Genomic DNA, 68,974 nt, shown 5'->3' with positions numbered 1-68,974 from the left:
ATGTGAATTCCGATCTAACAACGTAGATGTTTTCATTGCTAAAAAGTAATTCCCGTAATTTTATTCATTACTTTCCTTGGATGTTAAATTGGTTGAAAATATGAACTGTACTGACTTGCAGGAATGAACTAATGCAAAGGTAAGTTCTCTGTCTTGTGTGTGCATAGACGGCTTTTAGGCATATTTCCTTCCTAGTCGGAGTTTATGAGGTAAACTTGCTGAGACATTGTCTCACCTCGTCATGGGTAACATTTTCAGGTCTTTGGATAGCAAATCCTCCTGAGTGTTTTGGCCAACCCAAGAAAGTCACCGAACAGATCTCTTTGATTCCTCTTTTTGGGGGCCAAGCAGCCTGGTTCTATGAACTTGTGGGATCCATTATCTGGGTTGATGCGGGTCTACCTCGGAGGGTACCCTATCAATTCATATCGTGGTATCATCGCGGGCGAGATGGACCCAGAGAAGGTCCCCTACCAAAGTCTGAGGTCCCTATGTCAGTGTTAGAAATCGCTTTTAGTGAGGGTACGACTGACCCTCCTGGTGGTGCAGTGGTGGACCCGAGTCCCCAAGAGACCTCAGAGTCTTCGGCTAAGGGTTCAAACGCTTAGAGGACTTGTAGCCCTTTTGCTTTTGTAGACTTGTGAATATATACTAGTTTTGTAAATGATCTAGTCTGCTATGTATAAAAGTGTGTTGTGTGGTTTCAAAATAGGCCTTGCTTTTCTATCCCATCTTTGTGCTGTATGGGGATTTATTTATTCTCTTCCGCATACGCATTAAAAAGAATGAGTCGGTGACATGTCTTGGGACGTCGCAATTTAATCGACCACCGAGAGATGGGCACACGCTCAAGGATTGAGGCCGTGACATGCAACGTCATCCATATTTGGTGAAGAAAAATATAGAGTCGAAACCTACCACTATTTCCTAGTGCCAGCAATATAACTATTGTAACATTTGCATTACTTTGGATTTCATTAGATGGGTGATTACTAGTTTGTCTAGGACAAACCTGGAGAAAGGTGAAAATGAAAATAATAAGGAGAAATTGCTAAAACCATTGTCCACACAAATCTACTTGCATCTCCACGTGTCATAATATGCAAATTGAATTCCAACTTTTCACCATTTTTTCGAGTTGCTTTTGTAGCCTTAACTTATTAATTCAATTGTCATCTTCTTCTTAATATGAATTTCATCATTCTCCCCAGGTCACCTCACTAATGACCTTGAGCTGCCGCCCGTCCTTAGATGCATGGTGCTTGTACCAGTGCAAAGTTATGGCACCCCCTGCACCGTGTGTTCCCCCCTAAATTTCACCATTCTCCTTGGTTTACCTATCATTGTTGACCATCAGCTGCCGCCCATCCTTAGCTGCCCGGTGCTTGTACCAATGCGAAGTTCCAGCACCCCTAGAACCGTTCCCTAACCCCCCTAACCTCCCTCCTAATCAAGGTTTTTTTTTTTTGGGTCAGAAAAGCCATATTATATTAATAGGAGAAACCCGTACAACCAGTGGCAATTGCATCCGCACAAACTAGATCCATAAGATGAAAAGGAGGAAAAATAGCCCAACTACGGATCGAGGAAGTCCTATGATGGGCCTTACAGGCCCAGTCGGCTACAGAATTAGCCTCCCATCAACAGAACCCTAGAGAGAGATGAGAAAATAGGGTAAACAAGAAGGCCGCTTCAGAGAAGAGAGCTCGATCTATCCATGGCGGCGGCGTCCGACGGTTCAGCGTCTCGACGAGGATGAGATTGTCTAATTCCACCATTATCTTCGCGTGCTGGAGGCCCTAATCAAGAAGATGCCGAAGAGCCAAGGAGAAAGCTTGGATCTCAACCTGCAGAGCCAAGGACGCAGCTACGCCTTTGGAGAAACCATCAGTGAGTTTTCCTTGGTGATCCCTACAAATGCAAGCTATTTTGCCTTTGTTGCTACTTGGTTGATAAGAGCCATCAATGTTGACCTTCAGAACCCCTAGATCTAGGGGACGCCAGAGATGTCCTCTGTTTTTAATCGAGTTATTCTTGTGTGTGCAGGAAGAAGCAAACAACCGATCCACCTGTGTATGAGCCAATGCAGCCTCTGCAACCTAGGTCGGATTAAGAGAAGACCCTCTGAAGAGGAAGCCATTCCGAGCTCGCCAGATCTGTCACAGCACATTAGAGATCAACGCCAATCGAGGTAATCTGTTATGGTTCCCAATAATGGACAAGATCCATGAGTCCAGACGCTAGATGTTACTAGGTGTGATGAGAACACCAATCTAGGGATGAGACCACACTTTGTGAGTCCAAGAACAGAGTAGGAAGAGATGTTCTAAAGTTTCTGGAATATTTTTTTTACACAGTGAGCAACAAGGACTATCAATAATGTGTCGACGATGCAAGTTGTCTTTGGTCACTAAGGAGTTGCTGCAAATGGGCCACGGGAAGGTACGGATCTTTGGAGCAATGGGCATCTTCCACAGTTTGCGCCAAAACCAAGTAGGAGTTTGATATGATGTAAAAGCACCAATAGTTGAAATATCTGCTGCTGTTTGTTTGATTAAATGATATGCGAATTTAACTGTGTAAGCACCTTGATTAGTGGCTGTCCATATGAGCTCATCTTTAGTGAAGGTAGGTCTAATATGAATGTCTCAGATTTGTTGTATGATCTGCAAGTCGAAAAATTTGTGCAAAGTAAGTCCGTCTTCCGTGTGCCGATAGACGATCAATAAGATTAGCTACTAGTAGGGGTTCTTCTTGGACCTTAGGTCCACTTAGAATGCCCATGGGAAGCCATCTCGTCTTCTCAAATATTAATTGATTTTCCATCCAACCGACCAACGTACGTTGGTTATAATGGCTTCCCTCCCGCTCAAGAGACTCGCGCCCCCAAGATGGGCGAGAGCCCTTGACAGCTTTAAAAAAGATGAGGAATGGAAATATAAACCTTTAAAACCTCCCCATAAAGATAAAGGCTGAAGGAGGCGCCATGCTTGCTTACCAAGCATGGCTTTGTTAAAGCTAATCAAATCTCTAAATCCTAAACCTCCAACTTCCTTCTGTTTTGCAAAGACCTTCCAACTTAGCCAATGAATCCCGACTTACTTGTATCATTGTTCCACCAGAATTCAGCCATATGATGTTCTATAGTTTTGCATAATGAAATAGGAATTTTGAAAACAGACATGGCATATTGAGAAATAGCTTGAATCACAGTCTTAAGCAAAATTTCCTTCCCACCCTTAGATATCAGTTTCTCCTTCCATCCCTCCAATTTTGATCGAATTCTGCTCATAAGCCAAGAAAACATATCCTTTTCAGAGCGTCCTCAATCAGTAGGTATTCCTAAATACTTACCACATCTCTGTAAAACCAACACCCTTAATTCACGAGCCAAGTTTTCCTGTAGAGAGATAGGACAAGATGGGCTGAAAAAAACACCAGATTTATTATGGTTAATAGTTTGTCCAGTGGCCAGACAATACTGGTTTAACATATTAGAAAGATTCTCGCATTCCATCAAGGTACCATCAAGAAAAAACACAACATCGTCGGCAAAAAATAGATGTGATAGAGTAGAACACCATTGATTCAACTTAATTCCCTTGAGAAAACCCATGTCGATAGCATTTTGGATTAAAAAGGATAATAGATTGGCTATGAGAATAAACAAATAAGGGGATAAAGGATCTCCCTGTCGAAGCCCTCTAGTGAGATGAAAATTCTGCAAACAATCACCATTCATTTTAACGCATAATGTTGTTGTTGAGATGCACTGCATAACTAATCGGACCTAGTGGGAATGGAATCCTAATCTGAGTAAATAATCCTTGAGAAAAATCCCATTCAACACGGTCATACGCTTTCCACATATCCAATTTAAGAACAGCTTGAAAATGACGCTTCCTTCTTCTTAACTTAAGTTGATGAATAACTTCCTCGACTAATAAAACATTGTCTTGAATCACGCCGCCCACAAATGCACATTGTTCCTCGAAATTAAGGTTGGCAAAAGATAGATTTTAACTTGTTAGCAAGCACTTTAGATATAATCTTATAAGCATAGTTGCACAAGCTAATAGGGCGATATTAATCTAAGTTTTTTGGGTTTAGGATTTTGGGAATCAAAGTAATAGCAGTTCGATTTAACTCAGAAGGTAATAAGCCAGAATGAAAGAACTGCTGGACTGCCTGAAATATATCCACTTTAAGAACATCCCAATGAAATTGATAAAATAATCCGTTCAAACCATCCAGACCTTGGGCTTTTGAGACATCTAATTGAAATGTAGCTTCTTTAACTTCTTCAAGTGTCACCTGTGCTATAAGAGTTTTGTTCATATCTCAAGTGACCACCGCATTACACGCTCTAAAATCTGTTCATAACAACGAGGGCCTGAAGTGGTATAGAGCTGTGAAAAGTAATTGGTAATCATCTCCTTTAGCTTGCCAGGATCTCGAACCCATACCTGACTTTCATCACGCAACAAGTTAATACGGTTTCGTTGTCGTCTTTGGATTATGGTAGCATGAAAGAATCTAGTATTGCGATCTCCCCATTTTAACCAATTTATCCGAGAACGCATCGCCCAAAATTGTTCTTCCTCTCGCCAAACTTTTTGAAGCTCCTCTTTAAAGTTCTCGACCCGTGATTGATCCAAGGAAGTATTGTGTTGATTTGTCGATTTCCAACCGATGCTCTAATTCTCATGTCTGCCTATTGTGCGAGAATTTCTTATGACTCCAACGGGACAAAGCAAGAAAGAACTACTCGAAGCTTAACCAAGAGAGTGGAATCCGCACCGAAACAAGAGTGCCAGGAGTTGTCAATAACCGATCTACACTCGATCCCGATTCCATAAAGCTTCAAAGGTAAAACGCCTTGTCTTCGAACAACACAGCTATAGAATCTAACACTATTGACCGTGATCGAGCCTACAGAGAAGAGCAAACACTTGTGCATTAGGGAATGTCACATGCCATTCAATATTGCATAATGCCCTGTCAAGACGCTCCTTCACTAAAGCATCCCCGTCTCGGTTGTTCGTCCATGTGAAAGCACAGCCATGAGTAGGAAGATCCAACAAGCAGCAATCATTGAGAATAGCTCGAAATGAAGACATACGGTAAGAGTCAGCAGGCCTAAACCCCATTTTCTCCCAACGATTAAGAATTTCATTAAAATCACCTATGCATACCCAAGGTAAGACATTATGATTGCTAAATTGCTGCAAAGTCTGCCAAATATGCTGACGCGCTTGAAAAAAAGAAGGGCATGAAGACAGTGATCCTCATGGTTCGTCCTCCGAGATATCCTGACAGATAAAGTCGAAAAGATGAGGAGTGGAGGTGATATCTGTCAACCGCGGGCCATCATTCCAAAAAGCGCCAAACCACTTGCTAAACCAACAAGACTGAACACCTAAAGGTACAAAAAATGCAAGGTACAAAAAATGCAAGGTACGTTTCAGGCGAATCAAAACCTCATCGCAATTCTTCGTTTCCATAAAAAATAACAGGACGGGCTTTTCCTTAGACACAAGGGTTTTTAAAGCTTGGACTGTCAAAGGATTGCCCAAACCCTGACAGTTCCAACTAATGAGTTTCATCTATGAACAGGTGGCAGTTTAGGGCCAGCCACTGACGCACGATCCATCCTCACCCGCCTCTAAGATTGGCGTGTCTAGTAATAGAGAATCATCATAATCTGTCGAATTAACACCAGGTATGTCATATGGAGTATAGCGTCTTGGTTTCTTAGCAGGGCTAATTTTAATACTCTAACGAACGCCTTTTCCTTTCTTGGCCTGAGGAACTAAGGACTGCACTTGCACTCCTTTTAGCTTCTCTTCAGCAGGGATTAGAGCAGTAGTCATATTATGGCAAGTCAAAGAAACAAGGCCTGGTATAGCATTGCAATCCCTCGGTATAATAGAAATAGCTTGCTGAGGAGGAACAATTGCTTTGGGGGCAGGTGGTGGCGGAATGGGGGAGAGGTTGAGCATTGGTGGGAGGCGTTTCAGGTATTGTTTCCTCCCAATCCTCATCCACATCTGATCGATCATAATAGAATTGCCAATAGGGGCTATATTGCTGAACTTCTACTTTTAGCCAGGGTCCATAAGGAGTTTTTTTCAGAGTCAGAAAACATATTCTCCTTAAAAGGTACTGATGGGCAGGAGTCTGTATAATGTCCCAATCTGCCACACGAGTAATAGTAGTGTGGTAACCGTTCATACCTAAAATCCAGCCAAAGAGTTCTTTTTTTGAATTTGATTAATCTACCTGTCTTCAAAGGTTCCCGATAAGGCCAATTCGACTCTTGCACAGCCCGCACGTAGGGTGGAACCAAATTATAAAATCGACTTCACTTGCGAACATTACCCACAAGTACTAACGGCCTTGTGAATCATATCGTCTGTACAACATTCCAAGAGCAGACCTACCACCTGGACCCAGAATGCGCAGGTGGAGAAATCATAACAATGCAAAGGGGTGTTCGCAACCCAAGGTTTGAAATTAATGAGATGACCCGAGAATTGCCAAGGTCCGATTTCTAGAATTCTCTGTTTTTCTTATTGAGACCTGAATTTCGCTAAATAAGTTCCCGCTTCCCTCTACAGAATATCAACTTGCTTCGTCCTCCAAGCCCTCTTCAAGACCGTTTGAAAAGCTTGAAAATTGAAAGAAGGATTGGAAGGGATTTTACCAATTAAAGTTAACTTGCACTCCTCGACAGCTTCAGGTGAGGGCTCGACATGCCATTCTTCAATTTGTTGTTCAAAACATAATCTACCCAATCATTGACAGAGTGCAGCAACTCAAGATGCAGCAAGATCTCCTTTGCGAGCCATGACCAAAGTTAGGATGTCGCCTCAAAAGACTGAGGTCAGAGACGAAGAAAATGGTGACCTGCAGACCAAAAAACTCGAAGGCCCCGTAAGGCAGAAGGAAAAGAAATTCGACAAACGAAAAGTTGAGGAAAGAAGACATGCAAAAGGAAGGAGAAAGCTGGGTTAAGGGGCCGAATGAGGGTACTCTAAGATGAGTAGTAAATTGGAGAGACGAAGTAGATGAGGAAGAGAGGAGGCTTTCATGGCTGAAACAGAGGTGTCGAGACTAAGAAAGAAAGGGTTTAAAGGAAGAAGAAAACTACCCAGCTGGTAGAGAGAAACTTGACAAGACTCCTCCTGATCAAGGTTGCACGGCCATGATTTGGACCTCCTGCAAGCTCCATGGAGCTCGAGGGCCTAAGATGACAGATCCTCTCATTCTTTACAGGTTCTCGGGATGCTCTCACTTCTATTGAATATTTAGACATGATCTTTCTTCAGAGAATCTTGGTTTCCTTGTGTAATTGGTGTTTCTTGAGGAGCACTCAAAATTGTGTAATTTAAAGTCCGCACTACGAGATGTGTAAAATAAAGCAAAGGATGTAAAGTTGAATGAGAACAGCAATTGGAGGTAGTTTTAAATATGTTCCATGGATATTTATAAGAAATTATTTGACGGGCAGCGTCTATCCCTAAATGGAAAAGGAAGAAAAAGGAAGGGATCTTAAAAGCGTATTACCCTTGGTCCCTTTTCATGTTCCATCCCTTGACTTCATCTATTTGTTGAAGAGCTCTTTTCCACACCTCGACTTCGTGAGGAAACTCCTCCTCATCTTCTTAAAGGCTTTCCTATAACGTCAAGTCTTAAGTTTAATGTCCTCAGGTTCTACATTGAGAAAAATGGAAGCATGCTTTTTTTGCCCTCTGATTTGGATTCATTGTCTACTATGTGTGCAAGCTCACGGAGGTACAATTTACTGGAAGCATAAGTCCGAGAGAAGATGGGTATGTAAAGTGTAGAGTTGTTGATAGCACATAAAAGGTTCTCACCAATCACTTCATCAACACGGAGCTTCTCTTCATCCATAAAAACATGGACTTCAGCATCTACCAAGCAGTCGTAGAGGAAGTCGGTGAATGCGTAACGAGTATCCGATCCTCTAAAACTCAAGAACACATGGTACTCCCCTCTTAATGTCCGTGCATCGCCACCTCTTGTTCCGATCTCCAAGTTTTCCATAGCTAAGAAGATTATTACTTTTAGATATCTCTACAAGAGAAAACCGGTTAGTGTGGCATGACCTAGCTAAGAAATGAGCTGAGGTTTTCGATATGAGCAGCGCAAGTGATTCCAATACCTAAGATACCTGGCCGGCCCATTTTCAAAACAAAATTGGATTGTCCTTTTCTGACTAACGTTCGGCATTACCAAGTAGACACCAGCGAAGGTGATCAAGACTTTTTAACAAGTTTGGAAATTTCTAAAGACTCCTTGGGAGACCATAAATGCCAATCAGAAGCCCTTCTTTGCTTTGTTTTCTCCTCCGAGATAAAGGCATTGGGTCCCTAAACTATTGGGAAATTTTCGATTGGGATGCTCTATTTTTTTCTATAAAATTGAATTTCTAAATTGTATACTTTTTCGTTCGACGAGATGGTCCTCAGATGAAAATTATAAACGAAGATGCGGATGTGTGCCCGTCAGATGCTAACATTGCACCTTATGAGGTAATTATAATAGAAATAATTGTTTTCAACATTTGAAGAGTAAATCAAAATCTGGAAAAATACATGACCGGAAACAAAAGAAAATCAAGAGGACAATTGTTGATGTTGATGTTGATGTTCGACTCGGAAGGAGTCGACTTTCGCAGAGGCTCTACAAAGCAGCAGCTGAAGGAGATGCGACTTCTTTGCTCGGTTTGCTCAAAGACGATAAACTGATTATGTACGGACGTAAGGTGCCGTCTTTCCACAAGACTCCGTTACATAAAGCAGCAATGCTTGGATAAATGTGAAATTCGTTGACAAGATTCTAGATCGAAAACCGAGCTTGCTAATGCTAGAAATTGTTGGGCATTAATGCGGATATGTGCTACGCTCGTGACAAATATGTGAGCTGTAGTGAATATTTTGGACTTCTTTTCTTCTCCAAGTCACCAATACTGCTATTTTTTCGAGGATTTTCAATTTCGTGTTTCCTTTTCAAATTTGCCGTTTAGTAAAAACAGAGAAAAATATGCTAAGTTCTACTGGTTTTGCTACCCCAGTTAAGAAGAAACGGTTTCTCTATATCATTTTGTTCTGTGTCAATGTAAGTCCTTTTTCACTCGACTTGTTGAGTAAACAAATTTTGTCATTGCACTAACGTTTTCGGAGTAACAATTGTTGAATACCTATTCTAGACAAGTAAGTACTCTATGCAGACTAATTGCGAGCTTGCTTCCTATGCAATTTGTCAAAGTATAGTGATGTTGTTTGTAAGATTGATATTTATACATTAAGTTCTGCGTCATAAATCCTTTGTACTGTGGAACGTAATATGATGCCCTGGTAATTGTCAGGGTTTCATCATTACTGTCTTGGAATGGACTTAAAAAGTACGGGTCGTAATTGAAGATATTCGTCCCGGATCAAAGAAATGACAATAAAGTATTTATACTTTTCCACTCATTTGAGCAATGGACGTGCAACTCATGTGCGAAGTACGAATATGGTCACAGTTTCCCGATCTGTTGAGCCCGAGCCCAACACTAATCAAAACTTTATGGATCAAATTACATGGGCCGGCAGGTTTGGGTTTAGCGGATGTAAGTCGCGGCATGGATGCAGGACCACTTATGTGGGCTGCACAATCTAAAATCGCATTAAGCCTTCTTTTTAGCTATTCATGCATCTGTTCATTTATTTCATTTTTGCTCGTTTTCGTATTACATGAAATTTCAATTGGAGTGAACCTTACATTAGGGGACATCATGAGTTGAGTAGCAATTTTCCAATGGAGTTGGAGTTAGAGACTTCCCAGGTAAGGATGACCCTCTAACTCAATTGCTGAGGTAACAAAGGAGACGACTTTCCTATCAGGATCATCAACCTTCTTGATTATTTATTTTGTCATGAGCTCCCACATGCAAAACACTTGCCTCGCAATGGCATGTACGTAATTTTTCCCGAAATCAGGGGCATTATTATCTCCTGAAGAGCACTAATCACTTTTTGGGTTTGGATCTACATTGCTTGGGCAAGAACATATACTATTGCACTAGAGACAAAAGGAAAAGAGAACATCTAACGGAATAGTATGAAAGAAAAATATGTATATTTAAAAGTAAGGAAACTTATTCAGATATAACAAAAGTACAAGTGATTTACGCATTGGTGTGCCCTCCACAGCTGCCTTTGCTTCTTGAGATGTTGTAGGAAAGCGGAAGCAAAAAGGACCTATAATTTACAGAGTTCAAAAAGAGTAAAGCACGAGGACCATAGAGAACAGAAGAGAATCGAGAGTACCGTTAAGTAGCAGCAGCAAAAACACCATCTTGGAGATTTGGAATCACTAATCAGTAACAAGAGGAGGAAGTGAATATAAGGAATGCAGAGGATGAGCCCCACCCTCAAAATCAAATAGTCAAGGCCAGATGTTTCGCATGTCCTCTGTTCTGCTCTCTCCTTGCACGAATTTTTTCTCAACTGATATTTCACTGAGAACAGAGTTTTCTAAACAGACTGCTCTCCTCCACTTTCTTCCATTTTGGAATTTCACTAGATTCACGCGCAATGATCTTATTCATTTTCATCTTCTTCTCTCCCCCGATCCCAAACAGAGCATTGGATTGTTTTAGTTTCATTTCCACAATTAAAAATCAAAACCATTTCATTCATGAAGCGCAAGAACTTAGGGTGTTTTTAGTTCGACTTTGGGGGAATGTTTTTGAGAAAATGCAAAAGCATTTGAGTTAAAGCGTTTTCAAAATACAAGTAGTGTCTGTTAAAGTGAATTTTAAAATCACGGTGGAAAGCAATTTTGACATAAATGCCGTTTGGTAAAAACTATATTTTGTAAATGATTTTTACTAAAATATTTTTATAAAAAATCTTTTAATTGACCGCGGAACTCCCTAATGGTCACTCAGTAGTGGAACACCAACTGCACACCAGCTGCAAGCAGTACGGTTATCGTGAACATTTCCAAAATTATGAAAGTTGAGTAAGAGCAAAATTGGAAGAAAAAAATTTCTATATGCGGCATTCCAAAATCAACCGAAGCATTTACATCCAAAAGTAAACCCCCACTACTCGCAAAATGTAGAACTTTAAGCTAATTTTGAATAAGATCTTGGTTAGAGGTCCCTTTCGAGAGCCCATAGCTAAGTTTTCAAAAGCGAAGATTGATTGGACTCATTGCCAGCAAATGCAACACAGACAAAAAGACCATCATTTAATTGAAATCCTAAAGAACTTCCACCGGCAAAAGTGTACCATTATCACCTCGGTGGCCTCGGAAACTCAGGCTGAAGTTGAGCCTGGGTCGTGAGAAGTCCATTTTCTTCAACCATCTACGGATAATTTCTTCTCCAGCTGCGGCGCCAGTCACGGTAAAGAAAGTTTTTCTGTCAAATAGATATGATTTCAAATCAAGGAGCTCTTCCGTCTATCTTATCCTTGAGCAAGCACAAGTGTCGACCTGTTCATTCGGCCAGGAAGATCCTGCCAGGTGCTCTTAGTTAATTTCGGTATGAAATTCATTAACGAAATGCAAGAACTTATGGTGTGTTTGGTTTGACTTTGAGAAAATGCAAAAGTCATTGAGTTAAAGGGGTTTTCAAAATACAAGTAGCTTGTTAAAGTGTACTTTAAAAACACATTGTAAAGAAACTTTCACGTGGATGCTGTTTGGTAAAAACTATACTTTGTAAAGGGTGTTTTGTTAGATTTTTTAATAAAAATCACAAACCATTTGATGGCAGAACTCACTGACAACAGCTCTCTAGTGGCACACCGACCGAACGCCGGTGGTATGCCAGCCGCTCACCTATGGCTAAGGGGAAGTTAGAGTTTTCATTGATATTTTAAAAATTATGAAAGTTAAGTGAAGGCAAAGTTGAAAGAAAAAAATTCTATTTCAATTCTAAAAATGCACCATTTCAAAATATCTCCAAACCTACCTTGGGCTAAAGATGTAGAACTCCTAAGAATATCAACAATAAGCAGTCCACAATATTAACCGAAGCATTTATATCCAGAGTAAGTCCCCACTATTCCCAAGATGTAGAACTTTAAGCTAATTTTGGATAAAATCTTGAATAGAGATCCTCCCGGGAGCCCACAGCTAAGTTTCCAAAAGCAAAGATTGATTGGACGAACTGCCGGCAGGTACAGTACAAACCAAGAGACCATCATTTAATTGAAATCCTAAAAAACTTCCAACGACAAAAACTTACAATTATCATTGCACCAGGAATTGTCAGGGTTTCGTCATTACTGTCTTGGGAGGAGCTGTTAATCACTCTGCAATAACAACAAATTTTAGCTTTGTTCGGACAATATTGTCACTTAGACCTGGAACTGATGGGAAGCTGTCTCCATTAAGAGAGAACTCATTCACTTCAAAAGATCAGAGAGCACTTCCCATGGTGAGATTTTAAAAGGTTTCAAGTACGTACGACCAGAATTGCTGGTTTTCAGGTTAATCACTTGGACAAAGAGATTCATTCATGATTAACGATATGCTAATGCAAAACTTCACATCAAATGCATAGTTGTCCTCTAGTCTCAAGGAAACTCACCACCGGAGATTGCCCCGTTGATTGACATGATTAAAAATAGAGGACAAGATCTTACTTGTTTTGTGCGATATTGTCACGCAGACTACTTATGAGACGCTAAGATCATGGGACACAAATAATTCATATTTCTGGAGAAAGAAGTTGAAAAACCAGATGCGGGGTAACCTTAACTTGGTTGTTAAATTGTCTTGGATGTCTGAAATTAAACTTGAAATTTCATGGAGTAGAACCTACAAAATGAGATGCTCTAGATGCTGCTGATCGATGAGACCTGTTCTGTTTGACTTTGTGCGTGCATGATGTCTTCGTACCTATAAGCAAAAGGCGATCCTCAATTTAAGATTCATCTGATTGAACCTATATACCGACAAAAAATTTCGAAAGATAAGAATTTCGATCACATATATAGCGCTGAATTGACTTTTCATCTAATAAGTTCTACAAATTAACAATTTGCATTTGCACAGAAAGTGCTAGCAATGCGATAGCAGCGGCTACTGTATGATTCTTGAGTTTTTCAGCAGACAAAAAGTCTCTTCTGCCACGGAGAACAATTATTGGACTTGGCCTAAAGAAAGTACAATGACATACAAAATCGATGCAGGCAAGTTTTCTCTGGTCCTATATTGGATATTTCAGTTGCTAGCGCCTAAACTTATAATTGTGAATCCTGATATAGAGTTGGATTTTGCGAATCAAATGATCATGTTCTCGAAAAAAGAGTATGAAGTGCTACTTGTAGCAGGCAGGTTAATATGTTGTTGAAGACGAACCTTAGTTTTCAAAAAGAAGTTAAAAACAATGAACTAAGACAAACTTAGTGAGTTTGCTTCAGTAAGGTGAAATATTGTTCTTCATTTACATTCACAATCCAGGCTGTTTCATTTGCAGATATCTTAAATATCATAACTCCCTCGGAATATCCATTTTTTTCCCTTTTTTCTTGCCTTTGGTGATCCTTGTGTAAGAGAGAGAGAGATACTCTCATAGACAGCAGTGATCTGATGAATGTGATCAGCATGAGTACCAAATGAGAAGGTTGCTTCAAGCAATGTTTTCCTTATTATCCTTGGATGAAAGCAAGTGTTCCACTTTTCCTTTCTTTTTCCTTTTTTTTTCCTTTTTTTTTCTTCTCTTTGGTGCGTCAATGTGGCGATCTACAATTAGAATTTGTGGTTCATTGGTCTGCAATTAGAAAAAAAGTGACTGGTTTTGCACAATGTGACAACACCAACTGAAAAATTCACAAGCAGGTTAGAGCTACATTTTGCTTGTTTGACAATATGATTTCTTTAATAGATTTTGACCAGAGTTGGTCATTCTGTACCCTGGTCCAAGATGGGCGGCCGGACTTGGCTTGCCATCAATAAAAGAATAATGAACAAAAAAGAAAAAAAGCAATCTTGATTGCTGCCAGCCAATCAGGAAGTCCCGCTTTCAACGAGATTTCATTTGACAACTTCACCTCCCTATAGAACCTTCCAAACCAGTAATTCTTGTTTTCCTCGAATTCTTAGACCAGATGATGATGATCCACCATTCTCCCTCTGCAATGATATTCTTGAGGCGGGCCCTCCACCAAAGGTGAGGAACGCGCAGTCGACGCCATTTTTCCAGACCTGGGTCCTCTCTGAATTTTCCTCAGCAGCTTCCTTTTACTTTCTTCTTCTTCGTCTTCTTCTTGAGGGTGAAACGCCATCCATCCCCTCTCCCTCTTCCCCCTCCGCCGATATGATGCAGCTCGTGAGCCTCTCCCGCGTCGAGAAGCACGCGTCAAGCGCCATGAACAAGCTCCACGAAGCCGCCATGAAAGGCGACCTTGCGGCCCTCCAAGACCTGCTGTTGCAAGACCCCCAGATCCTCCACATGCCCACTTCTTCGTCCCCCGACGGCACGCCCCTGCACGTCTCCTGCCTCTCGGGCCACGCGTCCTTCACCAAACACCTGCTCACCCACAAGCCGGAGCTCGCCAAGGAGCCCGACTCGCGGGGCTCCCTGCCCCTCCACGTGGCGTGCGCGAAGGGCGACGTGGAGATCGTCAGGGCCCTCCTGGCCGTCGACCCGGACGGGTGCCTCCGGTATGATCGCGAGGGGAGGACGCCTCTCCACTTGGCCGCCATCAAAGGGAGGGCCGAGGTCATTGCCGAGTTGATCCGGGCCAAGCCCGAGTCGGCCCGGTTGGTGACGAGTCAGGGGGAGAGCGCGTTTCACCTCTGCGTGAAGAGCAACAGGGTGGAGGCGTTGAAGGTGGTGGTGGACTGTGGGAGGAACGATGAGTTCGTGGGTTGTAGGGATAAGGATGGGAACACGATCTTGCATCTTGCTGTAGCCAGGAAGCAGTTGGAGGTGAGAAAGCTGTTTTTTTTTTCTTGTTGGTTTTGTGTGTGTAATTCTTGGCGTTCTTGATTTAACTTGATGTGCTTGAAATTGAATTGGAAGTGGAGCTGATGATGCTAGGAAGTGGGAATTGCATAGGAAGTTCAGAATTTGCTTGCAGGTTCATGTGTGCCCCTTTCGGTCAAACATAGCTGAGTTGAGTTGACTGAAAACGCAATGAGAGAGAGTAAATCTGGAGATGATCTGCTAACAGGACACCGTTTGAAATGCGATGTTCTGAGGAGGAAGCAGCGCGATCAGGATCTAATTTTATGTGAATTGATACATTCTTAATATGATTTTCATTGATCTGCTCGATAATATCATGAGAAGTTGATTAGCAATTCAAATGGGAACATGAATAGAAGGCATGAAATGAATAAAACTCCTAAATTGGCATTATTGTCAGATAGATCACTTAGGGCAGGGTAATCTGTTCTTTTTTGAGAAAGAAAGTTGGGGATTTGGTTGCTTTTTTAGGTGGTCCTTTAGTTTACATGGTACTGAGCACTGGAGAAATAAGATTAGAGGAGACTTTGCTATGTCTTGATACACTTGATCAGATATGATTCTATCAATTTAATCTACTGCCTGAAATGGCAACATTGAACTGATAAGTCTCATGGACAACTGCTAATGCTGAACTCAACTTCGCAAGTAACAGCGAATACTTAAGTGCAGGTAACACGTGCACATAACTTCCCCATGTTATCAAGTGAAGCTTTTTAAGGCGTATACAAAAAATGAAGCTCTTTATGGATAAATAGGTTGTGCAATGTAATTATCCAAGTTTTGTTGTTTCCGCAGTAATATGAACTGGAACATGAAAACTATGGGTTGGTCCAAATTTGGGATTAGCATTATGGGGACATTATCCTTCGCATAAACTTGAAGATTCTGCTTACAGTATCTTTTGTCCAAAGCATTCAATTGATTGAATTGGCACTAGGACAGAGAGACTTGTGACTTTGATTAACATATGTTGGTGTATGCCTTTTTTCTAAAAAAGAATGGCTGAAAATTTTGCAGATCATTAAGTATTTGCTTTCCAGCACCAACATTGCAGTAGACGTCCAAAATGTGAAGGGATTTACAGCACTGGATGTCTTATCACAAGGTCCAAGAGACTTGAGAGACATGGAGATCAAGCAGCTCCTACAGAGAGCCGGAGCTTCGATAATGTATCAAACATCTTTGGGTCGCGACACAATCCAGGCCATTCCAATAGCACAGCCTTATATCAAACAGAACAGTGATATTAAACCACCGGTTAAGGCTCGCAAACAGACAGATTGGCTGGGCAGAAAAAGAAGTGCCCTGATCGTGGTGGCTTCACTCATTGCGACGGTGGCATTCCAAGCCACGCTATCCCCACCTGGAGGCTTCTGGCAGGAAGACTTTACAGCAGACCCTGCGAAGAATGGCACGGAGAAATCACACCATGTGGGAATGGCCGTGATGGCCACCGCTCTCCCGAAGGCATATGGGCAGTTCATGATCTTCAACACGCTTGCATTTCTTTCTTCACTGAGCATAATTCTGCTTGTGGTCAGTGGACTCCCTATTAAAAGAAGGAGGTGGATGTGGACCCAGATGGTGACGATGTGGATCGCTATCACTGCACTTACTATTACCTACTTCATCGCGTGGATACATATGACACCGGAAGATAACAGAGGGGTTCTGAACACAGTGACTAGAGTTTCTGTGCTTCTGTGGCTATGCCTGATGGGGATCATCTTCTTAGGAAACGTCGTTCGAATGGTTCGTTGGTTTTCAAGGAAGTATGGGCGCTCGAAAGGAAAGGAGCGAGAAGCTTCACCTGCTGTAGAAGAGAATGAGCACCACGAACTCTAATTTCTTGATGAAGGTGGGCTACTTAGAATTGATGTATAAAAGTCCTGTCTCTGTCATCATCACATACGACCCTCTTGCCAACACTGTATCAAGTGAGTTTTTGCACGAGTCTATTCTGAGACTTCGTAGCTCGTCTTCCATTACTCTTTTTGAAATTTTGAGTTGTATGGCTAAACTGAATCGGTTTGCTAGCCGTGGAAAGTACAGAAGAAACGTCGTGACGTGGAAAAATTCGATGTGAGGGACAAATCCTCATTCTACATTGAAATAACTATAAGAGAATGATTTTTGAGACATTCAGATACTCGTCTTTTTACATTATTAAGGTTTGTGTTCGTCTGCTTAGAAGAAGTAAAGTTGACTACAGGGGACTGCCAAAATCAGAGCGTGTAGGTGCATTAGAACTTTCAAATTGGAGAGGACCTATTTAGAAATAACAGAGAACACAGTCTGTACCAAAGTGAGCAGGAGAAGAACGATGGCTGCGACGACTGATATGATGGACCACGGACTGTTGAAGTAGTCTCGCTTCAGCGTTGCCTTCCACCTGTGCCAAGGGATTCTGTAGTACTCGTTCAGCTCGGCACAGAGACCAGAGAAGTAGAAATCCTCTGGAAGGAACCTCGCTCCTTTCACGAGGCTCTTGATGAGCCCAAAAACTTCTTTGCTGTCCCATGTACTGATGCCGATAATTCCTTCCTCCACCAGCATCTCCACGTCCGCCGGAGAGTGAACAAGGAGACCGATGAAGATGATGTAGTCGTTAATGTAGTTCTCATGGTGGTTGCATTTCTCAAAGCCGATGAGATTTCTGAATAGTACATCTGCTCCGAAGTATATGTTCAGTTTCGGGATTTCAAGCGTTCCGTTGAAGAATCGTACGTCGAATAAACTCTTCCCCAAACCAACGTGGAACTTGACCCCAGCTTGGCTTAGCTCCATCACGCTAGGGGTGGCTAGACTCTTGAGATCTTTCTTAGGCCACGACGGCCTCACCGATGGCGAGTTATAGTTTCTGAGCAAGTCCACAAAGTGCCTTGATTTCATGGAGGAGACCTTGGCAAAGTCATCTGCTATCTCTGTTATGCCTCCTAACTGCAACTTGAAGAATTCATGTGTGAGAACACCAAGAGAGAGCCATTCATCATCAGACTCTCTGGTTGATTGATGCAGTGCCAAGAGGTCCTCAAGGATGGCGAAAGGGATCTGATTTTCTATCTTCAACATGTCGAATTTGATGTCGTGAATCAGCCACGGCTTTTTGAATATCCGGTCGTTCTCACCTACTAAGCTGCGATCTCTGTTCTTCAATAAGATCTCAATGACGAAAACGGCGTCCTGTAGAATACACATTGCAAGATCGTCGCTGTTTAGCACGATTGTCTCTGCATAGCACTTGCGAATGGCTTCTTCCCTTCCCTTGACAAACTCGGACAGGTATTGCACGCTCAGCTTGCTCTCTCTCACGAAGTCATCGTAGTAACTTTGCTTGTGCCCCGATGCTTGCAGATCCTTGATGTGATGGTGAAATGGCCCGAGCGAAACGAATCGAGGGCCGAATGCCTTTTCGTACCCATCGCGTATCGACTTCGGGACTCTGTAGATGCTACAATCCGACACCGGATCGATATGAACCGACTCATCCCTCGTGGGATTCTCCGGCAGAACCAGCGGATTCTTGAAGTCGAACAGACCCTCCTTCCTTAATCCTTCCATAGGCTTTCTGCTTCACCAACACAATCAGCGCATGTTTCAGATCAAAAGAGTGGAAATGCCTAGCTTTTGCTTCTTTTAACCGAAGGAAATAAGCAAAGCCCAATGAGAACTCATCAAAACCCCAGTTTCACATGCCAAGCTTATTCATGGGCAAAGGTAACATGTGCTTTGCGTCCAGTCTCCTGTGGAAAAACCTGCGGCAGAACCAGAGTTCAGACATCCTAGGCTTACATGGTTCGGTCGATATGACCCGCATCTACGGCAACATCACTGAGAAATCAACTAGATGTCGCGCGAAATTCTCTCTCAACCAATGCAAATTTTCTCCGAGAAGACTCTGCAGATAGACAGAGCAAAGAACAAAAGTTGGGAGAGAAGAAACGTACCCGTCTTCAGTTCAGGGGTCGAATTTGAAGTGTGCTGTGCATTCTATGATTCTTATCTCATGACTGGAGATTTAGGAAATGATACGTTGCTTGCCGGAGAGAGAATACTGTGATGGATTGAGGGTGAAGAGAAGTATGCTGCAGGCTGCTCTCAAGAATCTGGACAGAGAAAAAGTCAACAGAAGAACAATCGTGTCCATTTCCTTGGATATTTTTCTGCTGTGATTGATTTGGTTGATCTCACTATGCAGCCGCTAGAATGTGTACAATATCTTACATATACCCATGTTTTAATTTTTTAGAGGCTATACATTAGAAATTCTAAAATTGAGGATAAAAATTAACCAAATCTTTAAAAAAAAAAAATGTCCAAAAATGCAATCAATGAGTGACTGAAAAATCCAGAATAAATTTTTTAGCACATTTTGCAATGATATATTCTTCTTTTAAAAAAAATTATCTCTCCTATTTCAACTCTCAATTGGACTTTTATCCAATCTTTTTTAAAGCACGAATATCGAACTTCACACTTGAAATTAAACGTCCCTATTCCCAGCCTCTTGGCCCTCTTTTAAGAAAATAAAGAATCAAAGTCCCGACCTTATCTTACCATGTGGAGATGGTAGTCAATGGAGCAATCTCCGGTGATTACAAACTTCGAACTTAAGAAGGACACTTTCAATAGAACTTTGTGCCACGTTGGCAATGATATTGCTTTATTTAATTTTTCAAATTTTGATATCTAAATCAATTAAGAGAACGTCTAAAGAATTGCCTTTCTTATGGCACGAAAATGGTTTTCTTGACGAAGCTGAATATAGTGTGCGTGACCAAAAAAAAAAAAATTACTAAATTATCAATTATTTAAATGTCTTGTTAAATTTTCCACCACTTAAATCAAACGGAGCTAACGAAAATGCTGTCAACACACTTTTTGGACCAGATTTAAGGCCTTATTTCATTATTTTAAGTTTTGGAAAAAAATTTGGACTTTTATGATTTGTTTTCGAATTTCTAATTAATGTAATATTTTATAAACCAAAAAAGTAATGGGAGAAGTTACTTACTAGGAGTGAGCATATCAGACCATCAGGATGGGGAACCGTCCAAACCGAATCAAACTAGTCAATTTGGTCCAATTCTAGGGACATCGATCCGGTTTCTAGTTTCATAAAAATAAAACTAATGATTTTCAATCAAATTCCTAGTTTCGAGGGGAATCGGACTGACTTTTTTTTTAAAGATATATTTTTTTTTTATTTTTTTTAAAATAGCAATAAATCTTAAAATTATAATAACTCTAGTATTTTTTGTTTTTTTTTTTTTTTTTTTGGCTAATTGATTATTTCCAATCCTAGGATTGTCCATTCCGATCCCCAATCCCAAAAAAAAAAAAAAAAAACTGGTCCTCTGGGTCCGATTCCAATTCTTAAATAGAATTGGATCAGATTGGATTAAGAACCGATTATTCTTATTACCTACTTAGCAAAAAGTTACCTACTTGAAAGTTGAAATGAAAGGAACCTCAACCATCAGCCATTTAATTTTACACATCAAAATTGAGATAACTCGAAATGCAATTCAATAATTTTCAATTACGTCTAATGCCGGTAGTCACCCACGAGTTACTCGAGTGCTCGATGAATATTTTCTTTTATATCTATATGTATAAAAGTAAGGCTAAGAACAATCTATGATAATTTCGGAAAGATAACGGGTACATCATCATAATACCGATAATTAAGTTCGATTTAAATAGTAAACAAACGAAAATCACCGAATTGAAGAAATTAGACGCTAAGCCAGAAGCCGTTCCCAACGGCCTAATAACCGAATGTTCTACAGAATTCTCTAGGCTTCTAGAAGGAATCCCAGTAGTGACCTGGAACCGTCTCGAACCTCCCGCGCCATCCCCTCGATTCTTCTCGAACTTCTCCAAACCGCCAACCTATAAATACTCCCCCCTCCCCACCTCCTTCCTCATCGATCCAAACTCCGATCAGTAGCTCTCCACTTCAAATCGATCTCTCGAAACCCTAATCAATCTCCTTCCTCCAGCTTCACCGACCGAGCAGCAGACGCGCGACGATGGATTTCCGCCTCACCGGCCTCGAGTCCCCGCTCTTCGCCACCCTGCACCACCTGATGGACGTCCCCGAGGAGGCCGAGAAGTCCGCCAGCGCCCCCACCCGCACCTACGTCCGCGACGCCCGCGCCATGGCCGCCACCCCGGCCGACGTCAAGGAGCTCCCGGGGTCCTACGCCTTCGTCGTCGACATGCCCGGCCTCGGCTCCGGGGACATCAAGGTCCAGGTCGAGGACGACAACGTGCTGGTCATCAGCGGCGAGAGGCGGCGCGAGGAGGAGAAGGAGGGCGCCAAGTACCTGCGGATGGAGCGGCGGGTCGGCAAGTTCATGCGGAAGTTCGTGCTCCCGGAGAACGCCAACACGGAGGCCGTCTCGGCGGTGTGCCGCGACGGGGTGCTGACCGTCACCGTGGAGAAGCTGCCCCCGCCGGAGCCGAAGAAGCCGAAGACGATCGAGGTCAAGATCGCCTGAAGCGGGCCCGCGGAGCTGAGCTACGGGTGTGCCGATGAGGATGCTCATTGGGAATGAAGAATAACGATGGGCGTGCTTTGCTTTTAAGAAGGTTGTTCTTGTGTTTTGCGCGCGGAACTAGCAGGTTCTTGCGCAGGTGCTATGTTTTTTTTTTTTTTTTTCCTTTTTTTTGGGTCGAAGCGCAGGTGCTATGGTTAGTAGGCTATGCGTTTGATGTTTGGCTCGTGCTTATCATGAATGAATATCGGTGGATGTGTTGTATTCTGAACTCGTTCGTATCTTCTTTTGCCTGATCTTACTCTTCATGAATCGTAATCTCGACATGGACAAAAGCAACTTAAAATGGCACGTTGTGATCCTTCTTGCTTGGAAATGCGTCGTCGTCGATGTGGCAATTTCATTTCTTCATGACTTCGTGAGATTTGCTGTGATTGCATTGCCTTGAGTCAAATTCTCATTGCTCGGCACAGAGTTTCGTTATCCGAAATATTAAATTAGAGCCACTCCATGTTTTTCGGGTTCATCCGATCCGAAATGAAAAGCAATGCTCACCGGAGAGGCCATGATATGCACTTGATTCAGCCCGTTCGCTAATCCCTAAATGCCTATCAAATGGAAATCCTAAACGAGAAGGCTCCACGTAATTTCCAGCCCTGATGTTCTCTTCTGACGAGTTCGCATTCCCTGTTCCCGAAAAGCATTTGGAGAAAAACCGGATGAAGGATTTGACAATTCATTCTATTGGAACAAAATCGGAACCGAAACGCTAGAAGATGGATTCAATTGGAGAAATTATATGACCAGAAGCAGTGGGAGACAACCCACTACGCATGGATGACATGTTCTTCAATAGTCAGTAGTCACCACTGAAGAACAGAACATATTATCAGAGGAAGAGCAGGGTATGTGATCCGTGACTAGCGATGGTATGCCTACGGTCATGGACAGTTGTTTACTCATACATCCATCTACTGCCTAAAGAATCGTATGTGAGCAGATGCTGCTGTGGTGCTTTCACTCGTATGTGAGCAGATGCTGCTATGGTCCTTTCACTCTTCCAACTGCTCCATAGGTGAGATTAGAGAATGCTGCAGTTACTTTACGCTCCATGCAACGTCGTTTGTGGAACAAAAAGTTGCTGTTAAGGGATATGGTACTAACAGAAAAGTACAATATTCACCTCGAATAGAATCTTCTCCAGGCCATCACGACATCAAACACTTCCAGATTTAGTCCATCAATAAGTCGCCTCAAAGTAGGAGAAAAGAAGGGAGCAGGGAGGAGCAGCAGCGAACCTCATAGACAAACCAGTCACAATTCGGAAAATAGACGAGAGAATAAATTCTCTCGAGTTTAAACTCTAGAGGTGTTGAATAAATGTTAGAACACTGTCATGTAACATAGTGATGTATCGTTTCTCCCAAAGAAAGTGAAAGAAAAGAGAAGTTGACTGGGGTTGAACCTGGGTAAAATACAACAGGCTGATTTACTATTTCAAAACAAGAAATTCCTGTACCCACTTCCAAGGCTTATCTACCTACTAGAATCTTCAGATGGTCAACACAACCCTTACGAGTATCATGTCGCCTAGCCTTGTGAGTTTATCTGATTTAGAAGAAAGCCATACATCCTTGAGAGAGATTTCCTGCTGTATGGTTACTGACACCACCAGCATGGCTGCTGTGCTCCAAGGTTCCATAAGTTCACAAGAAAATTTCTAGGATATCCGTAAAGAAATTAAGTGGTCACTAAGTGAATGTCCTCCCGATAACAGTTCCTCTTCTCAGCAGTTATTGGCGCACACGAATAATACAAAAACCCTCAAGGAAAAACAAGTGATATCACCTTGAATATTCATCCAGGAGCCACAAAATCGAAAGCCTTGGTCAGGAGAGCAACCCAGAAACCACTACATGCTTGATACACTTAATTTCAGTTCAGGCCTAGAATTCACCAAGGCAACTACCTTTTTATTTTACATAAGTGGACCTTGCAAAAGAATCGATGCATCAATACACAAAATCGTCCTTATTTTTCACTTTTTTCACCAATGTTGATTCTTAAGGGCTTCTGTCGACAAAACAGATACAGAAAAAGAGACTCCCGATAAACATAATGCCATTGCTTTGCCGAAGAAATGAGCTTCACAAACCCCTAAACATGTCTCTAGAATTCCTAGTTTAGAAAACTCTGCATCATCTGGAAAAAAGACATTACTAAAGTAGCATAACGAGCAGCACTGCCCCTGCTTGGACCTCTGCACAAGACCTTTCAATCGAGTTCCTCATTTTCATGCTTGGTGCAGTGACAAATGAATAGTCACTTACTTCTTCGTTCATTAATGTTGTCCTGCCTCTAATTCCATGAACCAGCCTCTTCTTTCTCTACTATATTAAATAGACACCACTTAGGAAGAATTAGAATAACTTGGATATCTAAAGCAATCAAACAGGTAAATCATTTCCTAAATCAAATGACAAATTACTACCTCAAAAAATCACCATCCAAGTTCAATATCTTATCGCTCGACACATCGTCAATCTCATGAATTAGTCTCTGCACCATCCACCACGCTCGCCGAGTCGGCCCTTGCGGTGCTGTCGAGGGCTTCAGCTTCCAGGAACCGGCTCAGGTGCTTGTCCTCCAAATGTTCCTTCACAACAGCCCCGAAAATCAAACAGAAAAAAGAAAAAACTTGCAATTCACGGCAAAGTACAATCAACATAAAAGGAAATCGCATTCTGCAAAAGCAAGAATCACGAGGATTACGGAGAGGCAAGCCCTGTACTTCTGCCACTCGGCGACGCACTCCTCCTTCTGCCACTGACCCTTCACGAACTTCTCCGAGTACCACCTGAAGACCACCGAAAGAAGCCATTTTGAGGGGGGGTTTAGGGTTTTAGCCGGGGGTCTTGACCGATCGGAAAACTCAAAAATTCATGGTTTTTTTCAGTTGCCTGCGCCAATTCGAGGCTTTACCTGTTGAAGCAATTGTGGTAGGCGGCTCTCAGATCGGCGCAAGGCGACGTCGATGACGGAGAAGAAGAAGAAGATTTGGGCTTCTTCTCTCGGATGATCCCCATTCGTCTTCCCAAGAAATCTTCAACGTAGTTTTCCAATGAAGAAGGAAGCTCGCCCTGTCTTGTTCTCTCTAAAGTGAGAGAGAGAACTCAGGTGGGCCCATTGTGGGCCTTCCGTACTCGTTCGTGGCCCACTTCAAAATATTGGGCTTTTCGATAGGAAGCCCAAAACCTTTGGAACAAGTAATAGAATACTATCGACCAAAATGAGGGGAGACTCGCAATCCGACTGGAGGGTTTTGACCTTTCTTGGGGGGAAAGGGAAGCACTAGCCACTGGTTTATGGTTGCTTGTTCCATTTTGATTTAGATAAAGAAATCGCCATCTGTGACTGCTTTATGTGCATAAATATGTTTATGTTCAGCCATTTCGTTTTTCACTTAAACCGATGTTTTTACAAGCTATAAGGAGATGCTGGCGAGTTTTACGGACAAACAAGATAACTTACAAAAAGGTCAAAGCATCGAGACCATGACTTTCGGCAAATTCAGTCAGAGCATGTATGGAAATGAAGTAATTTTATAAAATCCAATGCCCGATTCGACCAATTTCATAGTTTGGCTATGTCATGATACTTCTAGTAAATTCAAGTGTGAATTGAAAAAGTAAATCAACAAATGGTTCTCACATATTAGCAAACCAAGTTGGAAAAACACTGGTGTGAGAGCGTCATGACTGCACACATCAATGGCTGCACATGCTTAAAGGATGATCTAGTCCTTAAGATGATGAATGAAAGAATTTACTATTATTGAAATGAGTAACTTCGTGGGCAAGAAACAAAGAACCCGGTGTTAAGGGAAGATTGTAAAATATGCACAAGAAGTAAGGCTGGCCTAGGTCAGAGATAGAAGATGACTGGAAAAAGTCGAAGCACCAATATTGTGACTTCATCAAATGCATTCTAAAAGTATGTATGGAAAAGAGGTGATTCTATAAGATATGAGGCCGGATTTAGTCCATTTCATTGTGCGGGAAATTTGGCTATGTTGTGCTCCTTCTACTAAATTTAAGTGCAATTTGAATAAGTACATCAATGAAAAGTTGTCATTGTGTTAGAAGGGTTGTAATAGAACTAGAGAGGACATATTAGCAGACCAAGTTGAAAGAAACTTGCCATGAGAGAATCATGACTGCACGCATCAATGGCTGCACATGCTTTAAGGATGATCTAGTCCTTAAGATGATGAGTGAAAGAATTTACTATTATTGAAATGAGTAACTTAGTGGGCAAGAAACAGAGAACCGGGTGTAATTGGGAAGATTGTAAAATATGCACAAAATTAAGGCTGGCCTAGGTCAGAGATTGAATAAATAAAAGATAAAATTAATTAACTAAGCATAAACAACCTTGATGAGACAATATGGTACCACATTTTGACAGATTTTAAAATGCAAAAGTTGGGTAGGAGCATCTCATGCCTGGTACTTGAACTTGAGTGCTTGTCAATCCCACTTATTCTAGTACTTTCACGGGGAGATGGAGAAGCAGTACCAAAATAGGAAGCAACCCAACCTCCTCAAGCAAGAAGAGATTGAGATTTTTCCTTTGCATTTGTTCCCGTATCTTCCTTAGTCATTATCGTACCCTCTTTTAAACTAAAGTTGTCTTAACTCTTTAATTCCTTTCATTGCTTTTACTCTTGTGGAACCATATTCCTTGCAAACGTGAACTACACATTGGGTTTGGAAATATCGTCCAAAAATTCTAAACCAATTGCTTTTGTAAGGTGGTCAATTCAGTCATAAATCTTTTAATTGTGCTAATTTAGTCCTAAACTTTTGACAATTTATCAATTTAATTATAATCTTTTAATAATTTATCAATATAGTCATTCGGAGATTTCCAACCAAAACTATCCGAAATGACTATATTGATAAATCGTTAAAATGTTACTAAATTGGCAAATCGTCAAAATATTTAAGAATGAATTGCCCAGCGTATGATAAGTTGAAGACTTAATTGGCACATTTGAAAGATTTATGACTGAATTGACCATCATATAATAGGTTTAGACCTTTTGAACAATTATTTCCATTGGATTTTCAAGAAAACCTATGTTAGAACAATCATTCAATGGCAACTAGTAATTGTTTTATTTTTATTTTTCTTTTTTCTGTTTAGAATTTTATCTTAATTGACATCAAGGAAGAATTTTGGTTTCAATATGTGTTTGATATGTCCTTTGTCTCCATTTGCATATACATTCATTCGGCTTATCATGCCTTCTTGTCAACGTAAGGAATTAATGGACGGACCACCAATTTATGCATGAGCTCATGTTTTCTGGATTTTCTATTATGTTTAGTGTACAATTATGTCTCAAGGCGACTAATGGATAGTTGATATCTCTTAAATTATTCATTGAAGTAATCATAAAAGAATAATTAGTGGCATCCAATACATTTTTCATAATGATCCTTTTCATTCACGACAAAACAAACTAAATTTCAATCAACAAATCAAGTCAAATGATATGTATCTCATGTAATGACGTATCTTCCAACAAGATTATTCAAAATCCGAATAAGAGATCATTAACAACGAATGTGAATTAGAGAGAAAAAAAAAATCAAAGCTTGTCAAAATAGAATATATATATATATATATAAGCATGCAAGCTCACGGGACTTTTGGCATGCCAGCCAATGTCAGAAAAACCTTGGGCTAATTCCTTAAAAAAATCATCAACTTTATGTTAAATCTCAATTTTGTCACGATATATATATATATATTTGGGTTAATACCCTAAAAAACCCCAAACGGGGTACACTTGCAACAAATTTACCCCAAACTATTTTTTTGACCACCAAAAACCCCAAACCCAGGTATACCTTTGACAAATTTACCCCAAACGGTACACTTGTGACAAATTTACCCTATGCTTTGGTTTTCGTTAAATTTTATTCTCAAATTATTAAGTTAAATGACACGTGACGGTTAACCGGTATACCAATTTAGGATTTTACGCTCTATTTATCACAGTTTACAATTTTTATGATTTTTTTGTGGTATTAATCCAATTTAGCATATGGTATATTTAACAAAAAATTACCAGTTTAGGGTTTTTTACAATCGGATAAATTAGTTTGGGGTAAATTTGTCATAAATGTACCAGTTTATGGTTTTTTTATAGTCAGTCGGGGTAAATTTTTCACAAGTTTACCAGTTTGGGGTTTTTTATGGTCAAAAAAATAGTTTGGGGTAACTTTGTCACAAGTGTACCAGTTTGGGGTTTTTCAGGGTATTAACCCTATTTTTTTGGTCTTGTAAAAAACCCTAACTTTTACTCTAGTGTCAAATTTAACGATGCATCCAAAAACCCACTGACATCTCCAATATTATCAACATTAGAAGGTTCCAATCATTCTTCCCAGTATGAGGGTGTTGATGAAAACGTAAATTTTGATAATGAACTTCTAATTGGTTTTGATGTCAATTTTGAATAAATTAGTGGTGAATTTTAAAATGTGTGGGTAGAATTGGAATTAGAGTGTAAGTTTGAAACCTTTTACGAAACAAAAAAAAAATTTATGGCAAAATTGAAATTGATCTTGAAATTTGGAGGTTGTTTTAGGAATTTCAATTGCGAGACTTACAGTTATAAAACTTAGGAATTAGTACATTGGAAGTTTTAAACTTTTTAATAAAGTGCAACTAGTTCTAAAACTTTTAAAAAATTTAATTAAATTTTAAAACTCATCATGAAAATACAATCAATTCTTAAAACTCCTTCAATTGATTAATTTTTTTTATTGTATTTTGACGATAAGTTTTAGGATATTTTGAAAATTTTAAATTCGATTATATTTTTGTTACAAGTTAAAAGTTTTTTTTTTTTTTTTTTTAGGGTTAATACTAAAAAAAATCCCAAACCTAGTATATCGTGACAAATTTATCCAAAATTATTTTTTTTAAATGAAAAACTCCAAACCGATACACATGTGACAAATTTATCCCGACTAATTATAAAAAAAAAAACCCTAAACTGGTACATTTATGATAAATTTACCAAAAACTAATTTATTCGACCACAAAAAACATTAAATTGGTAAATTTGTAACAAGGGTTAATATCCTGAAAAACCCCAAACCGGTACACTTGTGACAAATTTACCCAAAACTATTTTTTTGACCATGAAAAACTCCAAACTGGTAAACTTGTGACAAATTTACCCCAACTAACTATAAAAAATCATAAATTGGTACATTTATGACAAATTTACCTTAAACTAATTTATTCAACTACAAAAAACCCTAAACTGGTAAATTTGTAACAAATATACCCTATGCTAAATTGAATTAATACCACACAAAAATCATAAAAATTGTAAATTGTGACAAACGGAGTGTAAAATCCTAAATTGGTATACCGGTTAAGCTGTCACGTGTTATTTAACTTAATAATTTGAGACTAAAATTTAACAAAAATTAACATAGGGTAAATTTGTCACAAGTGTACCAGTTTGGGGTAAATTTGTCAAAGGTATACTCTTTTGGGGTTTTTGGTGGTCAAAAAAATAGTTTGGGGTAAATTTGTCACAAGTGTACTAGTTTGGGGTTTTTCAGAGTATTAACCCTTGTAACAAATATACCCTCCACTAAATTGGATTAATATTATAAAAAATCACAAAAGTTTTAAATTGTAATAAACGGAATGTAAAATTATACAAGCCAATTGTCACGTGTCATTTAATTTAATAATTCGACAATAAAATTTAATCAAAACTAATATAGGGTAAATTTATTACAAGAATATTAATTTGGGGTAAATTTATCAAAGATATACTAGTTTGGAGTTTTTTGTGGTCAAAAAAATAATTTTGGATAAATTTGTGGTAAATGTACCAATTTGAAATTTTTACAGGAATTAAATTTTTTTTTGAACAGTACAAGTTGTAATTTGTAGGACCCAAAACTTACCTCTATAAATTTCCGCGGATGCTCATCTTCTGTGCTCATTTCGAGATCCGCTGAGAGAAAGAGAGCGCGTGCAGAGACTGAGCTGCGACGTCGCCGCCGCAACGGAGATCCGATCGCCGCCGGAGATGGAGCAATTCAAGGGCCAGCCTCGCCTCCCCAAGTTCGCGACGCCGAAGCGGTACGACATACGGCTCAAGCCCGACCTCGCCGCCTGCAAGTTCGCCGGCACCGTCGCCGTCGACGTCGACGTCGTCGGCGAGACCAAGTTCATCGTCCTCAATGCCGCCGACCTGACAATCCGGGACGGCACCGTCTCGTTCACCTCCAAAGCGTCCTCCCAGGTGAAGCGTCTCGATCTCCCCGGCGTTCCGCGGTGGAGAGAGAATCGCCGTATCGTGCCCTGTCTAGGCTTCGGTCGCGAGAGATTTCGCGAAATCGTAGCTGATTTTGTGGGGGAGCGATCGCTTGGTTTTGTCGTGAATTTATTCATCTAAAGCAAAGAATACGAGTTTACGTGCCTAAGACGTAGCCTCTGGGTAGACGTTTTTGTTCAATTTTATTTATTTATTTTCATTAAAAATGTGAACTTTTTTGGGGAAGGAAGGAGGTTTGCGACGTGTTTAAGGATAGCAGGAAGATGGGCCTTTCTCTGTTTGTATGCGACTTGCGATGTTGCTTCTTCAAAGTTCTCGTTTTGATTTTGGGTTGGTTAAATGGAGTTTTGATTTGATTTATCGGTTCCCTTTCGTCTTCTGTTTATTCAGCATGTAAAATGGCATCGTTGAATTTATTTTCTAATGATGAATGCATTTTAATTTGGAAAAAAATTAAAAAGAGAGATTATGGGTTGGCTAACAGTGAAGACTGTTGTTGTGAAGTTTTGAGATTTAAGTTTCTATCTTATTTTATGTTACTTGGTGTTTAGAGGATTTGGTGTTGTAAAGTGACTTGATGATATTGAAATGCTGAGCAGGTGTTTGAGCCTTGTAAAGTGGACTTGTTTGAGCAAGATGAGATATTGGTTTTGGAGTTCCCCGGGACGCTGCCCATTGGGCTTGGAGTTTTGGCTATCGGTTTTGACGGAACTCTTAACGATAGGATGAAAGGGTTTTACAGAAGGTAATTATTTCCAATAAAACGCGAACATGATGATCTTCAGCATTATCTGATCGTGGAACGGGGATTTTTAAGCGATTGGGATGCTATTTAACCAAAGGATGACTAAGCTTCATGCCACCACTTGCCTCCTCTGCTCTCTTTTTTTATAAAATTTCATTGGTTGTCTACCCTGCATCATTTGGGATATCACTGTGCTGTCTTCTATTACTACTTCTGAATCTATCCCTGTCTTCTATACATTGATCTAGAGGTACTTAGTTCTTTTGAATGAATTACTGAATTTTGAGATGCTAGAGCACTGTTAGTATTCTCACTAATTTCTGATTTAAATGAATATGTTTTACTTAATAATTTTGTATGGCCAATTCACTCACTTAAGTTCAAATATACTATATGCAGTACTTATGAGCACAATGGTGAGAAGAAGAATATGGCGGTTACTCAGTTTGAACCAGCTGATGCTCGGCGATGCTTTCCTTGTTGGGATGAGCCTGCGTGCAAGGTTCTTATCTTTCCTTTACATGAGTGGTTTATCTGCAACTGTCCTACCAATCTTCTCATGCATACCATGGTGGTACAAACCTTTGAGGGAGGTGTCATTCTTTTGTTTAGATGTTTGATACACCCTCAATAGTTCCGCTAGTTTGGTCTATATGAGGTTACCAATCTCTTTAATGATCTGATTTTATATACTGTTTTGAACTTCATGAAATGTATCTTTTAGGTGGGCATTTATTGATGTTACATGATGAGTTCGCTTGACTTTGATGAATGGTGTGACAGGCTACATTCAAAATTACTTTAGATGTGCCATCTGATCTAGTGGCTCTCTCCAACATGCCGATTGTTGATGAAAAGGTTGAAGGACATGTTAAGACAGTTTTTTATCAAGAATCGCCCATTATGTCCACATACTTGGTTGCAGTTGTCGTTGGGTTATTTGACTATGTCGAAGATCATACATCTGACGGTAAAGTCACTGATAATTGCTCTTCTCTCTTAAGAACTGCTGTTTATCTAGTGATTAGTGTGGAAAGCCTTGTGCACAAGGAAAGCCTTTTAATTCCATCTGTTTTGTCTAATTGTCTGTATATCTGCTACATTCTTTGCAGGAGTAAAGGTGCGGGTATACTGTCAAGTCGGGAAGCAAAATCAGGGAAAATTTGCCCTAGATGTTGCTGTCAAGACGCTTGTATTATACCGAGAGTATGTTCCTATCAGAGTAGTTTGCATTTGTTAGTACTCTTACATTCTGAGCACTTATGATCATTGTCTTTAGTTGACTATTGGTAAATTGAATGAAATCCAGGTACTTTGCTGTGCCATACTCTCTTCCAAAACTGGATATGATTGCTATCCCAGATTTTGCTGCCGGTGCCATGGAAAATTACGGTTTAGTTACTTATCGCGAAACAGCTCTACTCTATGATGAGAAGCACTCCGCAGCAGCTAACAAGCAGAGGGTAATGTAAATTACAATTTGCCGGCTACCTTTCACCATCTAGTTTGGCTGTTCAAAGTTGGAAAGTTTCATATGTGTGGTTGCTGATTTGCATAAACATCTGATACTTTTGTCGGGCTTCTTTAAGGTTGCTACAGTTGTAGCTCATGAACTGGCTCACCAGTGGTTTGGTAACCTTGTTACCATGGAGTGGTGGACTCACCTGTGGCTAAATGAGGGATTTGCTACTTGGGTAAGTAACCTTGCTTTGTTGTTTTGTCCTTTATTTTGCTATCGTGCTTGTTTGCATGACATGTGCTTGGCTTAGGTGAGCTATTTGGCTACCGATAGCCTGTTTCCTGAGTGGAAAATATGGACTCAGTTCCTTGAAGAATGTACTGAAGGGCTGAGACTGGATGGGCTTGCTGAGTCACACCCCATTGAGGTAAGCATAAACATCTTTTCCTTTTCAAAAGATATCCTTGCGCAGTAAGCATTGAAGTATTTGAATTGAAGAGACTTTTCCTCCTCAGGTGGAGATTAACCATGCTGGTGAGATCGATGAAATCTTCGATGCAATAAGTTACAGAAAGGGTGCATCTGTGATCCGGATGCTTCAAAGCTATCTTGGTGCTGAATGTTTTCAGGTAATTCTTGTTATGCTCAGCTTATGATGATCTCTCAGTAACTGCCCAGAGGGTTACTTATTGAGGAGGTCTCCAAGACAAAAGTGTAATATCTGCTGCTATATAATTTAATCAAGAGGATAAGTTAGTTGCTGACGTGATGCTGATGAAGACATCTAATCTTCAAATGCTTCACTAGCAGTTTCACTGACTCGAGCAGAAACAATGTCCAGTAACTCAGTATTAGACTCTCAACTTGAGTTGGATTTTGCTTCACTTTTTTGTGCTCTGGACTTGATGAGACTATAATATTCATGAGCTACTCAAATCATTTGGGATTGACTTCTTTTTGCTCAATATTGTTGCCCAAACAAAGCCTTCATTTAGATGTAATCTCAACTTATGTTCGAAATATTAAATAAAATACTCTATATAATGCACATTCTACTTAGGTGTGAGAGCACTCAAGCTTGCAATTTACCACATATGGTAATGATATCCTTTGACAATTGTATTTTGCTGGCCCCCAATCAGCAAATGCACTATGGCTTGATAAAACTACTGTGCTGAGTCAATTATCAGATGCTCTAACATTAAACTCCTGGGCCTGTAATGATTCTGTTTGATTTATTTAATATAACAGATTTAAGTTGATGAGATTAAACTGAATATGTGAAATAAGGAAGATTCTACAACTCGGTCTTTCATATCTTCAGTTAGTTTGTTGAATTATGGGTTCACGAGATGAACTTGCTAACTAAATCATGATCTATCTAAATCCTTGTTGATGTGAATGTTCTTACGCCATATCTTGTTACGTATAGTACACTTTCGTTTCAGATATTACTTGTATTGGATTTTCCTTGATATTTAACATGGACATCTATTTTTTCTGTTTGTGAAAATAGAAATCATTAGCTTCATACATAAAGAGGCATGCTTGCTCAAATGCAAAGACAGAGGACCTCTGGGCTGCCCTCGAGGAGGGATCAGGTGAACCCGTGAACAAGTTAATGAATTCGTGGACCAAGCAGCAAGGATACCCTGTGGTTTCCATCAAAATCAAAGATGACAAGTTAGAGTTCGAACAGGTTCTACAATGTTATAATTCTTTGAAGTTGAAGTTTGTTGTCTTGTATATTACCAATCTCCATAGAGTGAACCAGCTCTAAAGTGACATAACTTTGATGATAATGGCAGTCACAATTTTTATCAAGCGGTTCCCCTGGGGATGGACAGTGGATTGTGCCAGTAACATTTTGTTGTGGCTCATATGATGCGCGCCAAAGTTTTCTGTTGGAAACAAAATCCGCATCTATTGATTTAAAGGAAACCGGAGCTTGGATAAAGGTCAATGTGGACCAGACAGGTTTCTATAGGGTGAAGTACGATGAAGACCTTCAAGCCAAGCTAAGATATGCCATAGAGAATGAAATTTTATCTGCAACCGACAGATTTGGTAACTTTGTTATTTCTTCCTATATTCGAACATCTTCTACGCGCCCCCATTTTTCTTCTCTCTGTCCAACCTAAAAGATCAGCGTAACCAACTTATGTGATGCTTGTAACAGGTATACTGGATGATTCCTTTGCTCTTTGCATGGCTCGCAAGCAGTCTTTGACTTCTTTGGTCACTCTAATGGCTGCTTACAGAGAAGAACTTGATTATACTGTGCTATCGAATTTGATAAGTGTATGTTCTGCTGTAACAGGATTCTCTCTTTATATGTATATATTGTGTGTCTGAACTTGGATTGGGTGATTCTCACTATGGATTCTTGTTAAGATAATGCTATCAAGACTGATTTTACTTCCTTCTTTGCCAGGTAAGCTACAAAATTGCAAGAATTGCTGCAGATGCTACTCCTGAATTAATGGATTATATTAAACAATTTTTCATCGGTCTTTTTCAATACTCTGCAGAGTAAGTTTAGTTACTTTTATGAATCTAGCATAGCCTTATTGTAGAATTTCAAATTTACATTTTACATCTCTTACACCATGATAACAAATGAACCAAAACAAAGACGCTTGTTTGGCTGGGTAAATTAAGTTCATTTCAAGAAATTAGATGGCTTTGCCAATTTTCACCCGGATGACTTTTATCCTTATGGTGGATTCACTTAAGTAAGAGCACTGGAAGAATGCTGAATTAATGCTTGAAATTTCTCATGATAATTATCTTTTCCACCTTTATTTCTCGATGAGTTAACTGGAAAACCATCTTGATGATTTCTTTCGAGTTTAATTTGTCTGGTGGTCATTGGATGTGTAGTGAAAAAGTTGCTTATGTAATATTAAAGTTTCAAGAAATTCTTTTAGCCGTTGTTGGAATGTTAGTGAAGTTTTGGATTCTGGACTATCTAATGTTCTAAAGAAATTGTTTTCTGTTAAGTTTTTAGTCAAAGTTGTGATGGTGAAAGTGAGGCTCTATCATTGTCTTTATTTGCTGCAATTTCCTGGCAGGAAGCTTGGTTGGGATGCCAAAGAGGGTGAGAGTCATTTAGAAGCTATGTTAAGAGGACAAATTTTAACTGCCCTGGCAGAGTTTGGAGATGAATCCACACTAAAGGAAGCGAGCAGGCGCTTTTATGCATTCTTAGATGACAGGAGCACTCCTCTTCTTCCTCCTGACATCCGAAGGGTTGTGCATCTGTTACCTTGTATTTCTTCATATTCTACAGCTTCTGAACCCATTCTTTTACCTGTTTTTATAGGCAGGCTACGTGGCTGTGATGCAAACTGCGAATGCATCAAACCGATCAGGTTTTGAATCTTTGCTGAGAGTCTATAGAGAGACTGACTTGAGCCAGGAGAAAACCCGCATTTTAGGTATATAATGTCATTTGGATAAGTGTTGCAACCGTCTGATACTCCCCTAAAATCTGCCTACTTTTTGTCTTTGTAGGTTCATTGGCCTCTTGTCCAGATCCTAATATCATCCTTGAAGTGCTCAACTTCATATTGTCTCCTGAGGTACTCTGGCTTGTGTACTAGTTGAATATACCTTCATAATTTTCTCGAAGCCTCCTTTGTTAAGTTCACCATGCGTTGATCTAAAAGGCAGAAACTAAAACTTTGCACCTTTGGTTTTGATTAGGTTCGCAGTCAAGACGCCGTCTTTGGGCTTGCTGTTTGCAGGGAAGGACGTGAAACTGCTTGGACTTGGCTGAAGGTAATTCTGTTATTGCCAGTGGAACATATTGAATACTTATTTATATCCCTTAAATGAATCAATGATGCTCTCATTGGGTCTGAGCTAATACAAACTAGATTATTTTTTGCTATTGCAAAATCCACAACTGAAACAAAGAATTGAGAGCATGTGTAACTCTTAATTCTTCTTGTGTTGCTTGTGGAGTTTTTGCTTGTACCAAATATCATTTGATGCTTTCTGCGGTATCTGATCTGGCATTCTTCTCTATTATCTCAATCATTGATTGCAGGAACATTGGGAAAACATTTGGAAAACATATGGTTCTGGGTTTCTTGTCACGCGGTTTGTTAGTGCAATTGTCTCACCGGTATGTAATCCTATCGCTTGTGTGCCCATATGTGTTCGTGTGGGTTCAAACTTTTCTAAAGCAACTCTCTCGTGAAAAGCTGCCTGTTCTCAAGGATTGAAATTTTTTTGTTTATGTTATTTTTCCCTTATGTTTGAATTTATGGGACAAACGTGGTCAATTGACAATTCCTTGAGTTCCCCTGCTTTTTCATTATTTGTCCAGTTTGCAACATTTGAGAAAGCCAAGGAGGTGGAGGACTTCTTTGCAACCCGCTCGAAACCTTCTATTGCAAGGACACTGAAGCAGAGCATTGAGCGGGTGAACATCAATGCACAATGGGTCCAAAGCATTCAGAAAGAAGAAAATCTTGCCGAGGCGGTGAAGAAGCTGGCGTACAGGAAGTAGGAGGGTTGTGTCTTTTTTTATGATTTGATGCTTCACTGCTTGTAGGGTTGTCTCTTTTTTTATGATTTGATGCTTTACTGCTTGTCCACAAAACATTTAACATGACATTTCATCTGTGTCTATCCTGAACTTACCTCAATAGTTGCGAATGCAATAAAGAAGCTCATCATTCAAACGTGCGAATGTTCAATCCATTCTGCCATTGTCTCGAAGGGCAAGATTTGCCGTTCTCAAACGTCCATTCTCTCGAGGAACAAGCAAATTACATTTAGGTCTAGCTGAGCCGTATATTTCTTTTTACCTTTTGATTAGCCAGTCATAAATGGCTCCTGATACAATCATCGTCAAAATCAGTAACCTAAAATTCTTCCGGTCCGCACCGCGAGAAACCTCAGGTGGTGTGTTATTCTTCTGGTTCGCACCGCAAGAAAACCTGTGTTATTGCAGATGAGCACACTGCTAAAACATCGAAGAAATTGACTTGGACAGCGTAGCTGTCGCCGCACATGTAAAGCAACCTAGGTAAAAGTCTGGCATTGTGAACACGGAAGAGCTTAAAAACTTCTGAAAAAGGTATTTTGTAATAAATGGGCCCGGCACAATCCAACCCAAAGCCCATCTAATTTGGCCTTACGCTCCAACCGCCTAAGAACAAAATTAAAAATTAAAAATAAGAAGAAATAAGAAAGGGATTAACCAGAGACAAAAGGAAAGATGAAAGAGAGGCTTTCGACAAAGGGAGAAGATACCAAACAGGGGGCAGAGAAAATTTTGTGCATACACGTTCAGACGTCTCAATAAATCAAAATAACTCCGATTCGCAATGTCTGGCAAGCATTCAAGCCCTGTTTCCATCTAATCGGAGGAATTTTCAGATTTAAAAACTATAAATTCAGAGCTATACAAATTCTCAATTGTAGGGTTCAATTTAGGAATCCATAGTTTTAAATCTACGGATTTTAAATCTTCAATTAGAAGCCTACAGTCTCAAAATATGAGATTGAAAGAATTTAAGCCCGACGATTATAAACATTCTAAAATCAAGAAACAAGTTTGTTGTGAAATGACGGTTGTCTTAATTTTATAAGCAACATCGAGAAGTCAGTGGAAGAAGCGTAAGTTCCAAAATCCCAAAAGCAGCTAGAAATCCTAACGGGGTATTAATTTTGCATATTTACACTGCCCCCTAAGGGATAAGGAAGCAAAGAACATTTTGATAGTCAAATATATCGAGAGTATGGGTTTCCCATAAATTCCCAAGCCTCTCTGAAACCTTGGAAGGTTTATAGGGAATGACCCCAAACCCAACCCACTTCTGCAGACCCACTATCCTTATACATCCCGGCTAGACGGTTCATCACTTAACCCGGCTTCCATACTTACCAAGAGCGAGGATCGAAACCCTCATGCTCGGAAGGAGAACTGGCCAACTGAGCTAAGTTTTGTACAGTGGAAAAGTTGGTTAAGTAGCTCCATGGTTAATTTTGCCTAAGGAACAGTTATTTATGCATCATGCCTACATGTCTCGCCAACAATAGAAGAATAATAATGATGTGAAATTTAAGTGGAAAGTACAGTTATTGACAAACAGGTCATTTCAATACAACACAGGACAACAGGGGCATTTTCTATTGGGTGTAAGGTCATGCTTATGACATGAACAAAAAACCTGGATCGTGATGCAATACCATCCGGAAATGAGAAAAGCCAAACGTACACAGACCAGGAGCACTCTCATCCATTGAAAAAAGCAGAAGCTAGACCTTCCTTTTCTTACAGGCAACAATAGATTAGTTTTTCATCCTACAATTACTTGTTACACTCTGTCGTTGGCCCGAAAAAATGCACAGGCACACGAACACAAAGAAGCATTAAGCCAGAAAACCAAGCACGCCAAATACAAAGTCTTTGTCAAAGGGCACCATGGAAACTATCAAAAACCACTAGCAGAGAACAACACTGACGGAGAAGCCTGACATCACACTCGCGCAGAGCCTATGCTTGCATGGAAAAGGGAGTTCGCTCAAGATAATATTTTGGACTAGTCCCAAAGAGAATTTCAAATAAAGAATCTACAGAATGAAAAACGCTAACCCTATGTCATACCTGATCTACAACTCAAACTCTTTTTTTTAAGTCACATGCGCTTCCCTGTACATAAAAAATGTTCACAACTTCTGGAGGACGAGCTTCTCGTATAGTGCAAGGAGGTCCTTCTTGTTAGGATTCTTCAATTGGAGCAACTCGGCACCGAAATTGTGACTTGTGAGTTCTTGCCTCAGTTTGAGCATGGTGAACTTGGTATAATCCTCCTGCGATGTTTTGTTGCTGTGGTTGTCTTCATCGCCTCTGTACACGGATCCACCATCTTCTGGCTGAATGTGCTTTAGGGGACTGGTTGTGCTTCGAGACCTCTTATTTCCTCTGGAGGGCTTATCAATATCCATATCTTCAACAGAGTCCATACCAATTTCACCATCGTCTGCTCTGAGCCGTTTCCCGAGAGAAGCAGTCTTGAGCTTGCTGTCCAATGCAGTTTCATTTATAAGAACAGTAGTTAACTTTTGTTGGAGGGAATCAATTTTTGCCTGCGCAGATTGTAGCTTGACTGAGAGATCTTCTGCTCTGCTGTTGGCTTCTGCACGAGCCTTTCGTTCAGTGTCAAGGAGACTTTCCAGGACCTGAACCGTACTAGCCCTTTGCTCATTATTTGAATCCAGCAAGGACTCAATTTCTTTCTCCCTTTCCTCAACTCTCGCCTCTAATAAGGTGACTTTTGAGAGGGCCTCCGTCTCTGACATACGTGCTTCCTTAAGTTGATCTTCTAATGCAATTTTATCTCTCCCTAAACTCTCAATAAGCCTCTCAGCCCTCTCAATTTGAGCCAGTCTCTCCATCGCCAGCCTTTGAATATCGTTCTTTTCCTTTTGGGCAGTGACTGCATCTGCTCGTGCTTTGTCAGCCATTTCAGTAGATCTTCTGGCTTCTTTTTCAGCATTTCTGCACCGTTCCTGAACTTCCTCAAATCTTTTGAACTCAGATAAGTACTTCTGTTCAAGATGGATCTTCTCCTGCTCCACAATTCTAGCTTCTCTTTCAAAAGATAGGGCTTTAGCATTTGCAGCTTCAAACTTCTCACTCAACGCTCTGATTTCGTTCTTCAGGGACATAATCTCCACATCATAATTCTCTATTTTTGACTCAGCAGCCTGGAAACCATATCAATCATCAAGTACAAGAAAGTGCAAAAAGATGAACTGGAGAAATTGTCCTAGAGACCAGGATTGATGGAGACAATAAAGAAGTTATTAGAACGGTAAATTCAAATAAACAAGTTGCTTTCCTATACATGTTTATTAAAAAATGTGCCAAACCCTGAAACCAGCAGTAAAATCTTCGCCGTCAATTTTCAACGCTCCTAAATCAAAATGATATGAGCTTACCTTCAGCCCTGACCTTATGGTGATCAAGCACTGTTCAGCATACTCCATTTTTGCCACCTTCTCCTTCACTTCTTCCTCCTGCATTATCATCGAGAAATGGTAAACACATTGATTCCACTATTATAGGGCACAAGGCACAAGAAGAAAGCTACATGTGTTTGCACCAATACAAATGCAAGTGTGCATGAGAGAGAGACCTTAGCAGCCAATTCAATGGAAAATTCCTCCCTTAGAGCATCTTCCCTCTTTTGTGTATCCTTATTCGCGCGCTCTTGTGCAATAGCTGCCTTCTCTAAGGCTGCTTTTGCTTCTCTAACAGCAATATCATACTTCCTTTTCCACTCCTCTGCCTCCTCTTGAGCTGACTGAGCTTGTTCCTTAGCAGCAGCCAGTCTTGCCTCAGCAGCACTGCTCCGGGATTTGAGGATAGCAATTTCAGAACTAGACTGGTCTTCCTCAGCTTTCTGTTTAGACAATACTTGCTCGTATTTTCTTTTCCAGTCCAAAGATTCTTGCTTTGTAGATTCTAATGTTTTCAGCAAGCTAGAAGACCTCTCTTCAAGTAAACTACAAGTGCTCTGTAATTTACTTATACGACTTGAATAATCATCAGAAAGTCTATTCTTATCACTGATGGCATCTTTATATTGCTTTAAATACTGAGATTTGTAATTCTCACTGGCTTCCAGTTGCTTATTAAGCAACCCCACCTGATCTTCAATGGCCCGACATTTCAGCATCAAGGAACTCCTCTCAGATCCGACCCGATCAATTAGCCTTTTCGCAAGGTCTAGTATTGGGCCTTCCAAGCTGAGCAGTTTGAAAGCAGTAAGTCAAGGATACAGATGGAGATAACAAACTTGGAAAACAGGTTAAAAGAATAAAGGGAAAACCTTTGTTGCAAGAACATGGCAAGCTTTTGCCATTTTGATGGACCATGAGATGATGCTTCATATTCTGACAAAAGAGCATCAAGAACCTGCAAAATATCAATACAGAACACTCAAGATTATGCCCAAAATGACATCAACAATCCATTCTTTTCCAAAATATGATGGGCACAACAACCATAAAAGATTGTAACATTTATTTTAGACCTCAAATTACGACATATGGGCTTGATTTGTTAATTTCTCAGTAAATCTACGAAATATAACTTTGGGACATAGGTGAGGATGTTTATCAAGCAAGATCACTTTGTGTTAAGCCATTTACATATAAACTGCACCTTCATCTAATAGCTTAACCTTTTGGAACAGTTGGAAGTGGTTCCACAAAATTTTACATAGTATTAAAGCAAAACATCATGAGTTCGAATCTTTGTTAATTCCTTATTTACCCCCCAATATATATTTCCAAGCTTTAATCTTAAGGCAAACACCAGTCTTTACATGAAGGGATGTTAAATCATTCCAATATTAAACTGCACCTTCTTCTAATAAAGCTTTTTCAAATTGTTGACAGTGGTCCCATAATTCTACACCTAGTCATCCCATGCAATATCTATTGAAAGAGTGAAATTTTGTCAATGATTTAATCATCTCTTGGCATTATGGGGTTTCTGATCTGTAATGGGCAACTCTTATCACATAACAAGAGCTAAGACATTGTAGAGCTAGAGATCTGCGCAATAGAATACAAAGTGGCCTTTCGAACCCCTATTATACTTGTTCCACAATAAATGCTTTGCAAAGAGAGGAGAATCTCATCTCCCAGCATCACTATACTTGCTTGCAACGGTAAACTCAAAAGCCACTCAGATTTAAAATAAAAGCTCTCTATGCTTTTTATGAGATGGATCAACCAATAAATAGCCTACCAACTTTAGCGTCAGATAGAGAATAATCTTTGATATACCACACTCCATGTCCGCACTAATGGTCAATACATCACAGTTCCCCTACATTTGGAACTAGACCTTGTTTGCATTTGGTACAAGCATGGATAATTTCCCAAATGCCCTCATCTCTTCTGCCCTTTCAACACATCTACTTCTACTAGACACTGATCAGGAGAAGTAGACACTGATCAGACCCCACACAAATGATGGCCGCCTCACGATTTCACCATCATCAATATTTTACAAGATTATTTTTCAGTAGATAAAGACAACTTCAAATCTGTATTATTGAAACACAGCCCAAATGCTGTAAAAATAAGACAGGCTCTGATTGTCAAAAGCAATTTGATCTAATGAGACATCAATACAAGATAAGTTAACAATTGCCCAATCTCATAAACAAACAAAACAACATATTCAAGCTCATACTATGAGGTATACATAGAAAAGAATGAAAAAGAGAAAAAGGAATATCCTTTATAGATAGCAACAAACATGACTACTAACCTTGACAACATTATCAATATTAGCATCAGGTGTATGACAAGCGGCTCTCAGCCTCTTTTCCATGCTCCGTATAGCATGTGAACACTGCAAGTCTGCCTCCATAAACGCATTCCTCTTGTAATCCTGCATGGACCAATTTAGTCAAGAGGGGATTGCTTAAGTTATTGGTCCTAGTACAGAAAAAACAGAAAACCTAACAAAAATAGACCATCATCATTAACCATAATTAGTCAACACACCACAGCTTTTTTATGAAAGGAAAATATTTCAATTAAACCTTATCTACTGATGCCAGCATCATATTCTAACCGCATCAAACTCAACTTGAGACTAAGCTTTTCAAAATCCTGGTAAACAAGATTTTCAATTATGTTGGCCACTCAATTTTTGCACTTTCTGTGCCATAGATCAATTCTTAGACCAATTGTCCCATACTGTGAAAAAAAAAAAAAGTCTAGTGGTATATGGATCTCCAAAATCTGACGTGACAATGCGCATCAAAGGGAGAAAATCAAACGAAGTGGTGACCCAAAAGAAACAACCGTATCAACACCCAATGCAACCACCTTATCACAAGCACAAAGAAAAAAAATAAACAGAGTCCATAGAGATGTAATTTCCCCAATGTAATAACCATCATAGAACCAAATATTGGGAGCCACCCATGATAAAAATAGGACTAAAGATTCCACTTCATTGCAGCAGAAAAATAGTTAGCATTTTGTGACTTAAGGCACCACCTCAAAAGCCTTTCTGAAGAACTTATGGAGAAGCTCCTCATGTTTCTTCCTTGCTGAACCAGCACCAACTGCACTCGCATTGAATGCAGCTAATGATTTTTGTACTGCTTCCTCATGAGCCTCCCTCATGCCAGCCTACATTAACTGAAATTAGGAATATACCAAAATAATAGAGCATTCATTTCTCTGGCAAAGTGTTGCTTACTTCCTCCGGTGGTTTCGACCGGTCAAAAGTAGACATGTAAACCTCAGTAGCTGAATCATAAGCTTTACGGCACTCAGCTTCTTCGACACTCTACAATAATAAGAGGTAGAATAAGAGTGAAAACATAACTACTGCACATTCAATAGATAGCAATGACAAGTGACGATCAGCACCAAACAGCTCTTTAGCTTTGTTCTGCTAATAATTGATAATTCTTATCAAAAGATGACAAAACCATTTTAGACTTTAACTCGATGCATTATAGAAATAAACAGAAAAACACAGATTTAGGACAGACATGTCAATTTGCAAGATGAAAAAGATTCTGTCATCAAGACAAAGTGGAGAAGTTCCTTAGCTCATTAATATGAAACAACTCAAATCTTTAATAGCTCATGAAAAGGATTTTTATTTTTTTATTTTCTATTTCTAGTGACACAATGTAAGGTAGCAATCTCAACGTCAGGCACCAAAACTATTTTGGTCAATAAAATGCCATTGTATTGCCCAAAATTAATCAAATGCTCATCTTTATTACCTTAATTTTAATTAATAAAAAGTCATAGCCAGGCTTGTTAATTACCTGATAATTTATCCTTTTTTATATTGTAAAGATGAAAAAAAAATGCACCAATATATAAAGGATTCTTTCTCTTAGGGTGTGTTTTGATAACCACATTAAATCTCTGAAAATTATACTTTTCCAATACTTGATGTCATCAAGTGCGTTGATCATATTTAACTACACAACTAGTGTTTTGCATAAAAATCACTTTATGTAGTAAGGAAGGCCTTACTTAATGGCTCAAGTGATACAACATTCCATGGAAATTATCACCCAATCATATAACCAAAACCTTCCAATAATGCTCACTATTTGATGTTTGGTAAAATACTAGTAAAATTTATTTTCTATTATCAAACAACCTTTTATTTTCATTTTCAGTACTTAAAAGACTTTAGCACTTCATATTCAGTACTTAAATTTCCGCACTCATATTTTAATGTTATCAAATGAGCCCTTCATTGCAGACACCCATGTACTCATAAGTCAACTTGTGAAAAAAAATCCTCAACCTCAACCACCCCAGGAAAAATAAATAGAAGAAGAACAAAGGCATAGGGGCACAAGGGGATTCCAAAGGGCTCCATATCATGACTAAACATGGCAGACTAGTTGTACAAATTGCAAATGCCACAGAAGTCACTTGGTGGTTTCATTTAACACTTCTCAAGATTGTTGAGCAAATCTTTAAAGAAAATTATCACGCCTACTCAGATCCAACCCAGTTCGGGAGACTGACCAAGTTTTTATATTGGAAACATAAAGAAATTCAAGATATTACCAACCTGCCATGAAGATGATATCGTAGGCACTGCACCATTATTCAAGGCCTCTAAGTAAGACTCTGTGATACCCACTAGAACAGGGCCGGTCAAGACAGTGGTCCCAACTTGCTTGGGCCTTGTTCTCTCAAACACAAACTTTGTCAAGGCCTCCAACCCAGACCTAAACTCAGGCCTTAGTTTATCCATCTGCATCCAACATCACAAATACAAAGCATGAACTAAAAACTACAGACTGAAAAATATTTTCTGAAGTAGATAAAAGCACATCTGACAATGACAAGATACTCACTGATATTTGATCAAGCCGCTGGAGATCATGTTCATTATTCAAAGGTCGCACGAGGGTGAAACATTCTCTATCTGGAAATAGAGCTCGAATAGAGTCCCGAATCTGGAAAGCATTTCTTTAAAAGTTTACAACCTCTAACGACATAAAGAAACACTAAAAAAGTAGTAGCAGGTAACCCCACAGCACAGATGTATACATAGACACAAGCAGGAACCGGGCAAAGAAGAAACTGATGACGCACTGAGGCATCACATTAAATTCCTTTAAAACTAGAACATGACAAAAGGAGCTTTTAGCCTAACCATTATAATGAATCAGTTTCTAAGCAAGTGGTCTAACTACAATCCAAATAGAAATGAAGGAATTTGTTATTTAACAATCATCTACTCCCAAAGCTGTTTTGTGTGTGGATGGGTGGGCGGGTGTTTGGGGGGTGGTGGTGGGTGGGGTCAGAGGGTCAGAGGGTAGGCTAAAGCTTCCATAAATGTTTGCTTGCCTACTCTAAATTATTACAGCACACAGTTAGGTCAGTTGCAACCAAACAAGTTCAAGTAGTACTGATAACTAGAATGACACAAACACACAATTGTCTATGGAAACACGTCGCTATTATAGAAGGACATTTGCCTCACATAAACCAGGCTAAAATAAGATCAGACATAATGTTTATGGGAGCTCCTATTCATGGATCTCACACTAAAAGGGTAAAAACAAAAAGCAGATGATACCTCATTTTTGGCAGCTATATCTCTTCGAGTACCTTGAACTGGCCTCAATGCAAGTTCCAGGTAGTCACGTGGTGTTATTCTCCTATTATCTTCCACTAAATCCAAATAGAAGTCCTACATTATGTAGCAACAAAAACAATAGTTCAGTACCCAAACAATCACCTAGTCTAAATTCACAATTACAGTTTCCAGAGAAAAACAGCAGAATAGCTTGGGGAATTACTCTCAGAAGCCAAACAAAGATAGGGGAGAACTGTCCCAACTCAGAAGCACCACTCTTCCCCCCAGACGCTCTCACACGAATATGCTTAGTCATCTGAGTGACAAGAGACAGCCGATCCAGTGCAGCTTCATCAATCCCCCCCATCTGAATACAAGTTATACACAAGCAAAATGGTAGTAAGAAGACACAAAACTGTAGTTTGAAGTCTACTTCAGCAAAGCAGTAATAAAACTGAGAGAAAGGAAAAAGTTTAAGACATGATCAGCAACTTATAAGTAAAGCTAATAAAACAAATCTTAAACATCTAAGACTTGAAAGCGATATTACTATAACTTTGCAAGACTTTACCAACCTGGTTGTAGATGAACATGCTAGACAAGAGGACAGCCAAAGAAAATATTTGTGTGCTGTATGTTCCCTGTGAAAAAAAGAGTACAAGGACAACCATAAGAAATATCGTTGGGGTGAAGAAAAAGTCTAACAGGACTATATGTCACCATTCTACAACAATCAAATCAGCGATCAAAAAGTAATTCTCAGTTCACTGAACTTGGCGTACCGTTTGATCATAAGCATCAATCCCTTCACTGTCCAAAAGTAAGAGATTATACTCGGTTCCATCAAGAGCTCTTCTCTTCAACGGTGCACTCCACAACCAAAGCCCTTTAGTGCATGGCCGGTGGGTTGATGCTACTTGGAATCCACTACTCTTTCCAAGAAGCTACAGTAATAAACATCATAATAAATATCATAGCACCTTCACCAGATCATCTACACAGGCCAAAATAGAGAATTGTACAACTAGAACCAAAGCGCAAATCGCAGCAAATGGAAGAACTAGCACACTAATAAGAAGATTAAAGAAAAAAGAGATTTAAACACAATCTAGGAGATGACTGATTTGTTTATTTTCCTGCAGTAGGCTGCTGAAGAGAGAACATGTTTTACTGTGCTTAGTGATTTTTTATTAGAAACTTCTGTCTTGATCACATTTAGCATAACTTCATTTGTTTATGCAATATTGTCCCCAGTATGACTTCATCAGTATCTTCTCATAATATTAACCTCATGCTTTTTATTCAGATGTTTGAATAGGCCAGCAATTCCTACATCTTAAATGCACTACAATTGTAAGAACTTCCATCTCATTAAAATGAGAGATTCCGAATAGCTAGGTGCCATCTTAAGGTTATCTTGGGGATCATATAAGGAACTATCCAAAGCAGCAGAAGTAGGAAATCTAACGTTTGATGCTTAAAATTTCTGAACTTGCTGTTTGGAATGAAATTTATCTTTTTTCTTCACTTCTAGTGTCATTTGCGTCATCAAGACCTTCAGCCTTAGCAAAACGTTCAATTATGCTCTGATTGTCAATGATAGAATTAATAGTGGATCCTGTAGCATGGAACATACCATCATTCTCCAGAACTGGTTGTCTTTGTCTTAATATTTCGAAAAATGATTCTGCTCTCACCTCGCTGCGACAATTCATAAATTCAGTGAAAGGAGACTTTCAGTCTTACAAAGACCTTCAACCAGGCTCCAGTCATCAATGGTACAATTAGTACAGCATAATGTCCACCATTCTCCAGATTATTTATATCTTAATGTATACCAAAGAACGATTCTGCTCTCACCTTGCCCTAATAATTCATATATTCAGAGAAAGGAGTGTGTCGCTAAATAGATAAGTTAGTAATAGCCCACTTTAACATATCTTGCATAGAAATCGAAGGAGGATATTACCACATGCATTTATATGGCACTTGCCACAAACGAAGACAACTAAACCTTAACTAGTCACAAATGAAGACTACTATAAACATACTCTCACATCACTATTTGAGTTTACAAAAGCTGACTGTGACACCACCATTAGATGCTTGCCAGAATTTCAATTATGAAACACATAAACTACTATTTAGATGAGGCCTAAACTTGTGGGACCAAAAAAAAAAAACCAGCAATCAGGCATATGAAATCCATTTCAGGCCAAATTACATTAGAATTTACATATCCTAGCCTCCACCTAGCCTACAAAACAGTGTTTCACCTTCACACTTGTGCAACGCAAATAACGCTCGCCATAACTCCTCTTTCAAAGTACATAAACCACTATCAAACATGACACCTAACTCATCCCCAACCGGATTCCGCAAACAGGAATTACTTCAGAGCCCAGCAGAATGAAGCAGAATGAAGTGACAAAACCTAGTAAAGTCAGCCCTCGTCACTCTATAACTGCGATTAGAAGCTCAAGCAGTTCGAATCCTAATCACGCTGGAGTGAGCTCAAACCCTAGCCATCGCCAAACACCGACAAACTCCACATCCACCGCCGAGACAATGGCGCATTGAGAAAAGCGCTCACCTGGTTCAAGATAAAGCTCTTCCCCTGCCGAGCGCGGCCGCACACGGAGACCACCCCAATCGGCCCCTTCACCAGCTGCAGCGCCGCCACGGCCTCCGGATCCATCCGGAACCTCCCCTTCTCGTCGCAGTACACGAGGCGGATCGGCCGCGCGGGCCCGGCGAGCGACGCCGGCGAGGACGACGGGGAAGGCGCGTACGGCGGCGGCGGCGGCGGCGGCGACGGCGAGGCGCTGGAGGGATCGTCCCTGCCGCCTCTGTTGAACAGCCTCATCATCGCGCCCGGCCCGGGAGGTCTCGAGCTGGGGACAAGCAGCGCGAGATCAAGCGATCATGATCGGGAAGAAGATGATGGAGTGGAGTCTCTCGTGTTCCTTCGATTCAGAGATAATAAAACGATGAGAGAGATTTTTAATAGGACTTTACAGCTGCGACTGGGAAAACAAGAGGGAGGTAACTGGTAGAGGAAGTAGAAGTTGGGTTTCAATTCTATTTCGAGACATAAAACAAAAAAAAAAAAAATATATATATATATATATATATATATATATATATATATATTTATAGGTACCGGTCCAGTAGTAGGCCGCATCATAAGCGGATAGTTCAGCTAGGCTGATCCACGCTAGAACCGAGATGGTCCGGTTCCGTGTTCCAATTTACCTGCCCATGAGAACAACCTAAAATCAATCCAGGATTCTCTGGACGATCAGAGCGGTTCTCAAATTTTTTTTTTTGTTACACGCCTAATATCTAGGTTTTTGGATGTGAAAGAATTCGCCGTAATTGACTTTGTTAGGAGCCATCACTTGGTTTAGTCGTGAATTGTTCATCTAAAGCAAAGCATACGACTTTGCATACCTTGGGTCTTCTTTGAAATAAAGCCACCAATGAATGAGTCAGATCGGAAGGGGTCAAGCTCATTTAATATATTTTGACGGATCTATACACATTATCAATTTAGTATCTGATAGTCCATTTATATCTGACTCAACTCATATTATTAAAATACATCTTGCGAAACCCAATCTATGAAAATTTGTACCAACTCATTTAAAGCCCATTAATTCACGATGCATATATGTTCTTAGCTATTTATTTATTTATTTTTCATGTTTGCTTTACCCTTTCTAATTTCTTTGCATTTCAATATATTTTCTAATTCCAATGATGAATGTATTTAATGTGAAAAATATATATATTAAGATTATGGGTTGGCTCACACATTTAATGACCCTCCATCAAGAACGTGGTATAGGAATCATTTAAAGTGAAGAGTTATCAACATTCAACTTTGTTTTAGAGTAAAATCGTTGGTATTCCTTGGTTAGTGGGGAAGAAAAATATTCACAACCAATTGAAAGGATGTGAGGTATGTAGACACCTACACATTAAAATAAGGAACGCAGTTCACAGAGCACCATGTTGGGGGAATACCAAGGACAGCCCTCACAGGTAGCATGCTACCTATTGGCTTCCACCTACGGTCTCTCAACCGACCAGAAGTCCAAGGCCTCTTGTGGTGATGGCTATTCTTGTCTAGTTTTGAGATTTTAGTTTATAGTTTGTGTTAATTGGTACTTAGAGGATCGGCGGGATAAAAGTGATTTGACAAGATTGAAGTGCTAAGCAAGTGTTTGAGCCTTGTAAAGTTGACTTGGTTGAGGAAGATGAGATACTGGCTTAGGAGGTCCCCAAGATGCTACCTAGAGTTTTGGCCATGGGTTTTGACGGAATTCTTAATGGTAAGTTGATAGGGTTCTGCAAAAGGTAACTTTTTTTTTCTAGGAAACCCAGAGCATGATGATCTTTAGCATTATTTGAGGATCCTAAAGCAATTGGATATGCATGCTATTAAACCAAATGAAGACCAAGCCCCGCATCATTTAGGACATCAGTATGCATCTTCTATTACTATTTCTAAATTTACGCCTATCTGCTATACATTGACTAGAGGTAGTTCCATACTGTATTATGAGATGTTACCACTGTTAATATTGTCACTTAATTTCTAAGCTCCCTTACTTTTTCATTAATTTTCTAGTTTACATCATTTGAGAAAGCCAGGGAAGTGGGGGACTTCTTTACAACCCGCTCAAAGCCTTCTATTGGAAGAACATTGAAGTAGAGCATTGAGTGGGTGAACATCAATGCACAATGGGTTCAATGCATTTAGAACTAGGAATATCTTGTCGAGATAGTACAGGAGCTTGCATATAGGAAGTGCTAGGATTCTCTTTTTTAAACGTTGTGATGCTTGTGTCCCGGGTTGGCAATTCCTTGGCCACTAAATAACCCGTGTGGCATTTGGCGAGTGAAATTCGCCAAGTCAGCATTTCTTCTATAGTGTTCTAAGGAACAATACAACAAATAGTTTCCTTATACAATATCGTACCACACTCAACTAAACTCAGTCGTCTAGTCTATCGAATGAGACAACATATCTCTTTAGGTTCAATAATTGGTTTCAACCTACCATGGCCTCATTAGGAAAGCGATATCAACTCTCGACCAGTTCATGCATGGGAGGCCAACCCCCCACTAAGTAATATAATCATTATATTCTAAAATTCCTAACACCAACTGTCCTAATGCTATTCCCACAAACTAGTTGTATTTATCCTCTCTGCATCCTCATGTTTCACTTGATAACTCCAAGCTTCACTTTAAAGGGTTCACGAGTACGAGAAAATCACAGACTGTGACAAACTCACCCACTCAATTCCACAACGCCCCCAATACGAGCTGTTTTGTCACTTCTTTGTGTTTCCCTAACCATCAATGCCATTCCTTGGGACTTACATAGATAGCAATGCTTGCCCAACAGAGCAAGCCACTCCACTCCATTAGTTGCTTTCCACGATCAAAATTGTTCACGAATCTCTAGTCATTTGTGCTCACCAACAAGTGTGGCACCCCTAGCCAACTGCATTACTATGATAGCACATTCTTTCACCTACTAAGCTCCTCCTGATCTCTGCAAGCCTTCCCCTCTGTTGGAAATGTGATCGCAAACCTCCTCTTGAGATTTGCCAATTGATCTAAGAACGTTGTCCCCACCCGGCGAGCAATTCAGTTCCTTCTTGGGCCCCATTGTCATCCTAGAAGCTAGACGAGAGCTACAAGCTATTCGAGCCCTCCTAGCCCCGGCAATCACTCTTCGCCCTCATAAGACCTGGAAGACTACAAGCTTTCCCCTGAATCACCCACCTACTAGAGGGATCTTGACTTTGATACCATTTGTCACGAGTTGGTAGTTTTTTGGTAACAAAATAACCCATGCGGCTCCTAGTGAGTGAAATTCGCCAAGCCAGCCTTCCTTCTATAATTGTTCCAACGAATAATACGGCAAATAGCTTCCTTATATGAGATTGTATCATTTGCAGCTTAGCTTGAACATCTAGTCCATCGAGCGAGACAACATATCTCTTTAAGCTCAACAACTGGTTTCAATTTGCCATGGTCTCATCAAGAGAGCGGCATCAACTCTTGATCAATTTATACACGGGAGGCTGACCCCGCCTTTAGAGCTCATAAGTAATATAATTCTTATATCCTAGAACACCTAACACAAATCATCCTAACATTACTCCCACGGACTAGTTGTGTTCATCATCTCTGCATCCTCACTCTTCACTCAATAATCCCAAGCTTCGCTCTCAAGGGTTCATGAGTATGGGAGAATCATGGATCATGACACTTGATTGTTTGTCCACAAAACATGTGAGGTGACATTTCATATGTTTCTATCTTAAACTTACCTCAATAGTTGCAAATGCAATAAACAAGTCCATTCCGCCGTTGTCTGAAAGGGCAAGATTTGCTACTCTCAAACATTCTTTTTCTCGAGGAACGAGCAAATCACATTAAGTCTGGCTGAGTCAAATACTTCTCTTTACCTTTTGATGAGTAAGACATGAATGGCTCCTGAAAGCAGACATTGTCATATTGCCAAAACCAATAACCTAATTCTTATGGCTCTCGCCGCGAGAAAACTCGTATGGGGTGTTATTGCGAATGAGCACTGCTAAAACATCGAAGAAAATTTACTAGCAAAGCATACCTTTCCCCGCACTTGTGAACATGGAAGAGCTTAAAAATTCGAGGAAGAGGTATATGCCAATTTTGTAATAAATTGGCCCGGCAAAACCCAGCCCAAAGCCCATCTAATTTGGCCTTATGCTCCGCAGGAAAGGGATGATCGAGAGATAAGAGGAAGTAGGAAAGAGAGAGGCCTTCAGCGGGAGCGAAAACTGAAGAGAAAAGGGTGGAAATTTTGCACTTACATGCCTCAGACCTTTTGACGGGTCGGATATTTTCGATTCGCAATGTCCAGTTAGGATTCAAGCTCTACTTTCATCAAATCAGAGGAATTTTCGGAACTAATAAAGCTTAAATTCAGAGTTACGTGAATTCCAAACTGCAATGTTCCATTAAGAAATCATTAAGATGTAAATTTATATAAAAATGATAGTTTGGAGTATTGTGTATCTATGAGGCTTATTAGAAATTAATTCCGAATTACAAGTTGGTTTAAAAGAACTTTTAGAGTTTCACACATAAGTTACGCATAGTAGACAGCACTGAATGCCCGCTATGGGCAAGTTTCATGGATGGCACAGCCCGTGGAAGTTGTTTTGTCAGTGGATGAACTTGGTTTACTCAAGTAATAATTAAATTAGCTTTTTGCTTAATTTTGATATCATTTTTAACTTAATTGATATGATTTTGAGTTCATTGGTTACTTTTGTGATTTGATTTAGATTTTCCCAAGTAAGTTATGTCTATTTCTTCAATGAATATGTAGACTCGTGTGTCGAAAGTGATGAAGATTTGATATATTATGAGTTATTACAAGCAGATCTGTCGCATGAAATGTAGATTTGGCATTTATTAATTTTTGATATTTGTAAATAATTTGAGAAACTTTATAGGGAATGTGCCACGAAAGAGTGTTATATATATGTGTGTTAGAATACATTCCATAAGCTATTTCAAAATTTATTTCATAAACCAAGTTCACAAATAAGAATATATATACATATATGTGTGTGTACATATGTACACACACATATATGTATATATATTCTTATTTGTGAACTTGGTTTATGAAATAAATTTTGAAATAGCTTATGGAATGTATTCTAATTTATGAGATGAATTTATGAATTTGATTTAGGACTTATTGGAGAATAATGTTTATGGATTATGCTCATGCTAGCTATGATTAGAACCCATGGTGGGGTTGACTATACATATTGTTTTTAGAATATCTTTATGAACCACACTATCGACTACTGTAGATGTAGATATTGCCAATGAGTGTCTTAGTCTCCTTTGTCACGAGCATTAAGAGTGATCTCAATTGGATAATGACTATAGGATTGATTAATAGACTAGACCATTAATGCATGTTTAGATATTATTGATTAAATGAATATCTCTTATATAGTTAAGTTGAAGTGATATCACTCATCTTAATCTTGTAATTGCACCATATATTGGATTTGAGATAATTGAGTTATGATATTATTTTATAAATGTGCATAAGGTTACTTGATCTAGTTAGAAAAGTTTGTACTACCCACGGAGTTATGGTTGCTTATACTATTCATCTTACATCTTTTTGGGGTTATTCAGTTGGTGGCAAGAAATCAAATGACCAACTCTATGACTTCGTTGAATTTAGTCAAATGGCATGTATGGAAATGAGGTAATCTCATAAAATTTACTGTAGATTCGGCCCATTTCATTACGCTCAAAATTTAGTTATGTTGCGATACTTCAGATAAATTTAAGGGTGTATTAGAAGAGCAAATCAATAAGGGTCCATATTTGTGTTTGAAAGGTTGTGATAAACTAGAGGGGACTCATTAGCATACCAAGTTGAAAGAAACCTACCATGAGAGCATCATGAGTGCATACATCAATGGCTTCACATGCTTAAAGGATGATGCGGTCCTTAAGATGATGAATGACAGAGTTTACTATTATTGAAATTTGCACAATTGAAGGCTGGCGTAGGTCAAACATAATTTTATAAATAAAAGATTGATTAATTAAGCATTGCAATCTTGACCTGACAATAGAATAATATATGCCACTTTCTTTAAAGACTCAAAATGCAAGTTAAGCAAGAGCATCTAACATCTAGTGCTTTGAGTGTGTGCTAGTTTTCACTTATTCTAGCTCCGTCCAATAAGAAGCAACACAAACTCCTCAAGAAAGGGATCATATTTTCTTTTGCATCTATTCCCTATCTTCTCATTCCTTAGTGAATCATTCTTTAAATTAAAGTTGCTGATTCTTTAACTCCTTTTATTGCTTTTGCTCGCGGGGCCATATTCCTTAGAAAGATCAATTACCCATTGTGTCATCGAGAACACCTACGTTAGAAAAATAATTCAATGGCGACCGGTAAGTTTTTTCCTTTTTTTTTTTTTTTTTTCTGTGTTGTTGTGTGTGTTGGGGGGGGGGGTTTGTCCGTACAATGTTATCGCAAATCATAAGTCTACATTTTCCTTGTTCATTGAAAGTCCAAGTAGAGCATAAAACGGATGACTAATTGACAAATCTAACAAAACCGATACATTACCATAATTATCCTCTTAATCCACGATAACAAGCAAACTAAATTTCTAAAATGACATATAATTTAGCTTGATTATTTAAAGTCCATATCATAAATTATTAACGACGAATGTGGAACAACAATTAAAATATATCAACGCAGAAAATAGGTGCCAATGAACAAGAAGGACATGAAGACACACGAATGCACGTAACTTCTCACGTACAAGCCATGCAAGAAGAAATTTTCAAATGCAAAACTAACGTTATAAATCTCCTCTCTCGCTCGTCCTCTTCCTCGCTCACTTCGAGATCGAGAGAGAGAGAGAGAGAGAGAGAGACTGCAGAGATTGAGATGTGACGTCGCCGCGCAAAGTTCCCATCAACGCAAAAATGGAGCAATTCAAAGGCCAACCTCGCCTCCCTAAGTTCGCGTCACCGAAGCGATACGACATAAGGCTGAAACCGGACCTCGCCACCTGCAAATTCTCCGGCTCCGTTGCCATCGACCTCGACATCGTCAGCAAGACCAAATTCATCGTCCTCAACGCCGCCGACCTGTCGATCCAGAACGAGACTGTTTCCTTCACCCACAAAGCGTTCTCCTCCTATTTGAGGCCGGCACCAGGAAGAACCAGTCCGGTTCTCGGCTCAGCACCATCGTCATCTTCAACGATTCTCTCTCTCTTCCCTTCGGCTGTTCTGAATTATCTGTGGCAATGGTGGCAACGACTGTGGACCTGGTTTTTTAGCTTTCCGACACTTGAACGATTCCGCACCAAGGTTAGTAATGTAGAATCGCATCTCATTTTCTTTTCCGCGATGCGTATCGAGGCTTCGGTTGCGAGAGAATTCGCAATAGCTGATTCTGTTAGAAGCCATCACTTGGTTTAGTCGTGAATTATTCATCCAAAGCAAAGCATACAACTTTGCGTACCTCCAGTCTCTTAGAAGTAGGTCAGTCTAATAAGAAAGTCGGGTCGAAAATGTCCAGTCCATTTAACTCGTTTTGAGTGATTTATATCAATACAAACCTAGTACCTCTTAGCCGGTCCATACCCAGTTCAATCCGTATTATTAAAAATACATTTTTATTTAACCCAGTCTATGAAAATTCGTAGCCACCCATTTTAATGCCCATTAAAATCCTTATTTATGATGCAAATGTGTTCTCAGGCTCCCCGATATCCTTTTTTTTCCCGTGTTTGCTTTACTCTTTCTAATTATCTATGAATTTCGATATATTTTTAATTATAGTGATGAATGCATTTTAATGTGAAAAAAAATTGAGATTATGGGTTGGCTAATGGTGAAAGCCATGGTTGTCGAGTTCTGAGATTTTAGTTTCTATCTTATTTTGTGTTAACTGGTACGTAGAGGATCAGATGGTGCAAAGTGAGTTGACGACATTGAAATGCTGGGCAGGTGTTTGAGCCTTGTAAAGTTGACTTGGTTGGGGAAGATGAGATATTGGTTTTGGAGTTCCCCGAGACTCTGCCTACTGGGATTGGAGTTTTGGCTATCGATTTTGACGGAATTCTTAATGATGAGATGAAAGGGTTCTACAGAAGGTAATTTTTTTCTAGGAAACACAGAACATGATGATGTTCGGCATTATTTGGTTGTGCAACAGGGATTGTGAAGCAATTGGATTTGCATGCTATTTGACCAAATGAAGACCAAGCTTCATGCAACCACTTGCTTCCTCTGCTCCTTTTTCTTTCAAAAGTTTCGTTGGTTGTCTGCCCTGCATCATTTAGGACATCACTATGCATCTTCTATTACTGTTTCTGAATTTATGCCTATCCGCTGTACATTGACTAGAGGTACTTCCATACCAATTGTAAGATATGCCACTTCATTAGTTTTTTGAATGAATTACTGGATTATGAGATGTTAGCACTGCTAGTATTGTCACCAAATCTTTATTTAAAAGCACACGTCTGACCTTATTAGTCGTGGACAGCCAAATTCACGCACTTGAGTTCTAATGCACTCTATGCAGTACTTACGAGCACAATGGAGAGAAGAAGAATATGGCGGTTACTCAGTTTGAGCCAGTTGATGCTCGGCGATGCTTTCCATGTTGGGATGAGCCTGCATGCAAGGTTATTATCTTTCCTCTACAGGAGTGGTTTATGTGCAACTGTCCTAACGATCTTCCCATGCCTATAATGGCGGTACAAACCTTCGAGGGAGGTGTCATTCTTTTCCTCATATGATTGATACACCCTCAATAGTTCCGCTAGTTTGGTCTATATAAGGTTGCCAATCTCTTTAATGATCTGACTTTAAATACTGTTTGTACTTCTTGGAGTGTAATTTTTTAGGTAGGCATCTATCGATGTTACCTGATTCGTTCACTTGATTTTGCTGAATGGTGTGACAGGCGACGTTCAAAATTTCTTTAGATGTGCCGGCTGATCTGGTAGCTCTCTCCAACATGCCCACGGTTGATGAAAAGGTGGAAGGACACGTTAAGACGGTATTTTATCAAGAATCACCCATTATGTCAACATACTTGGTCGCGGTTGTCGTTGGGTTATTTGACTATGTTGAAGATCATACATCTGATGGTAAAATCACTAATTATTGCTTTGCTCTCATAAGAAATTCCGTTTATCTAGTGATTAGTGTGGAAAATCTGGTGCACAAGGAAGGACTTTTTCTTTTTTTTCCCCCTTTTGTTTTTGCCCAATTGTTCTTATATCTGCCTCATTGCCTTGGCAGGAGTAAAGGTGCGGGTATACTGTCAAGTCGGGAAGCAAAATCAGGGAAAATTTGCCCTAAATGTTGCTGTCAAGACGCTTGAATTCTACCGAGAGTATGTCCTTATCAGACTTATAATGTCTGTTAGTTCCGGCCCGCTTAACTCTAAGTGAATTGCATTTGTCAGTACTCTAATATTCTGAGCACTTGCGATCATTATCTGTAGTTGACTATCACTAAATTGAACGAAATCCAGATACTTTGCTGTGCCATACTCTCTTCCGAAACTGGATATGATTGCTATCCCAGATTTTGCTTATGATGCCATGGAAAATTATGGTTTAGTTACTTATCATGAAACAGCTCTACTCTATGATGAGCAGCACTCGGCAGCAGCTAACAAGCAGAGGGTAATGTAAATTACAATTTGTTGACTATATTTCAATATCCAGTTTGGCTGTTCAAAGTTGGAAAGTTTCATATGTGTGGTTGTTGGAATAATTAAATGTTAAACCATATCTTCATATAACAACTTAAGCTTTAAATTCCACATGGTATCAGAGCTGAAGGTTCTAAGTTTAAATTTTTTCAGGTCCCATTTACCTCCCCAATTAAATATGTCCTCTCTTGGGATTAGGTAAAAAGACCATACTAAGTGTGGGGGAGAGTATTAGAACAATTACATATTAAAAAACACGTTCATCTAACAGCTTAAGCTTTTAAAATAATTAATAATGATCCCACAAAATCTCACAGTAGTCACCAATTTGCATAAACGTTTGACACTTTTGTCTGGCTTCTTTAAGGTCTCAATAGTTGTTACCCATGAACTGGCTCACCAGTGGTTCGGTAACCTTGTTACCATGGAGTGGTGGACTCATCTGTGGCTAAACGAGGGAGTTGCTACTTGGGTAAGTGACCTTGCTTTGTGTATTGAATCATGCATGCTTTATATGACATGCGTTTGGCTTAGGTGAGCTATTTGGCTACTGATCGCCTTTTTCCTGAGTGGGAATCATGGACTCAGTTCCTTCAAGAATCTGTTGAAGGGCTGAGACTGGATGAGCTTGCTGAGTCACACCCAATCGAGGTAAGCAAAAACTTCTTTTCCTTTTCTAAAGATATATGGAAGTCCTTGAATTGAAGAAACTTTTCCCCTTCAGGTGGAGATTAACCCTGCTGGCGAGATCGGTGAAATCTTCAATGCAATAAGCTATAGAAAGGGTGCATCTGTGATCCGGATGCTTCAGAGCTATCTTGGTGCTGAATGTTTTCAGGTAATTCTTTTGCCTTTCAGCTTATGATGATATCTCAGTAACTGTCTGGAGAGTTCGTGTAGATGACATGTGAAATTTGCTTATAGAATCAGAAAGAGAATGAACTGACTAGAAGGCCTTTCTTTAAGGAATGTTGAGGAGTTCTCCAAGATAAAAGTGTATGGTCTTCTGCCATGTAATTTAATCAAGAGAATAAGTAAGTTCTCGACATGATGCTGAGGAAGAAATCTGCATCTCAAAAGCTTTACTAGCAGTTTCACTGACTCGAGCAGAAACAATGTAGTGATATTTCTGAACTTGATTTAATTAGTAGACCTGATATTGGCTGCTTAACTTGAGCTGGATTGCGCTTCACTTTTTTGTGCTCACATTATGAGACTATAAAATTGATGAGGTACTTGAATCGCTTGGAATTGGCTTCTTTTCTTGGTATTATTGCCTAAACAAATCCTTCATTCAGACATATTCTCAACTCAAGCTCGGGTTCAAAATATTCATGATACTTTCTATAATTTACGCGCTACTTAAGTGTCAGAGCACTCAAGTTTGCAATTTACTGCTTACGGTAATGTTATCCTTTGACAACTGGCCTTTACAGCCCCCCATTCCGCAAATGCACTATGGCTTGATAAGACTACTGCTTGATTGATTTGGAATATAACAGAATTCAGTTGATGAGATTAAATTGTACAAGTGAAATAAGAAAGATTCTCCAACTTATCTTATCATATCTTCTGGTTAACTTATTGAATTACGGGTTCACACAGTGAACTCGCAAATTAAATTATCATCTATATGAATTATTATTGATGCGAACGTTCTTCTGCCATGTTTTGCTGTGTATAGTACACTTCCGTTGCAGACATTGCTTGTATTGGATTTTCTCGAAGATTTAACACGGACATCTTTTTGTAAAAATAGAGATCACTAGCTGCGTACATAAAGAGGCATGCTTGCTCAAATGCAAAGACAGAGGACCTCTGCACTGCACTCGAGGAGGGATCAGGCGAACCCGTGAACAAGCTAATGAATTCATGGACCAAGCAGAAAGGATACCCTGTGGTTTCCGTCAAAATCAATGATAACAAGTTAGAGTTCGAACAGGTTCTAAAATGTTATACTTCTTTCAAGTTTTTTTTTTTTTTTTTTTTGGTCTTGTACATTACCAATCTTCATACAGCGAACCAGCTGCAGACTGACATGACTTTGATAAATAATGGCAGTCACAATTTTTGTTAAGCGGTTCCCATGGGGATGGACAGTGGATTGTGCCAATAATATTTTGTTGTGGCTCGTATGATGCGTGCCAAAGTTTTCTGTTGGAAACAAAATCCGCATCTATTGATTTAGAGGAAAATGAAGCATGGATAAAAGTTAATGTCGACCAGACGGGATTCTATAGGGTAAAGTACGACGAGGATCTTCAAGCCGAGCTAAGATATGCCATAGAGACTAAAATGTTATCTGCAACAGACAGATTTGGTACCTTTATTATTTCTTCCAATATTCGAACATCTTCCGCCCACCCCCATTTTTCATCTCTCTTCTTAACCTAAAATTCAGGCTAACCAACTTGTGGCATGCTTGTAACAGGTATACTGGATGATTCCTTTGCTCTTTGTATGGCTCGCCAGCAGTCCTTAACTTCTTTGCTCACTTTAATGGCGGCTTACGGAGAAGAACTTGATTATACTGTGTTATCGAATTTGATAAGTGTATGTTCAGCTATAACTCTACTCTCACTTTATATATATTGTGTCTGAACTTGGATTGGGAGAGAATATTACTATGGGTTTTTGTTGAGATGATATATTCGTGACTGATTTTACTCTCTTAATTGGCAGATAAGTTACAAAATTGCAAGAATTGCTGCAGATGCTACCCCTGAATTGGTGGATTCCATAAGACATTTTTTCATCATTCTTTTCCAACACTCTGCAGAGTAAGTTCAGCTACTCTTATGCATCTAGCATAGCCTTGTAGGTAGAATTTTGGATTTACTTTTTTGCAGCTCTTACATCATGATAACAAATAAACCAAAAAGAAGAAGCTTCTTTGGCGAGGTAAATTAAATTCATTTCAAGAAATTGGAAGGACATACCAATTTTTTACCCCGATGTCTATTATCTATAAGGTGGGTTCTCTTACTGGAAGACTGCTGAATTTATGCTGAAACTTACTCGTGATAATTTTCTTTTCAACCTTTTCTTCTTGATGTATTAGCCGAAAAACTATCTTGATGATCTTTGTCGAGATTAATTTGTCTAGTTCTCTTTGGATGTGTAGTGAGAAGTCTGCTTAAGTGATGCCAAATTTTCAAGAGATACTTTCAGTCTTTGATAGACTCTTAGTGAAGTTTTAGATTTTGAACTACCTAATGTTCTAAAGAAGTAATTTTCTGATAAAAATTTTGTCGAGTTGTGATTGCGAAAAAGAGAGGCTCAGTCATTAGCTTTTTTGTTGCATTTTCGTGGCAGGAAGCTTGGTTGGGAGGCCAAAGAGGGTGAGAGTCATTTAGATGCTATGTTGAGAGGACAAATTTTAACCGCCCTAGCAAAGTTCGGAGATGAACCCACACTGAGGGAAGCTAGCAGGCGCTTTCATGCATTCTTAAATGACAGGAGCACACCTCTCCTTTCTCCTGACATCCGAAAGGTAGTGCAATCTGATGCATTTTCTGTTGCTTTGTATTTCTTCATGTCCTAAAGCCTCTGCATGCATTCTTTTACCTGATTTTACAGGCAGCCTATGTGGCTGTGATGCAAACCGTGAATGCGTCAAACAGATCAGGTTTTGAATCTTTGCTGAGAGTCTACGAAGAGACTGACCTGAGCCAGGAGAAAACTCGCATTTTAGGTATTCAGATGTCATTTGGGCGAGTATTGCAACTGTCTGCTACTCATCTTGCTAAAGTCTCCCCCTTTGTCTCTGTAGAGTCATTGGCCTCTTGTCCAGATCCAAATATCTTCCTTGAAGTGCTCGGCTTCATACTGTTTTCTGAGGTACTCTGGCTTGTGTACTAGTTGAACATACATATGTCATGTTAGTTCCTTGAAGTCTCCTTTATTCAGTTCACCTATTGTTCGATCATAAAGGGAGAAACTAAAATTTCACGCTGTTGCTGTTAATTAGGATCGCAGTCAAGATGCTGTCTTTGGGCTTGCAGTTTGCTGGGAAGGACGCGAAACCGCTTGGAATTGGCTGAAGGTAATTCCATTAATGCCAGCGGACCACATTGACTTCTTATTTATTTTACCTAAACGAGCCAATGATGCTTTCCTTGGATTTGAGCTGATACAACATAGATTGTTGCTGGCTTATTGCAAAAACTACAATTGAAACGAAGAATTGAGAGCATTTGTAACTTCTCCTATTCTTTTTGTTGCTGCTTCTGGTTTTTCAAGAGTTTTTGCTTTTGCCCTATAATATTTGATGCTCTCTGCCTTATCTAATGTGGCATTCTTCTCTAATAGATCAATCATTGAATGCAGGAAAATTGGGAGTACATTGCAAAAACATGGGGTTCTGGGGTTCTCATCAGACGGTTTGTCAGTTCAATTGTCTCACCGGTATGTCATCCCATCACTTGCGCGCCCGTGTGGGTTCGTGTGGGTTCAAACATCTTAAAAGGGGGAAGGATTTTTTCAGTAAAAGCGAACGAATAGTTAGCTCTGTACTCATGGCAAAAGTTGTGTGTTTTCTAGGACTGCATGCTAATGTTCTTCGATACGGTATTTTTCCCTTCTGTCTGTCGTTATGCAACGAACGTGGTCAATTCCTTGAGTTGACCCTGCTTTTTCATCACTTGTCTAGTTTGCATCATTTGAGAAAGCCAGGGAAGTGGAGGACTTCTTTGCAACCCGCTCGCAGTCTTCCATTGCAAGGACACTGAAGCAGAGCATCGAGCGGGTGAACATCAATGCACACTGGGTTCAAAGCATTCAGAACGAAGAAAATATTGCCGAGACGGTGGATGAGCTGTTATATGGGTAGAGCTAGGATTCTCTTTTTTATGGTTTGATGCTTAATGGTTTGTAAGGAAAACATTTAAAGTGATATTTTATCCTTGTCTATGCTTAACTTATCTCAATATTTGTGAATGTAATAAACATGCTCATGCTTCAAGTGTCTGAATGTTCAATCCATTCTGCTACTACCCCCAAAGCGTAAATTTTGCCACTCTCGAACGTACATCCTCTGGAGGAATGAGCAAATTCTATGAAGTCCAGCCGAGCCCAGTGCTTCTCTTTACCCTTTGATTAGCCAGTGATGACTGGCTAATGAAACTATCATTGCCCAAATCCAGTAATACAACAGTGCATGGGTACTCTCTTATGGCTTGCACTGCAAGAAACTTAATATGGTGTTCTATTGCAGATGAGCACTGCTAAAACATCGAAAAAATTAACTAGTTGAGCTTATCTTTCTCTGCACTCGCAAAGTAACCTAAAACTATGCCATTGTGAACATGGAAGATTGTGAAAACTCTGGGAAGAGGTATCCGCCTATTTCAGGCTATTTCTCAGCATCAGAATTGTTCTTTCAATTCATGTACCACACATTATTAACATAACACAAAGTCCTCGTTAAACCCTCCAGATCTACCCAACTATGATGAATGTAATTGCTCGCAATGTCAAAACAGCGAGGTCATCACAATCTCAGTCACTACAACCAATATTAGCTGCCATGTACAGAAGCCAGTAATAGGCAGTGTGTAGCAAGGGAGCATGTTCCCGCAGTACATTAAGAACAATACTCTCGTAAATCGTAAAGCCCGGGGATAAAAACATAGGGGCTAACCTTATCCGACCTTACGCAGCTTTATATACTACAGTCAAAGAACAAGAATCAATATTAAGAAGCCGGTATACGAATCATGTCTTGCTCTTGAACTTCCTTTGAGCTTTCAAATCTACAACGATCACTGTGATGTTGTCCTTGCTTCCCTTTTGGAGAGCACATTTGGAGAGGTACTCAGCTGCCGCTTGAGCTGCGGGGTCCACCACCTCACCCTTATTGGGAAGATGCGTGACCCCATTCTTCTTGTGCCATAGAAGTAATCTCTTTCGAGCCAAATCACATGCCTCCTCATTTGTCATCACATCCCATAAACCATCACTTGCCAAAACAAGGCATTCGTCTTCCCTTGTTCGGGGAACGAACACCACTTCTGGTTCTGGGATGATCCAAGGTTTCAGGTATCTATCACCTACAGCCCAAAAAGATAGTCCCACTCAGTAATCGATCAGGTAGCACACATATCTGTTTGGGGATTTCACATCTATCTGACCACTAGATTGTGTCAATTCATGGTCATTTTATGACCTTAGGTCAAGTTCTAGTATTGCAGAATCCTGAATGAATATGAAATTTCATATTTCAGAGTAGAAAGATTGAGCACAAATGATCCTCCAATCGGAACTCCCAACCAAAAAGCATGTGAAAATCAATTTATAACTGGAAAGGAAGCCAATAAACTTCCTTCAAGACAATCAACATTGACTAAAACACAGAACTCCACGGAAGAGAATCCTAAGAAAATTTGAAGAGTTGAGATGCTCAATTAACAGAGTGGAGCCAGAACAAAGTCAATTCCAAAGAGTGAGGACAATATCTAGCGGCCCTTGTCTTCGCGAGACAAGATTAAAAAAAGAATAACAAGACTAAGACCAAACAAAGTCTGGGGTCACAGGTAAACAGTAGACACTTATTACAACGTAAGCTCATAAATTTTGATGGACCTTTGATATGGCACTGGATGGTTTCTACTTTCAACAGTCAACACAGAAAGAGTTCTCTATCAATTTTTTGGACATACTTTTAACCTAAACATGTAAAGAAGGAGAGACTGGATCAAATATAGAGATTATCATCACAAGAACTCCAACTTATTGCCAGCAAGTAAAGGGACATTTTGCTAGGATAGGATCACATTTATTTTCCTAACTAAACAAGCTGAGTATAGCCATTAGATCCATATTGATACGCAGACTTCCTCCACAGGTTAGCTCTTCAACATCATGATCATGTTAAGAGAAAAAAGTTGGCAATTCAAGTCCCATCTAAAGTGGGAGACCGAGGGAACAGGAAAAAATCAAATAGACAAATCAAGCCCTTTTTACAGGAAAATATAATATCAAAAAGAGGCTACGAAAAAGTTTCTTACCAATAGACCTCGACATTGCCAGAACACCAAAGACACGATGACCATTCCACTGAATCACCTTTCCTCCGGCTGCTTCGATCCTAGCATATTCATCTTCCCGATTTGGCTGCCAAAGCATGATTAACCAAAATGAAATTAAAAAAACTAACACACTTCAATCATGTAGATGCTCAGTAGGAGGTTTCTACCTTATGATCCACTGAAAGTGCAATGGGTTCTTTTCCACGATAAAGAACTGCTCTGGAATCTCCACAATTTGCCACAACTATATGTGATGAACAGATCATCGCAACAACAGCAGTAGAGCCAACTGTCTCCGGGGCAACAGGTTCAGTGCTGAATTTGCCGCTGACTTCTGCATCAACCTTAACAAAGCACTTTGTGAATGCCTTCCTCCATAATTCTTGGCAACCATCCATTAAATTGCCATTAGTTAAGTGATCCCTGACGCACTCTATTTCCTCAGCCAATGCCAAATGAACACGCTCTCGACAGTAATTCGCAACCTAAAAATGAACAAAACAACTCAATAAGTAAAAAAAATTGTAGAGGTACAATTTTTCTTTTATAAGTTGGTTACTAAAATTTTAAGAAAATACTCCAAAAAAGACAATTATTCAGATAAAACATAAAAATGAAGTACCTGCAAACCTCCATGTCCATCATAAACTCCGAAGAAATGAGCAGTCTGCTCACTCACATAATCACTGATGCCATCAAGGGCTGGACCACCAACCAGCATCTGGATAGGAATCTTTAGAAACTGAGGCACAATTCTGACTGCATCTTCCATCTCAGGTCTTCTGCCGCACAGCGAAGTGAATCCCCAAAGGGGCACATATTCCACCTCAAAAACACTTCGCCCAACAGTCGCATTCACTTGTTTGCCTTGGGGCAACTGAACTACAACAGCGGAAGATTGGGAACTCAAACTGCTCCTGACATCTTCCTCGAGGCTTACTGCAACAGGGAGAGGTCCATTGGTCATCTCTCTCTCTACATTCACCTCCTCCACTTCAGGCGCCTTGGCAAGAATATTGACACTGCAAACACTCTTCTCAACATCTAAGCACCTAGGTGTTTCTATTTCAGAATTAGCATCAACAATTAGGAAATCTTCTGCACATAAGCTACTAGTCTCACTTGTCACTGAAAGAGAACACGAACTATCAAGGAATCGATCACCCTCCAATGATAAGGAATCATCTTCACTTTCCTGGGCAATCACATCACCAGTAGCCATCCAGTCAGTTTTGTCATCAGTCATCATATCCAGCAAAGGTATTTCGTTACCTTTTTCCTCTCCTGGAACTGACACTGCTACAATCCTAACCTCATTATCCAAATCACCACAGCTAGAGTCATCTTCTTCACCAGAAACCACCTCTGTTGTATCCTTCATCACAGAATCGGACAGTGAACCTGAAGTATTCGCCATCAAATTTAACCTTGACATGTCCATGTCGCTTACCCTTCTTGTATGATCAGAGCCAGAATTATCTACTCTAAATAGCACCAAATCCGCCAGAGACATCTCCTACATCAAAATCCTTCGCCCAAACAAAGAAAAAGTCTCCCTCAAACCCCTCAGAAAACAAACAACCTTCCATTTTTCAACTAAATCATCAACTTCATCACTCTCTAAGAAATATTCAGAAAGATCATCTGCACCATTCAACTGTCCATTTTCCATGCCCAAGAGCCAACACCAGAGAAGAAGCTAGTCCATGCTTGCCGACATTGAAGTTGGTGAAAAGTGTTGAGAAATGCAAAAGGGTAATTATATCTGGCCCTGTAGAGAATTTAAACCAGACAGGTACGGTAGACCTCTAATAAAGCCTTATCAACTTCCCCTTCTCTGGAGTCTTCTTTATCCACATCCATCAACTACAATGAAAGCGAAATAACCAGAAAAGAAAGGATGGTCTTAAATCCTCAAAGCAAGGATTGCAGAACAAAACCCGATAATTGAAACCAACCACTTATCTCCAAACACAAGAAAGAGAAAGCGAAAGGGTCATGAGAAAGTGAGCCAAGAAAAGGGTAGAAGTCCCAAGAATCACAGGGAAACCCTAAAAAGATATTGCCCTTTTCCTCTTACTACTTGAGTTCCCTGGATCTGAGGCAACCCACTTCAACCTATTGCAAATTGACTCTCTCTCTCTCTTTCTCTCTCTCTCTCTAACCTCTCTTTTCTATCTCTCGCATATGTATCACAATTAAACGAGAAAAGGAACTTGTAGGAAAGGCAAAGAAAGACTTGCTACCAAATTTCTTCAACTGTAAAAAGCGCCTCCTCCGCGCTCTCTCTCTCTACACCTCTTGCAGAGACCTCTAAAATCTGAAATCTTAAAGCCAGAAGCATTCAGGGAAGAACCACGCAACCAGGCTCGGACGTTGCCAAGAATCACAATACAACAGCTCAAATACGATCACAACAGTTAAAAGAACTCAACTTTCACTCCTTTCTCTTTTTTCAAGAACTGAAAGGGAAAGGAACCACAGAGGAACTGAAGCAGCAGCGGGTGAAATAATTAAAGGGAAGATATTAAAACGGAGAAAAAGAGGAGACCCAGGAGAGAGAGAGAGAGAGAGAGAGAGTGCGTGTGTCCAGAGAGAGAAAGAGAGAGAGATATGTTACACGTGTCGGATCTGGAAGAGCAAGTTAAAGCATCTCCACCCATTTTCATCCCATTTTTGCTTTTTCTTTCTCCAATCCTGTGCCTGTCCCTCTCTGTCCATTTCCATCCTTTGCCTTGCTTGAAGGGACCTTCTTTGCCTTTTGTGTGCACACAATCAAGGAAGGGAAAACAATGTTCCCTCTTGGTTTAGGTTTTGCCCATTATTGTCAGGCACTGGAGTTCCTTTGGCAGATGTGAAATTTCCTGAAGCAAGCATCTTTTCTTTTTCATATGGGAACTGTTCACTTCTATTTCTCCTTCTGTGGGCAAGTCAAATCCGTTGGGTGGTTCGCTTTCTCTCCCCGGTATGATCTAACGTATCAGGGATGCTTCCCTTTCTCTCTATGAACCAGCTTTGATTCCCAAAAAAAAAACCTCGACATGCAATCTAATCGCCTTAATCGAAAACTTTGTGGGTATCATTCTTAGGGTCTCGTGGGTCATTCACAGCTTTCTTTTATGCTAGACTTATAACTTAATTTTCTTCTATATGTGTTTAAATTTTAAGTCGGGCAGACATGTCATCTAAAAAGTACTTTAAATAGTTAATTGTATAAAATATAGAGATCTTGATCAATCATCTTTTTGTTACTTTCCGATTCGCATCCTCACGAAATCTTTCATATTATTTTCATGCCCATCTTTTTATCCAGAAAATTCACATATAGTCTATGACACATTATTCTTATTCCAATCTTCTCTCGCCACTGACCCCTTAAAGAGAAATTCTCCGTGACTCCAATCCACAAAAAGGAGGAGTCACTTGTTATTATTGATGTCGTTATTGCTATTGACATTTTCACCTTTCTTATCACTGTCATAAAATCTTATACTGCCCCCCTCACATGCACCCAAATAATTTGAACCCCGGAGAAAAAGAAAACTCCTGGCGTGTGCCCATCGCTGGTGAGCACATGGTGCCCAAGCAATCAGCCCTCAATCAGATAAAACTCCATCACCGGTCAAAATCACTTTAGAAAAAAAGACTGATTAGAACAGTTTCTTGGTAACTTCTTTTGGAAAGGGAGCTTTTTGCTGCTTTTACCAAACAAGGAGATGGAAACAAGAGGAATTCCATGGGTCGAAGGGAAAAAGGTCCTTTGTCTGTTTCTAGAAGTTAATTATAGCAAAAAGATAGGGAGTTGATTGGTGGGGAGGCATGGGCTCCCCCTCGTGACGACGTCTGCAGTGAAATAGAAAGAGATTTTGATGTAATTGTCAGTCTTTCTTACGAAATTAGGCACTGCTTTCCTTTGACTTGGGT

At 39.8% G+C, this 68,974-nt stretch overlaps 8 protein-coding genes across 11 annotated transcripts; 4 read left to right on the top strand and 4 right to left on the bottom strand.

Moving 5' to 3' along the window:
• The first annotated feature begins 14,027 nt into the window (after positions 1-14,027).
• LOC104437871 (ankyrin repeat-containing protein BDA1) lies at positions 14,028-17,143 on the top strand. The gene is made up of 2 exons (XM_010050922.3): positions 14,028-14,962; positions 16,022-17,143. The coding sequence occupies exons 1-2, from the start codon at positions 14,348-14,350 to the stop codon at positions 16,847-16,849; spliced, it is 1,443 nt and encodes a 480-aa protein (XP_010049224.2). The 5' UTR covers positions 14,028-14,347; the 3' UTR covers positions 16,850-17,143.
• Positions 17,144-17,238: 95 nt separating this feature from the next.
• Positions 17,239-19,176, bottom strand: LOC104439990 (UPF0481 protein At3g47200). Its single transcript, XM_039310258.1, has 2 exons — positions 18,952-19,176; positions 17,239-18,759 (listed from the first exon to the last, which is right to left on the bottom strand). The coding sequence occupies exon 2, from the start codon at positions 18,563-18,565 to the stop codon at positions 17,273-17,275; it is 1,293 nt and encodes a 430-aa protein (XP_039166192.1). The 5' UTR covers positions 18,566-18,759; positions 18,952-19,176; the 3' UTR covers positions 17,239-17,272.
• Positions 19,177-20,922: 1,746 nt separating this feature from the next.
• On the top strand, positions 20,923-21,778 carry LOC104437870 (17.9 kDa class II heat shock protein). Its single transcript, XM_010050921.3, has one exon. It carries the CDS (start codon positions 21,040-21,042, stop codon positions 21,508-21,510), a length of 471 nt encoding a protein of 156 aa, XP_010049223.2. The 5' UTR covers positions 20,923-21,039; the 3' UTR covers positions 21,511-21,778.
• Positions 21,779-22,841: 1,063 nt separating this feature from the next.
• Positions 22,842-24,647, bottom strand: LOC104431170 (uncharacterized protein At4g33100). 4 transcript variants are annotated; one of them, XR_005549947.1, is made up of 4 exons: positions 24,490-24,647; positions 24,280-24,364; positions 23,950-24,163; positions 22,842-23,832 (listed from the first exon to the last, which is right to left on the bottom strand). XR_005549947.1 is itself a non-coding variant. In XM_010043849.3 (3 exons), exons 1-3 carry the CDS (start codon positions 24,591-24,593, stop codon positions 24,053-24,055), a joined length of 300 nt encoding a protein of 99 aa, XP_010042151.2. In that variant the 5' UTR covers positions 24,594-24,647; the 3' UTR covers positions 22,842-24,052. The 4 variants fall into 4 exon arrangements, 1 of the variants encoding a protein (XP_010042151.2); XR_722778.3 differs by having other exon boundaries at positions 22,842-23,897; positions 23,999-24,163; XR_722779.3 differs by having other exon boundaries at positions 22,842-23,894; positions 23,999-24,163.
• Positions 24,648-29,540: 4,893 nt separating this feature from the next.
• Positions 29,541-36,793, top strand: LOC104437868 (aminopeptidase M1). The gene is made up of 19 exons (XM_010050919.3): positions 29,541-29,854; positions 30,487-30,632; positions 31,032-31,134; positions 31,416-31,602; positions 31,745-31,838; positions 31,942-32,095; positions 32,222-32,326; positions 32,402-32,518; positions 32,607-32,720; positions 33,608-33,790; positions 33,900-34,158; positions 34,271-34,392; positions 34,526-34,623; positions 35,166-35,343; positions 35,417-35,531; positions 35,608-35,675; positions 35,800-35,874; positions 36,146-36,223; positions 36,428-36,793. The coding sequence occupies exons 1-19, from the start codon at positions 29,639-29,641 to the stop codon at positions 36,608-36,610; spliced, it is 2,595 nt and encodes an 864-aa protein (XP_010049221.3). The 5' UTR covers positions 29,541-29,638; the 3' UTR covers positions 36,611-36,793.
• A 1,531-nt stretch (positions 36,794-38,324) lies between these two features.
• Positions 38,325-48,742, bottom strand: LOC104437867 (guanylate-binding protein 1). The gene is made up of 14 exons (XM_010050917.3): positions 48,306-48,742; positions 46,495-46,656; positions 46,288-46,353; positions 45,936-46,079; positions 45,713-45,826; positions 44,985-45,086; positions 44,696-44,881; positions 43,346-43,435; positions 43,141-43,275; positions 42,401-42,523; positions 40,947-41,032; positions 40,251-40,863; positions 40,054-40,131; positions 38,325-39,819 (listed from the first exon to the last, which is right to left on the bottom strand). The coding sequence occupies exons 1-14, from the start codon at positions 48,579-48,581 to the stop codon at positions 38,779-38,781; spliced, it is 3,216 nt and encodes a 1,071-aa protein (XP_010049219.2). The 5' UTR covers positions 48,582-48,742; the 3' UTR covers positions 38,325-38,778.
• A 6,438-nt stretch (positions 48,743-55,180) lies between these two features.
• LOC104437866 (aminopeptidase M1) lies at positions 55,181-62,988 on the top strand. The gene is made up of 19 exons (XM_010050916.3): positions 55,181-55,657; positions 56,300-56,445; positions 56,880-56,982; positions 57,264-57,450; positions 57,605-57,698; positions 57,840-57,993; positions 58,390-58,494; positions 58,557-58,673; positions 58,747-58,860; positions 59,782-59,964; positions 60,084-60,342; positions 60,454-60,575; positions 60,705-60,802; positions 61,338-61,515; positions 61,602-61,716; positions 61,795-61,862; positions 61,993-62,067; positions 62,352-62,429; positions 62,674-62,988. The coding sequence occupies exons 1-19, from the start codon at positions 55,268-55,270 to the stop codon at positions 62,851-62,853; spliced, it is 2,766 nt and encodes a 921-aa protein (XP_010049218.2). The 5' UTR covers positions 55,181-55,267; the 3' UTR covers positions 62,854-62,988.
• A 394-nt stretch (positions 62,989-63,382) lies between these two features.
• On the bottom strand, positions 63,383-67,608 carry LOC104437865 (protein phosphatase 2C 53). Its single transcript, XM_010050914.3, has 4 exons — positions 65,673-67,608; positions 65,218-65,535; positions 65,030-65,135; positions 63,383-64,072 (listed from the first exon to the last, which is right to left on the bottom strand). The coding sequence occupies exons 1-4, from the start codon at positions 66,561-66,563 to the stop codon at positions 63,738-63,740; spliced, it is 1,650 nt and encodes a 549-aa protein (XP_010049216.2). The 5' UTR covers positions 66,564-67,608; the 3' UTR covers positions 63,383-63,737.
• Positions 67,609-68,974: the final 1,366 nt, after the last annotated feature.

The sequence above is a fragment of the Eucalyptus grandis genome, chromosome 3, assembly GCF_016545825.1.
Source record: "Eucalyptus grandis isolate ANBG69807.140 chromosome 3, ASM1654582v1, whole genome shotgun sequence".
NCBI lineage: Eukaryota > Viridiplantae > Streptophyta > Magnoliopsida > Myrtales > Myrtaceae > Eucalyptus > Eucalyptus grandis.
The sequence above is the reverse complement of the archived record's forward strand: the minus strand, read 5'-3'. Positions and strand labels throughout refer to the sequence as shown.

Excerpts from the sequence above, each read along its gene's own strand:
- LOC104437870 (XM_010050921.3), top strand. The coding sequence starts at position 21,040 with ATGGATTTCCGCCTCACCGGCCTCGAGTCCCCGCTCTTCGCCACCCTG.
- LOC104431170 (XM_010043849.3), bottom strand. The coding sequence starts at position 24,593 with ATGGGGATCATCCGAGAGAAGAAGCCCAAATCTTCTTCTTCTTCTCCG. Across the intron at positions 24,365-24,489 it reads TACCACAATTGCTTCAACAG|GTGGTACTCGGAGAAGTTCG; the intron begins GTAAAGCCTCGA and ends GGTGGTCTTCAG. Across the intron at positions 24,164-24,279 it reads AGTACAGGGCTTGCCTCTCC|GAACATTTGGAGGACAAGCA; the intron begins GTAATCCTCGTG and ends GCTGTTGTGAAG.
- LOC104437867 (XM_010050917.3), bottom strand. The coding sequence starts at position 48,581 with ATGATGAGGCTGTTCAACAGAGGCGGCAGGGACGATCCCTCCAGCGCC. Across the intron at positions 40,864-40,946 it reads GCCATGTTCTTGCAACAAAG|CTTGGAAGGCCCAATACTAG; the intron begins GTTTTCCCTTTA and ends CAAACTGCTCAG. Across the intron at positions 40,132-40,250 it reads CCATTGAATTGGCTGCTAAG|GAGGAAGAAGTGAAGGAGAA; the intron begins GTCTCTCTCTCA and ends ATGATAATGCAG.
- LOC104437868 (XM_010050919.3), top strand. The coding sequence starts at position 29,639 with ATGGAGCAATTCAAGGGCCAGCCTCGCCTCCCCAAGTTCGCGACGCCG. Across the intron at positions 35,344-35,416 it reads TTCCTCCTGACATCCGAAGG|GCAGGCTACGTGGCTGTGAT; the intron begins GTTGTGCATCTG and ends CTGTTTTTATAG. Across the intron at positions 35,532-35,607 it reads GGAGAAAACCCGCATTTTAG|GTTCATTGGCCTCTTGTCCA; the intron begins GTATATAATGTC and ends TTGTCTTTGTAG.
- LOC104437871 (XM_010050922.3), top strand. The coding sequence starts at position 14,348 with ATGATGCAGCTCGTGAGCCTCTCCCGCGTCGAGAAGCACGCGTCAAGC. Across the intron at positions 14,963-16,021 it reads TAGCCAGGAAGCAGTTGGAG|ATCATTAAGTATTTGCTTTC; the intron begins GTGAGAAAGCTG and ends AAAATTTTGCAG.
- LOC104437866 (XM_010050916.3), top strand. The coding sequence starts at position 55,268 with ATGGAGCAATTCAAAGGCCAACCTCGCCTCCCTAAGTTCGCGTCACCG. Across the intron at positions 58,861-59,781 it reads TTGGTGCTGAATGTTTTCAG|AGATCACTAGCTGCGTACAT; the intron begins GTAATTCTTTTG and ends TTGTAAAAATAG. Across the intron at positions 60,803-61,337 it reads CTTTTCCAACACTCTGCAGA|GAAGCTTGGTTGGGAGGCCA; the intron begins GTAAGTTCAGCT and ends TTTTCGTGGCAG.
- LOC104437865 (XM_010050914.3), bottom strand. The coding sequence starts at position 66,563 with ATGTCTCTGGCGGATTTGGTGCTATTTAGAGTAGATAATTCTGGCTCT. Across the intron at positions 65,536-65,672 it reads ATGGACATGGAGGTTTGCAG|GTTGCGAATTACTGTCGAGA; the intron begins GTACTTCATTTT and ends GTTCATTTTTAG. Across the intron at positions 65,136-65,217 it reads CACTTTCAGTGGATCATAAG|CCAAATCGGGAAGATGAATA; the intron begins GTAGAAACCTCC and ends ATGCTTTGGCAG.
- LOC104439990 (XM_039310258.1), bottom strand. The coding sequence starts at position 18,565 with ATGGAAGGATTAAGGAAGGAGGGTCTGTTCGACTTCAAGAATCCGCTG.